Below are 72089 nucleotides of genomic sequence, written 5' to 3'. Positions count from 1 at the left end.
TTGGCTTTTTCTTGATAGGTTACATTTGCTTGGATTATCTTGGGTTGTTTTAAGTTGATTTCAACTATGCTTTGCGTAGTTGATCTTTTTTATTTAATGCCTCGATAGTTTACAATGGATTTGTTAAATAATGTGGATAATTTTTTACCAGGCTTCTGTTTTGGAAAATGTTTAATTGTATTTTGGCGAGAATCAATTTTGTGGGCTTTGATTGAATGGTTTCGTGAACCTTTGGTATAGACGATGTTTCTTAGATGAGTTTATCTATGTTGAGTTGGTTTTATTTGTATCTGGATCGGTTAGTTTGAAAATGAATCCTCAAAATTTGACTGTTCTACTTTCAAATTTGTTGTCTCTAATTTGGCTTTTTCTTGATAGGTTACATTTGCTTTAATTATATTGGGTTGTTTTAGGTTGATTTTAGCTACGCTTTGTGTAGTTGGTCTTTTTTAGTTAATGACTCGATAATTTACAATGGATTTGTTAAATAATGTGGATAACTTCTTACCAAGATTCTATTGTAAGTGTGTGCGGTTGGATTTATTTTATCTAGATATGATTGGTTTTTTTATGGTAAAATAGTGGCTTTAGAGTTGAAATCCGCACGATTCTTAACAGTTGATTTTACTTTGCTAGTTTTCTGCTTTGAGTTGTTTGAGGTTGTTCAAACGGTGCGATTGTTTGTATTGATCCATATTTGTTGGCTTTGTTTTGATTTGAGTAGGAACAGTTTCATTTTTTACAAGAGTTGAGTTGATTTCCTAGTTATTTAAATTTGATGGGTTTTTTAATTTAGAATATCATGATTAGAGTTGTATTAAGCCAGGTTCTCATACGTTTAATTGTTTGTGTCAAGTATTTCCTTTGAACTTTTTTAGATCGTTGACAAGGTATTGTTTGGATTGATCCAAGTTAATTGGTTTGATTGAGTCGGTCTGGGCTTCCTATTTAAACGATATGACAGTTTACCAACTTTATCTCATTATTTTGGATTCGTTGAATTACTACATGGAGTTTGGTGTTGTAATAAGGATTATTAGTGGGTCTAGATTTGGTCGATCATTGGATGGTTGGTGAGGGCCTGGTCAGTTTTGGAAAATGTTTAATTGGCTCTACCTGGTTTGGATAGAATCATTTCTGTGGGTTTCGATTCAATGGTTTGATTTGTTTTATGTTGTTTAAATGGTGGCATTGTTTGTATTGATGCTTGCTTATTGGCTATCTTTTGATTTCAATAAACTGGTTTCATTTTTTAAAACAATTGAGGTGATTTCCTAATTTTTTTCTAAATATGATGGGTTTTGTAATTCAGCATATCGTGATTAGAATTGTATTAAGCCGAGTTCCTGTACATTAAATTGTTTATATCATATATTTCCTTTGAATTCTTTTAGACCGTTGACAAGTTCTTGTATCGATTGTTCCTAGTTCATTTGGTCTGGGTTTGCTATTTATACGAGAGTATTGTTTTCCAGCTTTATCTATGTAAGTTGGATTCGTTGAATTTACCAGAAGGACTTTAGAGTTTTGAAAAGGATTATTAGTGGGTATAGATTATGACGATCATTGGATGGTTGGGGAGGGATTGGTCAATTTTGGAAAATGTTTAATTGGTTCTACCTGTTTTGGCTAGAATAAGTTTTGTGGGTTTTCATTGAATGGTTGTATTAACCATAGGTATAATCGATGTTTATCAGATGAGTTTATCTATGTTGAGTTGGTTTTATTTGTATCTGGATCGATTAGTTTGAATGTGAGTGCTCAAAAATTGACTATTTATACTTTCAACTTTATTGTTTTTAATTTGGCTTTTTCTTGATAGGTTACATTTGCTTGGATTATCTTGGGTTGTTTTAAGTTGATTTCAACTATGCTTTGCGTAGTTGATCTTTTTTATTTAATGCCTCGATAGTTTACAATGGATTTGTTAAATAATGTGGATAATTTTTTACCAGGCTTCTGTTTTGGAAAATGTTTAATTGTATTTTGGCGAGAATCAATTTTGTGGGCTTTGATTGAATGGTTTCGTGAACCTTTGGTATAGACGATGTTTCTTAGATGAGTTTATCTATGTTGAGTTGGTTTTATTTGTATCTGGATCGGTTAGTTTGAAAATGAATCCTCAAAATTTGACTGTTCTACTTTCAAATTTGTTGTCTCTAATTTGGCTTTTTCTTGATAGGTTACATTTGCTTTAATTATATTGGGTTGTTTTAGGTTGATTTTAGCTACGCTTTGTGTAGTTGGTCTTTTTTAGTTAATGACTCGATAATTTACAATGGATTTGTTAAATAATGTGGATAACTTTTTACCAAGATTCTATTGTAAGTGTGTGCGGTTGGATTTATTTTATCTAGATATGATGGGTTTTTTTATGGTAAAATAGTGGCTTTAGAGTTGAAATCCGCACGATTCTTAACAGTTGATTTTACTTTGCTAGTTTTCTGCTTTGAGTTGTTTGAGGTTGTTCAAACGGTGCGATTGTTTGTATTGATCCATATTTGTTGGCTTTGTTTTGATTTGAGTAGGAACAGTTTCACTTTTTACAAGAGTTGAGTTGATTTCCTAATTATTTAAATTTGATGGGTTTTTTAATTTAGAATATCATGATTAGAGTTGTATTAAGCCAGGTTCTCATACGTTTAATTGTTTGTGTCAAGTATTTCCTTTGAACTTTTTTAGATCGTTGACAAGGTATTGTTTGGATTGATCCAAGATAATTGGTTTGTTTGAGTCGGTCTGGGCTTCCTATTTAAACGATATGACAGTTTACCAACTTTATCTCATTATTTTGGATTCGTTGAATTACTACATGGAGTTTGGTGTTGTAATAAGGATTATTAGTGGGTCTAGATTTGGTCGATCATTGGATGGTTGGTGAGGGCCTGGTCAGTTTTGGAAAATGTTTAATTGGCTCTACTTGGTTTGGATAGAATCATTTCTGTGGGTTTCGATTCAGTGGTTTGATTTGTTTTATGTTGTTTAAATGGTGGCATTGTTTGTATTGATGCTTGCTTATTGGCTATCTTTTGATTTCAATAAACTGGTTTCATTTTTTAAAACAATTGAGGTGATTTCCTAATTTCTCAAAATATAATGGGTTTTTTAATTCAGCATATCGTGATTAGAATTGTATTAAGCCGAGTTCCTGTACATTGAATTGTTTATATCATATATTTCCTTTGAATTCTTTTAGACCGTTGACAAGTTCTTGTATCGATTGTTCCTAGTTCATTTGGTCTGGGTTTGCTATTTATACGAGAGTATTGTTTTCCAGCTTTATCTATGTAAGTTGGATTCGTTGAATTTACCACAAAGACTTTAGAGTTTTGAAAAGGATTATTAGTGGGTATAGATTATGACGATCATTGGATGGTTGGGGAGGGATTGGTCAATTTTGGAAAATGTTTAATTGGTTCTACCTGTTTTGGCTAGAATAAGTTTTGTGGGTTTTCATTGAATGGTTTTATTAACCTTAGGTATAATCGATGTTTATCAGATGAGATTATCTATGTTGAGTTGGTTTTATTTGTATCTGGATTGATTAGTTTGAAAGTGAGTGCTCAAAAATTGACTATTTCTACTTTCAACTTTGTTGTTTTTAATTTGGCTTTTTCTTGATAGGTTACATTTGCTTGGATTATCATGGGTTGTTTTAAGTTGATTTCAACTATGCTTTGCGTAGTTGATCTTTTTTATTTAATGCCTCGATAATTTACAATGGATTTGTTAAATAATGTGGATAATTTTTTACCAGGCTTCTGTTTTGGAAAATGTTTAATTGTATTTTGGCGAGAATCAATTTTGTGGGCTTTGATTGAATGGTTTCGTGAACCTTTGGTATAGACGATGTTTCTTAGATGAGTTTATCTATGTTGAGTTGGTTTTATTTGTATCTGGATCGGTTAGTTTGAAAATGAATCCTCAAAATTTGACTGTTCTACTTTCAAATTTGTTGTCTCTAATTTGGCTTTTTCTTGATAGGTTACATTTGCTTTAATTATATTGGGTTGTTTTAGGTTGATTTTAGCTACGCTTTGTGTAGTTGGTCTTTTTTAGTTAATGACTCGATAATTTACAATGGATTTGTTAAATAATGTGGATAACTTCTTACCAAGATTCTATTGTAAGTGTGTGCGGTTGGATTTATTTTATCTAGATATGATGGGTTTTTTTATGGTAAAATAGTGGCTTTAGAGTTGAAATCCGCACGATTCTTAACAGTTGATTTTACTTTGCTAGTTTTCTGCTTTGAGTTGTTTGAGGTTGTTCAAACGGTGCGATTGTTTGTATTGATCCATATTTGTTGGCTTTGTTTTGATTTGAGTAGGAACAGTTTCATTTTTTACAAGAGTTGAGTTGATTTCCTAATTATTTAAATTTGATGGGTTTTTTAATTTAGAATATCATGATTAGAGTTGTATTAAGCCAGGTTCTCATACGTTTAATTGTTTGTGTCAAGTATTTCCTTTGAACTTTTTTAGACCGTTGACAAGGTATTGTTTTGATTGATCCAAGTTAATTGGTTTGTTTGAGTCGGTCTGGGCTTCCTATTTAAACGATATGACAGTTTACCAACTTTATCTCATTATTTTGGATTCGTTGAATTACTACATGGAGTTTGGTGTTGTAATAAGGATTATTAGTGGGTCTAGATTTGGTCGATCATTGGATGGTTGGTGAGGGCCTGGTCAGTTTTGGAAAATGTTTAATTGGCTCTACCTGGTTTGGATAGAATCATTTCTGTGGGTTTCGATTCAATGGTTTGATTTGTTTTATGTTGTTTAAATGGTGGCATTGTTTGTATTGATGCTTGCTTATTGGCTATTTTTTGATTTCAATAAACTGGTTTCATTTTTTAAAACAATTGAGGTGATTTCCTAATTTTTCTCTAAATATGATGGGTTTTTTAATTCAGCATATCGTGATTAGAATTGTATTAAGCCGAGTTCCTGTACATTAAATTGTTTATATCATATATTTCCTTTGAATTCTTTTAGACCGTTGACAAGTTCTTGTATCGATTGTTCCTAGTTCATTTGGTCTGGGTTTGCTATTTATACGAGAGTATTGTTTTCCAGCTTTATCTATGTAAGTTGGATTCGTTGAATTTACCACAAGGACTTTAGAGTTTTGAAAAGGATTATTAGTGGGTATAGATTATGACGATCATTGGATGGTTGGGGAGGGATTGGTCAATTTTGGAAAATGTTTAATTGGTTCTACCTGTTTTGGCTAGAATAAGTTTTGTGGGTTTTCATTGAATGGTTTTATTAACCTTAGGTATAATCGATGTTTATCAGATGAGATTATATATGTTGAGTTGGTTTTATTTGTATCTGGATTGATTAGTTTGAAAGTGAGTGCTCAAAAATTGACTATTTCTACTTTCAACTTTATTGTTTTTAATTTGGCTTTTTCTTGATATGTTACATTTGCTTGGATTATCTTGGGTTGTTTTAAGTTGATTTCAACTATGCTTTGCGTAGTTGATCTTTTTTATTTAATGCCTCGATAATTTACAATGGATTTGTTAAATAATGTGGATAATTTTTTACCAGGCTTCTGTTTTGGAAAATGTTTAATTGTGATTTGGCGAGAATCAATTTTGTGGGCTTTGATTGAATGGTTTCGTGAATCTTTGGTATAGACGATGTTTCTTAGATGAGTTTATCTATGTTGAGTTGGTTTTATTTGTATCTGGATCGGTTAGTTTGAAAATGAATCCTCAAAATTTGACTGTTCTACTTTCAAATTTGTTGTCTCTAATTTGGCTTTTTCTTGATAGGTTACATTTGCTTTAATTATATTGGGTTGTTTTAGGTTGATTTTAGCTACGCTTTGTGTAGTTGGTCTTTTTTAGTTAATGACTCGATAATTTACAATGGATTTGTTAAATAATGTGGATAACTTCTTACCAAGATTCTATTGTAAGTGTGTGCGGTTGGATTTATTTTATCTAGATATTATTGGTTTTTTTATGGTAAAATAGTGGCTTTAGAGTTGAAATCCGCACGATTCTTAACAGTTGATTTTACTTTGCTAGTTTTCTGCTTTGAGTTGTTTGAGGTTGTTCAAACGGTGCGATTGTTTGTATTGATCCATATTTATTGGCTTTGTTTTGATTTGAGTAGGAACAGTTTCATTTTTTACAAGAGTTGAGTTGATTTCCTAATTATTTAAATTTGATGGGTTTTTTAATTTAGAATATCATGATTAGAGTTGTATTAAGACAGGTTCTCATACGTTTAATTGTTTGTGTCAAGTATTTCCTTTGAACTTTTTTAGATCGTTGACAAGGTATTGTTTGGATTGATCCAAGTTAATTGGTTTGTTTGAGTCGGTCTAGGCTTCCTATTTAAACGATATGACAGTTTACCAACTTTATCTCATTATTTTGGATTCGTTCAATTACTACATGGAGTTTGGTGTTGTAATAAGGATTATTAGTGGGTCTAGATTTGGTCGATCATTGGATGGTTGGTGAGGGCCTGGTCAGTTTTGGAAAATGTTTAATTGGCTCTACCTGGTTTGGATAGAATCATTTCTGTGGGTTTCGATTCAATGGTTTGATTTGTTTTATGTTGTTTAAATGGTGGCATTGTTTGTATTGATGCTTGCTTATTGGCTATCTTTTGATTTCAATAAACTGGTTTCATTTTTTAAAACAATTGAGGTGATTTCCTAATTTCTCTAAATATGATGGGTTTTTTAATTCAGCATATCGTGATTAGAATTGTATTAAGCCGAGTTCCTATACATTAAATTGTTTATATCATATATTTCCTTTGAATTCTTTTAGACCGTTGACAAGTTCTTGTATCGATTGTTCCTAGTTCATTAGGTCTGGGTTTGCTATTTATACGAGAGTATTGTTTTCCAACTTTATCTATGTAAGTTGGATTCGTTGAATTTACCACAAGGACTTTAGAGTTTTGAAAAGGATTATTAGTGGGTATAGATTATGACGATCATTGGATGGTTGGGGAGGGATTGGTCAATTTTGGAAAATGTTTAATTGGTTCTACCTGTTTTGGCTAGAATAAGTTTTGTGGGTTTTCATTGAATGGTTTTATTAACCATAGGTATAATCGATGTTTATCAGATGTGTTTATCTATGTTGAGTTGGTTTTATTTGTATCTGGATCGATTAGTTTGAAAGTGAGTGCTCAAAAATTGACTATTTCTACTTTCAACTTTATTGTTTTTATGTTGGCTTTTTCTTGATAGGTTACATTTGCTTGGATTATCTTGGGTTGTTTTAAGTTGATTTCAACTATGCTTTGCGTAGTTGATCTTTTTTATTTAATGCCTCGATAATTTACAATGGATTTGTTAAATAATGTGGATAATTTTTTACCAGGCTTCTGTTTTGGAAAATGTTTAATTGTATTTTGGCGAGAATCAATTTTGTGGGCTTTGATTGAATGGTTTCGTGAACCTTTGGTATAGACGATGTTTGTTAGATGAGTTTATCTATGTTGAGTTGGTTTTATTTGTATCTGGATCTGTTAGTTTGAAAATGAATCCTCAAAATTTGACTGTTCTACTTTCAAATTTGTTGTCTCTAATTTGGCTTTTTCTTGATAGGTTACATTTGCTTTAATTATATTGGGTTGTTTTAGGTTGATTTTAGCTACGCTTTGTGTAGTTGGTCTTTTTTAGTTAATGACTCGATAATTTACAATGGATTTGTGAAATAATGTGGATAACTTCTTACCAAGATTCTATTGTAAGTGTGTGCGGTTGGATTTATTTTATCTAGATATGATGGGTTTTTTTATGGTAAAATAGTGGTTTTAGAGTTGAAATCCGCACGATTCTTAACAGTTGATTTTACTTTGCTAGTTTTCTGCTTTGAGTTGTTTGAGGTTGTTCAAACGGTGCGATTGTTTGTATTGATCCATATTTGTTGGCTTTGTTTTGATTTGAGTAGGAACAGTTTCATTTTTTACAAGAGTTGAGTTGATTTCCTAATTATTTAAATTTGATGGGTTTTTTAATTTAGAATATCATGATTAGAGTTGTATTAAGCCAGGTTCTCATACGTTTAATTGTTTGTGTCAAGTATTTCCTTTGAACTTTTTTAGATCTTTGACAAGCTATTGTTTGGATTGATCCAAGTTAATTGGTTTGTTTGAGTCGGTCTGGGCTTCCTATTTAAACGATATGACAGTTTACCAACTTTATCTCATTATTTTGGATTCGTTGAATTACTACATGGAGTTTGGTGTTGTAATAAGGATTATTAGTGGGTCTAGATTTGGTCGATCATTGGATGGTTGGTGAGGGCCTGGTCAGTTTGGAAAATGTTTAATTGGCTCTACCTGGTTTGGATAGAATCATTTCTGTGGGTTTCGATTCAATGGTTTGATTTGTTTTATGTTGTTTAAATGGTGGCATTGTTTGTATTGATGCTTGCTTATTGGCTATTTTTTTGATTTCAATAAACTGGTTTCATTTTTTAAAACAATTGAGGTGATTTCCTAATTTTTCTCTAAATATGATGGGTTTTTTAATTCAGCATATCGTGATTAGAATTGTATTAAGCCGAGCTCCTGTACATTAAATTGTTTATATTATATATTTCCTTTGAATTCTTTTAGACCGTTGACAAGTTCTTGTATCGATTGTTCCTAGTTCATTTGGTCTGGGTTTGCTATTTATACGAGAGTATTGTTTTCCAGCTTTATCTATGTAAGTTGGATTCGTTGAATTTACCACAAGGACTTTAGAGTTTTGAAAAGGATTATTAGTGGGTATAGATTATGACGATCATTGGATGGTTGGGGAGGGATTGGTCAATTTTGGAAAATGTTTAATTGGTTCTACCTGTTTTGGCTAGAATAAGTTTTGTGGGTTTTCATTGAATGGTTTTATTAACCTTAGGTATAATCGATGTTTATCAGATGAGATTATCTATGTTGAGTTGGTTTTATTTGTATCTGGATTGATTAGTTTGAAAGTGAGTGCTCAAAAATTGACTATTTCTACTTTCAACTTTGTTGTTTTTAATTTGGCTTTTTCTTGATAGGTTACATTTGCTTGGATTATCATGGGTTGTTTTAAGTTGATTTCAACTATGCTTTGCGTAGTTGATCTTTTTTATTTAATGCCTCGATAATTTACAATGGATTTGTTAAATAATGTGGATAATTTTTTACCAGGCTTCTGTTTTGGAAAATGTTTAATTGTATTTTGGCGAGAATCAATTTTGTGGGCTTTGATTGAATGGTTTCGTGAACCTTTGGTATAGACGATGTTTATTAGATGAGTTTATCTATGTTGAGTTGGTTTTATTTGTATCTGGATCGGTTAGTTTGAAAATGAATCCTCAAAATTTGACTGTTCTACTTTCAAATTTGTTGTCTCTAATTTGGCTTTTTCTTGATAGGTTACATTTGCTTTAATTATATTGGGTTGTTTTAGGTTGATTTTAGCTACGCTTTGTGTAGTTGGTCTTTTTTAGTTAATGACTCGATAATTTACAATGGATTTGTTAAATAATGTGGATAACTTCTTACCAAGATTCTATTGTAAGTGTGTGCGGTTGGATTTATTTTATCTAGATATGATGGGTTTTTTTATGGTAAAATAGTGGCTTTAGAGTTGAAATCCGCACGATTTTTAACAGTTGATTTTACTTTGCTAGTTTTCTGCTTTGAGTTGTTTGAGGTTGTTCAAACGGTGCGATTGTTTGTATTGATCCATATTTGTTGGCTTTGTTTTGATTTGAGTAGGAACAGTTTCATTTTTTACAAGAGTTGAGTTGATTTCCTAATTATTTAAATTTGATGGGTTTTTTAATTTAGAATATCATGATTAGAGTTGTATTAAGCCAGGTTCTCATACGTTTAATTGTTTGTGTCAAGTATTTCCTTTGAACTTTTTTAGATCCTTGACAAGGTATTGTTTGGATTGATCCAAGTTAATTGGTTTGTTTGAGTCGGTCTGGGCTTCCTATTTAAACGATATAACAGTTTACCAACTTTATCTCATTATTTTGGATTCGTTGAATTACTACATGGAGTTTGGTGTTGTAATAAGGATTATTAGTGGGTCTAGATTTGGTCGATCATTGGATGGTTGGTGAGGGCCTGGTCAGTTTTGGAAAATGTTTAATTGGCTCTACCTGGTTTGGATAGAATCATTTCTGTGGGTTTCGATTCAATGGTTTGATTTGTTTTATGTTGTTTAAATGGTGGCATTGTTTGTATTGATGCTTGCTTATTGGCTATCTTTTGATTTCAATAAACTGGTTTCATTTTTTAAAACAATTGAGGTGATTTCCAAATTTCTCTAAATATGATGGGTTTTTTAATTCAGTATATCGTGATTAGAATTGTATTAAGCCGAGTTCCTGTACATTAAATTGTTTATATCATATATTTCCTTTGAATTCTTTTAGACCGTTGACAAGTTCTTGTATCGATTGTTCCTAGTTCATTAGGTCTGGGTTTGTTATTTATACGAGAGTATTGTTTTCCAGCTTTATCTATGTAAGTAGGATTCGTTGAATTTACCACAAGGACTATAGAGTTTTGAAAAGGATTATTAGTGGGTATAGATTATGACGATCATTGGATGGTTGGGGAGGGATTGGTCAATTTTGGAAAATGTTTAATTGGTTCTACCTGTTTTGGCTAGAATAAGTTTTGTGGGTTTTCATTGAATGGTTTTATTAACCTTAGGTATAATCGATGTTTATCAGATGAGATTATATATGTTGAGTTGGTTTTATTTGTATCTGGATTGATTAGTTTGAAAGTGAGTGCTCAAAAATTGACTATTTCTACTTTCAACTTTATTGTTTTTAATTTGGCTTTTTCTTGATATGTTACATTTGCTTGGATTATCTTGGGTTGTTTTAAGTTGATTTCAACTATGCTTTGCGTAGTTGATCTTTTTTATTTAATGCCTCGATAATTTACAATGGATTTGTTAAATAATGTGGATAATTTTTTACCAGGCTTCTGTTTTGGAAAATGTTTAATTGTGATTTGGCGAGAATCAATTTTGTGGGCTTTGATTGAATGGTTTCGTGAATCTTTGGTATAGACGATGTTTCTTAGATGAGTTTATCTATGTTGAGTTGGTTTTATTTGTATCTGGATCGGTTAGTTTGAAAATGAATCCTCAAAATTTGACTGTTCTACTTTCAAATTTGTTGTCTCTAATTTGGCTTTTTCTTGATAGGTTACATTTGCTTTAATTATATTGGGTTGTTTTAGGTTGATTTTAGCTACGCTTTGTGTAGTTGGTCTTTTTTAGTTAATGACTCGATAATTTACAATGGATTTGTTAAATAATGTGGATAACTTCTTACCAAGATTCTATTGTAAGTGTGTGCGGTTGGATTTATTTTATCTAGATATGATGGGTTTTTTTATGGTAAAATAGTGGCTTTAGAGTTGAAATCCGCACGATTCTTAACAGTTGATTTTACTTTGCTTGTTTTCTGCTTTGAGTTGTTTGAGGTTGTTCAAACGGTGCGATTGTTTGTATTGATCCATATTTATTGGCTTTGTTTTGATTTGAGTAGGAACAGTTTCATTTTTTACAAGAGTTGAGTTGATTTCCTAATTATTTAAATTTGATGGGTTTTTTAATTTAGAATATCATGATTAGAGTTGTATTAAGACAGGTTCTCATACGTTTAATTGTTTGTGTCAAGTATTTCCTTTGAACTTTTTTAGATCGTTGACAAGGTATTGTTTGGATTGATCCAAGTTAATTGGTTTGTTTGAGTCGGTCTAGGCTTCCTATTTAAACGATATGACAGTTTACCAACTTTATCTCATTATTTTGGATTCGTTCAATTACTACATGGAGTTTGGTGTTGTAATAAGGATTATTAGTGGGTCTAGATTTGGTCGATCATTGGATGGTTGGTGAGGGCCTGGTCAGTTTTGGAAAATGTTTAATTGGCTCTACCTGGTTTGGATAGAATCATTTCTGTGGGTTTCGATTCAATGGTTTGATTTGTTTTATGTTGTTTAAATGGTGGCATTGTTTGTATTGATGCTTGCTTATTGGCTATCTTTTGATTTCAATAAACTGGTTTCATTTTTTAAAACAATTGAGGTGATTTCCTAATTTCTCTAAATATGATGGGTTTTTTAATTCAGCATATCGTGATTAGAATTGTATTAAGCCGAGTTCCTATACATTAAATTGTTTATATCATATATTTCCTTTGAATTCTTTTAGACCGTTGACAAGTTCTTGTATCGATTGTTCCTAGTTCATTAGGTCTGGGTTTGCTATTTATACGAGAGTATTGTTTTCCAGCTTTATCTATGTAAGTTGGATTCGTTGAATTTACCACAAGGACTTTAGAGTTTTGAAAAGGATTATTAGTGGGTATAGATTATGACGATCATTGGATGGTTGGGGAGGGATTGGTCAATTTTGGAAAATATTTAATTGGTTCTACCTGTTTTGGCTAGAATAAGTTTTGTGGGTTTTCATTGAATGGTTTTATTAACCATAGGTATAATCGATGTTTATCAGATGAGTTTATCTATGTTGAGTTGGTTTTATTTGTATCTGGATCGATTAGTTTGAAAGTGAGTGCTCAAAAATTGACTATTTCTACTTTCAACTTTATTGTTTTTATGTTGGCTTTTTCTTGATAGGTTACATTTGCTTGGATTATCTTGGGTTGTTTTAAGTTGATTTCAACTATGCTTTGCGTAGTTGATCTTTTTTATTTAATGCCTCGATAATTTACAATGGATTTGTTAAATAATGTGGATAATTTTTTACCAGGCTTCTGTTTTGGAAAATGTTTAATTGTATTCTGGCGAGAATCAATTTTGTGGGCTTTGATTGAATGGTTTCGTGAACCTTTGGTATAGACGATGTTTCTTAGATGAGTTTATCTATGTTGAGTTGGTTTTATTTGTATCTGGATCGGTTAGTTTGAAAATGAATCCTCAAAATTTGACTGTTCTACTTTCAAATTTGTTGTCTCTAATTTGGCTTTTTCTTGATAGGTTACATTTGCTTTAATTATATTGGGTTGTTTTAGGTTGATTTTAGCTACGCTTTGTGTAGTTGGTCTTTTTTAGTTAATGACTCGATAATTTACAATGGATTTGTTAAATAATGTGGATAACTTCTTACCAAGATTCTATTGTAAGTGTGTGCGGTTGGATTTATTTTATCTAGATATGATGGGTTTTTTTATGGTAAAATAGTGGCTTTAGAGTTGAAATCCGCACGATTCTTAACAGTTGATTTTACTTTGCTAGTTTTCTGCTTTGAGTTGTTTGAGGTTGTTCAAACGGTGCGATTGTTTGTATTGATCCATATTTGTTGGCTTTGTTTTGATTTGAGTAGGAACAGTTTCATTTTTTACAAGAGTTGAGTTGATTTCCTAATTATTTAAATTTGATGGGTTTTTTAATTTAGAATATCATGATTAGAGTTGTATTAAGCCAGGTTCTCATACGTTTAATTGTTTGTGTCAAGTATTTGCTTTGAACTTTTTTAGATCGTTGACAAGGTATTGTTTGGATTGATCCAAGTTAATTGGTTTGTTTGAGTCGGTTTGGGCTTCCTATTTAAACGATATGACAGTTTACCAACTTTATCTCATTATTTTGGATTCGTTGAATTACTACATGGAGTTTGGTGTTGTAATAAGGATTATTAGTGGGTCTAGATTTGGTCGATCATTGGATGGTTGGTGAGGGCCTGGTCAGTTTTGGAAAATGTTTAATTGGCTCTACCTGGTTTGGATAGAATCATTTCTGTAGGTTTCGATTCAATGGTTTGATTTGTTTTATGTTGTTTAAATGGTGGCATTGTTTGTATTGATGCTTGCTTATTGGCTATCTTTTGATTTCAATAAACTGGTTTCATTTTTTAAAACAATTGAGGTGATTTCCTAATTTTTCTCTAAATATGATGGGTTTTTTAATTCAGCATATCGTGATTAGAATTGTATTAAGCCGAGTTCCTGTACATTAAATTGTTTATATCATATATTTCCTTTGAATTCTTTTAGACCGTTGACAAGTTCTTGTATCGATTGTTCCTAGTTCATTTGGTCTGGGTTTGCTATTTATACGAGAGTATTGTTTTCCAGCTTTATCTATGTAAGTTGGATTCGTTGAATTTACCACAAGGACTTTAGAGTTTTGAAAAGGATTATTAGTGGGTATAGATTATGACGATCATTGGATGGTTGGGGAGGGATTGGTCAATTTTGGAAAATGTTTAATTGGTTCTACCTGTTTTGGCTAGAATAAGTTTTGTGGGTTTTCATTGAATGGTTTTATTAACCTTAGGTATAATCGATGTTTATCAGATGAGATTATCTATGTTGAGTTGGTTTTATTTGTATCTGGATTGATTAGTTTGAAAGTGAGTGCTCAAAAATTGACTATTTCTACTTTCAACTTTGTTGTTTTTAATTTGGCTTTTTCTTGATAGGTTACATTTGCTTGGATTATCATGGGTTGTTTTAAGTTGATTTCAACTATGCTTTGCGTAGTTGATCTTTTTTATTTAATGCCTCGATAATTTACAATGGATTTGTTAAATAATGTGGATAATTTTTTACCAGGCTTCTGTTTTGGAAAATGTTTAATTGTATTTTGGCGAGAATCAATTTTGTGGGCTTTGATTGAATGGTTTCGTGAACCTTTGGTATAGACGATGTTTATTAGATGAGTTTATCTATGTTGAGTTGGTTTTATTTGTATCTGGATCGGTTAGTTTGAAAATGAATCCTCAAAATTTGACTGTTCTACTTTCAAATTTGTTGTCTCTAATTTGGCTTTTTCTTGATAGGTTACATTTGCTTTAATTATATTGGGTTGTTTTAGGTTGATTTTAGCTACGCTTTGTGTAGTTGGTCTTTTTTAGTTAATGACTCGATAATTTACAATGGATTTGTTAAATAATGTGGATAACTTCTTACCAAGATTCTATTGTAAGTGTGTGCGGTTGGATTTATTTTATCTAGATATGATGGGTTTTTTTATGGTAAAATAGTGGCTTTAGAGTTGAAATCCGCACGATTCTTAACAGTTGATTTTACTTTGCTAGTTTTCTGCTTTGAGTTGTTTGAGGTTGTTCAAACGGTGCGATTGTTTGTATTGATCCATATTTGTTGGCTTTGTTTTGATTTGAGTAGGAACAGTTTCATTTTTTACAAGAGTTGAGTTGATTTCCTAATTATTTAAATTTGATGGGTTTTTTAATTTAGAATATCATGATTAGAGTTGTATTAAGCCAGGTTCTCATACGTTTAATTGTTTGTGTCAAGTATTTCCTTTGAACTTTTTTAGATCGTTGACAAGGTATTGTTTGGATTGATCCAAGTTAATTGGTTTGTTTGAGTCGGTCTGGGCTTCCTATTTAAACGATATGACAGTTTACCAACTTTATCTCATTATTTTGGATTCGTTGAATTACTACATGGAGTTTGGTGTTGTAATAAGGATTATTAGTGGGTCTAGATTTGGTCGATCATTGGATGGTTGGTGAGGGCCTGGTCAGTTTTGGAAAATGTTTAATTGGCTCTACCTGGTTTGGATAGAATCATTTCTGTGGGTTTCGATTCAATGGTTTGATTTGTTTTATGTTGTTTAAATGGTGGCATTGTTTGTATTGATGCTTGCTTATTGGCTATTTTTTGATTTCAATAAACTGGTTTCATTTTTTAAAACAATTGAGGTGATTTCCTAATTTTTCTCTAAATATGATGGGTTTTTTAATTCAGCATATCGTGATTAGAATTGTATTAAGCCGAGTTCCTGTACATTAAATTGTTTATATCATATATTTCCTTTGAATTCTTTTAGACCGTTGACAAGTTCTTGTATCGATTGTTCCTAGTTCATTTGGTCTGGGTTTGCTATTTATACGAGAGTATTGTTTTCCAGCTTTATCTATGTAAGTTGGATTCGTTGAATTTACCACAAGGACTTTAGAGTTTTGAAAAGGATTATTAGTGGGTATAGATTATGACGATCATTGGATGGTTGGGGAGGGATTGGTCAATTTTGGAAAATGTTTAATTGGTTCTACCTGTTTTGGCTAGAATAAGTTTTGTGGGTTTTCATTGAATGGTTTTATTAACCTTAGGTATAATCGATGTTTATCAGATGAGATTATCTATGTTGAGTTGGTTTTATTTGTATCTGGATTGATTAGTTTGAAAGTGAGTGCTCAAAAATTGACTATTTCTACTTTCAACTTTGTTGTTTTTAATTTGGCTTTTTCTTGATAGGTTACATTTGCTTGGATTATCTTGGGTTGTTTTAAGTTGATTTCAACTATGCTTTGCGTAGTTGATCTTTTTTATTTAATGCCTCGATAATTTACAATGGATTTGTTAAATAATGTGGATAATTTTTTACCAGGCTTCTGTTTTGGAAAATGTTTAATTGTATTTTGGCGAGAATCAATTTTGTGGGCTTTGATTGAATGGTTTCGTGAACCTTTGGTATAGACGATGTTTCTTAGATGAGTTTATCTATGTTGAGTTGGTTTTATTTGTATCTGGATCGGTTAGTTTGAAAATGAATCCTCAAAATTTGACTGTTCTACTTTCAAATTTGTTGTCTCTAATTTGGCTTTTTCTTGATAGGTTACATTTGCTTTAATTATATTGGGTTGTTTTAGGTTGATTTTAGCTACGCTTTGTGTAGTTGGTCTTTTTTAGTTAATGACTCGATAATTTACAATGGATTTGTTAAATAATGTGGATAACTTCTTACCAAGATTCTATTGTAAGTGTGTGCGGTTGGATTTATTTTATCTAGATATGATGGGTTTTTTTATGGTAAAATAGTGGCTTTAGAGTTGAAATCCGCACGATTCTTAACAGTTGATTTTACTTTGCTAGTTTTCTGCTTTGAGTTGTTTGAGGTTGTTCAAACGGTGCGATTGTTTGTATTGATCCATATTTGTTGGCTTTGTTTTGATTTGAGTAGGAACAGTTTCATTTTTTACAAGAGTTGAGTTGATTTCCTAATTATTTAAATTTGATGGGTTTTTTAATTTAGAATATCATGATTAGAGTTGTATTAAGCCAGGTTCTCATACGTTTAATTGTTTGTGTCAAGTATTTCCTTTGAACTTTTTTAGATCGTTGACAAGGTATTGTTTGGATTGATCCAAGTTAATTGGTTTGTTTGAGTCGGTCTGGGCTTCCTATTTAAACGATATGACAGTTTACCAACTTTATCTCATTATTTTGGATTCGTTGAATTACTACATGGAGTTTGGTGTTGTAATAAGGATTATTAGTGGGTCTAGATTTGGTCGATCATTGGATGGTTGGTGAGGGCCTGGTCAGTTTTGGAAAATGTTTAATTGGCTCTACCTGGTTTGGATAGAATCATTTCTGTGGGTTTCGATTCAATGGTTTGATTTGTTTTATGTTGTTTAAATGGTGGCATTGTTTGTATTGATGCTTGCTTATTGGCTATTTTTTGATTTCAATAAACTGGTTTCATTTTTTAAAACAATTGAGGTGATTTCCTAATTTTTCTCTAAATATGATGGGTTTTTTAATTCAGCATATCGTGATTAGAATTGTATTAAGCCGAGTTCCTGTACATTAAATTGTTTATATCATATATTTCCTTTGAATTCTTTTAGACCGTTGACAAGTTCTTGTATCGATTGTTCCTAGTTCATTTGGTCTGGGTTTGCTATTTATACGAGAGTATTGTTTTCCAGCTTTATCTATGTAAGTTGGATTCGTTGAATTTACCACAAGGACTTTAGAGTTTTGAAAAGGATTATTAGTGGGTATAGATTATGACGATCATTGGATGGTTGGGGAGGGATTGGTCAATTTTGGAAAATGTTTAATTGGTTCTACCTGTTTTGGCTAGAATAAGTTTTGTGGGTTTTCATTGAATGGTTTTATTAACCTTAGGTATAATCGATGTTTATCAGATGAGATTATATATGTTGAGTTGGTTTTATTTGTATCTGGATTGATTAGTTTGAAAGTGAGTGCTCAAAAATTGACTATTTCTACTTTCAACTTTATTGTTTTTAATTTGGCTTTTTCTTGATAGGTTACATTTGCTTGGATTATCTTGGGTTGTTTTAAGTTGATTTCAACTATGCTTTGCGTAGTTGATCTTTTTTATTTAATGCCTCGATAATTTACAATGGATTTGTTAAATAATGTGGATAATTTTTTACCAGGCTTCTGTTTTGGAAAATGTTTAATTGTGATTTGGCGAGAATCAATTTTGTGGGCTTTGATTGAATGGTTTCGTGAATCTTTGGTATAGACGATGTTTCTTAGATGAGTTTATCTATGTTGAGTTGGTTTTATTTGTATCTGGATCGGTTAGTTTGAAAATGAATCCTCAAAATTTGACTGTTCTACTTTCAAATTTGTTGTCTCTAATTTGGCTTTTTCTTGATAGGTTACATTTGCTTTAATTATATTGGGTTGTTTTAGGTTGATTTTAGCTACGCTTTGTGTAGTTGGTCTTTTTTAGTTAATGACTCGATAATTTACAATGGATTTGTTAAATAATGTGGATAACTTCTTACCAAGATTCTATTGTAAGTGTGTGCGGTTGGATTTATTTTATCTAGATATGATGGGTTTTTTTATGGTAAAATAGTGGCTTTAGAGTTGAAATCCGCACGATTCTTAACAGTTGATTTTACTTTGCTAGTTTTCTGCTTTGAGTTGTTTGAGGTTGTTCAAACGGTGCGATTGTTTGTATTGATCCATATTTGTTGGCTTTGTTTTGATTTGAGTAGGAACAGTTTCATTTTTTACAAGAGTTGAGTTGATTTCCTAATTATTTAAATTTGATGGGTTTTTTAATTTAGAATATCATGATTAGAGTTGTATTAAGACAGGTTCTCATACGTTTAATTGTTTGTGTCAAGTATTTCCTTTGAACTTTTTTAGATCGTTGACAAGGTATTGTTTGGATTGATCCAAGTTAATTGGTTTGTTTGAGTCGGTCTAGGCTTCCTATTTAAACGATATGACAGTTTACCAACTTTATCTCATTATTTTGGATTCGTTCAATTACTACATGGAGTTTGGTGTTGTAATAAGGATTATTAGTGGGTCTAGATTTGGTCGATCATTGGATGGTTGGTGAGGGCCTGGTCAGTTTTGGAAAATGTTTAATTGGCTCTACCTGGTTTGGATAGAATCATTTCTGTGGGTTTCGATTCAATGGTTTGATTTGTTTTATGTTGTTTAAATGGTGGCATTGTTTGTATTGATGCTTGCTTATTGGCTATCTTTTGATTTCAATAAACTGGTTTCATTTTTTAAAACAATTGAGGTGATTTCCTAATTTCTCTAAATATGATGGGTTTTTTAATTCAGCATATCGTGATTAGAATTGTATTAAGCCGAGTTCCTGTACATTAAATTGTTTATATCATATATTTCCTTTGAATTCTTTTAGACCGTTGACAAGTTCTTGTATCGATTGTTCCTAGTTCATTAGGTCTGGGTTTGCTATTTATACGAGAGTATTGTTTTCCAACTTTATCTATGTAAGTTGGATTCGTTGAATTTACCACAAGGACTTTAGAGTTTTGAAAAGGATTATTAGTGGGTATAGATTATGACGATCATTGGATGGTTGGGGAGGGATTGGTCAATTTTGGAAAATGTTTAATTGGTTCTACCTGTTTTGGCTAGAATAAGTTTTGTGGGTTTTCATTGAATGGTTTTATTAACCATAGGTATAATCGATGTTTATCAGATGTGTTTATCTATGTTGAGTTGGTTTTATTTGTATCTGGATCGATTAGTTTGAAAGTGAGTGCTCAAAAATTGACTATTTCTACTTTCAACTTTATTGTTTTTATGTTGGCTTTTTCTTGATAGGTTACATTTGCTTGGATTATCTTGGGTTGTTTTAAGTTGATTTCAACTATGCTTTGCGTAGTTGATCTTTTTTATTTAATGCCTCGATAATTTACAATGGATTTGTTAAATAATGTGGATAATTTTTTACCAGGCTTCTGTTTTGGAAAATGTTTAATTGTATTTTGGCGAGAATCAATTTTGTGGGCTTTGATTGAATGGTTTCGTGAACCTTTGGTATAGACGATGTTTGTTAGATGAGTTTATCTATGTTGAGTTGGTTTTATTTGTATCTGGATCGGTTAGTTTGAAAATGAATCCTCAAAATTTGACTGTTCTATTTTCAAATTTGTTGTCTCTAATTTGGCTTTTTCTTGATAGGTTACATTTGCTTTAATTATATTGGGTTGTTTTAGGTTGATTTTAGCTACGCTTTGTGTAGTTGGTCTTTTTTAGTTAATGACTCGATAATTTACAATGGATTTGTGAAATAATGTGGATAACTTCTTACCAAGATTCTATTGTAAGTGTGTGCGGTTGGATTTATTTTATCTAGATATGATGGGTTTTTTTATGGTAAAATAGTGGTTTTAGAGTTGAAATCCGCACGATTCTTAACAGTTGATTTTACTTTGCTAGTTTTCTGCTTTGAGTTGTTTGAGGTTGTTCAAACGGTGCGATTGTTTGTATTGATCCATATTTGTTGGCTTTGTTTTGATTTGAGTAGGAACAGTTTCATTTTTTACAAGAGTTGAGTTGATTTCCTAATTATTTAAATTTGATGGGTTTTTTAATTTAGAATATCATGATTAGAGTTGTATTAAGCCAAGTTCTCATACGTTTAATTGTTTGTGTCAAGTATTTCCTTTGAACTTTTTTAGATCGTTGACAAGGTATTGTTTGGATTGATCCAAGTTAATTGGTTTGTTTGAGTCGGTCTGGGCTTCCTATTTAAACGATATGACAGTTTACCAACTTTATCTCATTATTTTGGATTCGTTGAATTACTACATGGAGTTTGGTGTTGTAATAAGGATTATTAGTGGGTCTAGATTTGGTCGATCATTGGATGGTTGGTGAGGGCCTGGTCAGTTTGGAAAATGTTTAATTGGCTCTACCTGGTTTGGATAGAATCATTTCTGTGGGTTTCGATTCAATGGTTTGATTTGTTTTATGTTGTTTAAATGGTGGCATTGTTTGTATTGATGCTTGCTTATGGGCTATTTTTTTGATTTCAATAAACTGGTTTCATTTTTTAAAACAATTGAGGTGATTTCCTAATTTTTCTCTAAATATGATGGGTTTTTTAATTCAGCATATCGTGATTAGAATTGTATTAAGCCGAGTTCCTGTACATTAAATTGTTTATATTATATATTTCCTTTGAATTCTTTTAGACCGTTGACAAGTTCTTGTATCGATTGTTCCTAGTTCATTTGGTCTGGGTTTGCTATTTATACGAGAGTATTGTTTTCCAGCTTTATCTATGTAAGTTGGATTCGTTGAATTTACCACAAGGACTTTAGAGTTTTGAAAAGGATTATTAGTGGGTATAGATTATGACGATCATTGGATGGTTGGGGAGGGATTGGTCAATTTTGGAAAATGTTTAATTGGTTCTACCTGTTTTGGCTAGAATAAGTTTTGTGGGTTTTCATTGAATGGTTTTATTAACCTTAGGTATAATCGATGTTTATCAGATGAGATTATCTATGTTGAGTTGGTTTTATTTGTATCTGGATTGATTAGTTTGAAAGTGAGTGCTCAAAAATTGACTATTTCTACTTTCAACTTTGTTGTTTTTAATTTGGCTTTTTCTTGATAGGTTACATTTGCTTGGATTATCATGGGTTGTTTTAAGTTGATTTCAACTATGCTTTGCGTAGTTGATCTTTTTTATTTAATGCCTCGATAATTTACAATGGATTTGTTAAATAATGTGGATAATTTTTTACCAGGCTTCTGTTTTGGAAAATGTTTAATTGTATTTTGGCGAGAATCAATTTTGTGGGCTTTGATTGAATGGTTTCGTGAACCTTTGGTATAGACGATGTTTATTAGATGAGTTTATCTATGTTGAGTTGGTTTTATTTGTATCTGGATCGGTTAGTTTGAAAATGAATCCTCAAAATTTGACTGTTCTACTTTCAAATTTGTTGTCTCTAATTTGGCTTTTTCTTGATAGGTTACATTTGCTTTAATTATATTGGGTTGTTTTAGGTTGATTTTAGCTACGCTTTGTGTAGTTGGTCTTTTTTAGTTAATGACTCGATAATTTACAATGGATTTGTTAAATAATGTGGATAACTTCTTACCAAGATTCTATTGTAAGTGTGTGCGGTTGGATTTATTTTATCTAGATATGATGGGTTTTTTTATGGTAAAATAGTGGCTTTAGAGTTGAAATCCGCACGATTTTTAACAGTTGATTTTACTTTGCTAGTTTTCTGCTTTGAGTTGTTTGAGGTTGTTCAAACGGTGCGATTGTTTGTATTGATCCATATTTGTTGGCTTTGTTTTGATTTGAGTAGGAACAGTTTCATTTTTTACAAGAGTTGAGTTGATTTCCTAATTATTTAAATTTGATGGGTTTTTTAATTTAGAATATCATGATTAGAGTTGTATTAAGCCAGGTTCTCATACGTTTAATTGTTTGTGTCAAGTATTTCCTTTGAACTTTTTTAGATCGTTGACAAGGTATTGTTTGGATTGATCCAAGTTAATTGGTTTGTTTGAGTCGGTCTGGGCTTCCTATTTAAACGATATGACAGTTTACCAACTTTATCTCATTATTTTGGATTCGTTGAATTACTACATGGAGTTTGGTGTTGTAATAAGGATTATTAGTGGGTCTAGATTTGGTCGATCATTGGATGGTTGGTGAGGGCCTGGTCAGTTTTGGAAAATGTTTAATTGGCTCTACCTGGTTTGGATAGAATCATTTCTGTGGGTTTCGATTCAATGGTTTGATTTGTTTTATGTTGTTTAAATGGTGGCATTGTTTGTATTGATGCTTGCTTATTGGCTATCTTTTGATTTCAATAAACTGGTTTCATTTTTTAAAACAATTGAGGTGATTTCCTAATTTCTCTAAATATGATGGGTTTTTTAATTCAGTATATCGTGATTAGAATTGTATTAAGCCGAGTTCCTGTACATTAAATTGTTTATATCATATATTTCCTTTGAATTCTTTTAGACCGTTGACAAGTTCTTGTATCGATTGTTCCTAGTTCATTAGGTCTGGGTTTGTTATTTATACGAGAGTATTGTTTTCCAGCTTTATCTATGTAAGTAGGATTCGTTGAATTTACCACAAGGACTTTAGAGTTTTGAAAAGGATTATTAGTGGGTATAGATTATGACGATCATTGGATGGTTGGGGAGGGATTGGTCAATTTTGGAAAATGTTTAATTGGTTCTACCTGTTTTGGCTAGAATAAGTTTTGAGGGTTTTCATTGAATGGTTTTATTAACCTTAGGTATAATCGATGTTTATCAGATGAGATTATATATGTTGAGTTGGTTTTATTTGTATCTGGATTGATTAGTTTGAAAGTGAGTGCTCAAAAATTGACTATTTCTACTTTCAACTTTATTGTTTTTAATTTGGCTTTTTCTTGATAGGTTACATTTGCTTGGATTATCTTGGGTTGTTTTAAGTTGATTTCAACTATGCTTTGCGTAGTTGATCTTTTTTATTTAATGCCTCGATAATTTACAATGGATTTGTTAAATAATGTGGATAATTTTTTACCAGGCTTCTGTTTTGGAAAATGTTTAATTGTGATTTGGCGAGAATCAATTTTGTGGGCTTTGATTGAATGGTTTCGTGAATCTTTGGTATAGACGATGTTTCTTAGATGAGTTTATCTATGTTGAGTTGGTTTTATTTGTATCTGGATCGGTTAGTTTGAAAATGAATCCTCAAAATTTGACTGTTCTACTTTCAAATTTGTTGTCTCTAATTTGGCTTTTTCTTGATAGGTTACATTTGCTTTAATTATATTGGGTTGTTTTAGGTTGATTTTAGCTACGCTTTGTGTAGTTGGTCTTTTTTAGTTAATGACTCGATAATTTACAATGGATTTGTTAAATAATGTGGATAACTTCTTACCAAGATTCTATTGTAAGTGTGTGCGGTTGGATTTATTTTATCTAGATATGATGGGTTTTTTTATGGTAAAATAGTGGCTTTAGAGTTGAAATCCGCACGATTCTTAACAGTTGATTTTACTTTGCTTGTTTTCTGCTTTGAGTTGTTTGAGGTTGTTCAAACGGTGCGATTGTTTGTATTGATCCATATTTGTTGGCTTTGTTTTGATTTGAGTAGGAACAGTTTCATTTTTTACAAGAGTTGAGTTGATTTCCTAATTATTTAAATTTGATGGGTTTTTTAATTTAGAATATCATGATTAGAGTTGTATTAAGACAGGTTCTCATACGTTTAATTGTTTGTGTCAAGTATTTCCTTTGAACTTTTTTAGATCGTTGACAAGGTATTGTTTGGATTGATCCAAGTTAATTGGTTTGTTTGAGTCGGTCTAGGCTTCCTATTTAAACGATATGACAGTTTACCAACTTTATCTCATTATTTTGGATTCGTTCAATTACTACATGGAGTTTGGTGTTGTAATAAGGATTATTAGTGGGTCTAGATTTGGTCGATCATTGGATGGTTGGTGAGGGCCTGGTCAGTTTTGGAAAATGTTTAATTGGCTCTACCTGGTTTGGATAGAATCATTTCTGTGGGTTTCGATTCAATGGTTTGATTTGTTTTATGTTGTTTAAATGGTGGCATTGTTTGTATTGATGCTTGCTTATTGGCTATCTTTTGATTTCAATAAACTGGTTTCATTTTTTAAAACAATTGAGGTGATTTCCTAATTTCTCTAAATATGATGGGTTTTTTAATTCAGCATATCGTGATTAGAATTGTATTAAACCGAGTTCCTATACATTAAATTGTTTATATCATATATTTCCTTTGAATTCTTTTAGACCGTTGACAAGTTCTTGTATCGATTGTTCCTAGTTCATTAGGTCTGGGTTTGCTATTTATACGAGAGTATTGTTTTCCAACTTTATCTATGTAAGTTGGATTCGTTGAATTTACCACAAGGACTTTAGAGTTTTGAAAAGGATTATTAGTGGGTATAGATTATGACGATCATTGGATGGTTGGGGAGGGATTGGTCAATTTTGGAAAATATTTAATTGGTTCTACCTGTTTTGGCTAGAATAAGTTTTGTGGGTTTTCATTGAATGGTTTTATTAACCATAGGTATAATCGATGTTTATCAGATGAGTTTATCTATGTTGAGTTGGTTTTATTTGTATCTGGATCGATTAGTTTGAAAGTGAGTGCTCAAAAATTGACTATTTCTACTTTCAACTTTATTGTTTTTATGTTGGCTTTTTCTTGATAGGTTACATTTGCTTGGATTATCTTGGGTTGTTTTAAGTTGATTTCAACTATGCTTTGCGTAGTTGATCTTTTTTATTTAATGCCTCGATAATTTACAATGGATTTGTTAAATAATGTGGATAATTTTTTACCAGGCTTCTGTTTTGGAAAATGTTTAATTGTATTCTGGCGAGAATCAATTTTGTGGGCTTTGATTGAATGGTTTCGTGAACCTTTGGTATAGACGATGTTTCTTAGATGAGTTTATCTATGTTGAGTTGGTTTTATTTGTATCTGGATCGGTTAGTTTGAAAATGAATCCTCAAAATTTGACTGTTCTACTTTCAAATTTGTTGTCTCTAATTTGGCTTTTTCTTGATAGGTTACATTTGCTTTAATTATATTGGGTTGTTTTAGGTTGATTTTAGCTACGCTTTGTGTAGTTGGTCTTTTTTAGTTAATGACTCGATAATTTACAATGGATTTGTTAAATAATGTGGATAACTTCTTACCAAGATTCTATTGTAAGTGTGTGCGGTTGGATTTATTTTATCTAGATATGATGGGTTTTTTTATGGTAAAATAGTGGCTTTAGAGTTGAAATCCGCACGATTCTTAACAGTTGATTTTACTTTGCTAGTTTTCTGCTTTGAGTTGTTTGAGGTTGTTCAAACGGTGCGATTGTTTGTATTGATCCATATTTGTTGGCTTTGTTTTGATTTGAGTAGGAACAGTTTCATTTTTTACAAGAGTTGAGTTGATTTCCTAATTATTTAAATTTGATGGGTTTTTTAATTTAGAATATCATGATTAGAGTTGTATTAAGCCAGGTTCTCATACGTTTAATTGTTTGTGTCAAGTATTTGCTTTGAACTTTTTTAGATCGTTGACAAGGTATTGTTTGGATTGATCCAAGTTAATTGGTTTGTTTGAGTCGGTTTGGGCTTCCTATTTAAACGATATGACAGTTTACCAACTTTATCTCATTATTTTGGATTCGTTGAATTACTACATGGAGTTTGGTGTTGTAATAAGGATTATTAGTGGGTCTAGATTTGGTCGATCATTGGATGGTTGGTGAGGGCCTGGTCAGTTTTGGAAAATGTTTAATTGGCTCTACCTGGTTTGGATAGAATCATTTCTGTAGGTTTCGATTCAATGGTTTGATTTGTTTTATGTTGTTTAAATGGTGGCATTGTTTGTATTGATGCTTGCTTATTGGCTATCTTTTGATTTCAATAAACTGGTTTCATTTTTTAAAACAATTGAGGTGATTTCCTAATTTTTCTCTAAATATGATGGGTTTTTTAATTCAGCATATCGTGATTAGAATTGTATTAAGCCGAGTTCCTGTACATTAAATTGTTTATATCATATATTTCCTTTGAATTCTTTTAGACCGTTGACAAGTTCTTGTATCGATTGTTCCTAGTTCATTTGGTCTGGGTTTGCTATTTATACGAGAGTATTGTTTTCCAGCTTTATCTATGTAAGTTGGATTCGTTGAATTTACCACAAGGACTTTAGAGTTTTGAAAAGGATTATTAGTGGGTATAGATTATGACGATCATTGGATGGTTGGGGAGGGATTGGTCAATTTTGGAAAATGTTTAATTGGTTCTACCTGTTTTGGCTAGAATAAGTTTTGTGGGTTTCCATTGAATGGTTTTATTAACCATAGGTATAATCGATGTTTATCAGATGAGTTTATCTATGTTGAGTTGGTTTTATTTGTATCTGGATCGATTAGTTTGAAAGTGAGTGCTCAAAAATTGACTATTTCTACTTTCAACTTTATTGTTTTTAATTTGGCTTTTTCTTGATAGGTTACATTTGCTTGGATTATCTTGGATTGTTTTAAGTTGATTTCAACTATGCTTTGCGTAGTTGATCTTTTTTATTTAATGCCTCGATAATTTACAATGGATTTGTTAAATAATGTGGATAATTTTTTACCAGGCTTCTGTTTTGGAAAATGTTTAATTGTGATTTGGCGAGAATCAATTTTGTGGGCTTTGATTGAATGGTTTCGTGAACCTTTGGTATAGACGATGTTTCTTAGATGAGTTTATCTATGTTGAGTTGGTTTTATTTGTATCTGGATCGGTTAGTTTGAAAATGAATCCTCAAAATTTGACTGTTCTACTTTCAAATTTGTTGTCTCTAATTTGGCTTTTTCTTGATAGGTTACATTTGCTTTAATTATATTGGGTTGTTTTATGTTGATTTTAGCTACGCTTTGTGTAGTTGGTCTTTTTTAGTTAATGACTCGATAATTTACAATGGATTTGTTAAATAATGAGGATAACTTTTTACCAAGATTCTATTGTAAGTGTGTGCGGTTGGATTTATTTTATCTAGATATGATGGGTTTTTTTATGGTAAAATAGTGGCTTTAGAGTTGAAATCCGCACGATTCTTAACAGTTGATTTTACTTTGCTAGTTTTCTGCTTTGAGTTGTTTGAGGTTGTTCAAACGGTGCGATTGTTTGTATTGATCCATATTTATTGGCTTTGTTTTGATTTGAGTAGGAACAGTTTCATTTTTTACAAGAGTTGAGTTGATTTCCTAATTATTTAAATTTGATGGGTTTTTTAATTTAGAATATCATGATTAGAGTTGTATTAAGCCAGGTTCTCATACGTTTAATTGTTTGTGTCAAGTATTTCCTTTGAACTTTTTTAGATCGTTGACAAGGTATTGTTTGGATTGATCCAAGTTAATTGGTTTGTTTGAGTCGGTCTGGGCTTCCTATTTAAACGATATGACAGTTTACCAACTTTATCTCATTATTTTGGATTCGTTGAATTACTACATGGAGTTTGGTGTTGTAATAAGGATTATTAGTGGGTCTAGATTTGGTCGATCATTGGATGGTTGGTGAGGGCCTGGTCAGTTTTGGAAAATGTTTAATTGGCTCTACTTGGTTTGGATAGAATCATTTCTGTGGGTTTCGATTCAGTGGTTTGATTTGTTTTATGTTGTTTAAATGGTGGCATTGTTTGTATTGATGCTTGCTTATTGGCTATCTTTTGATTTCAATAAACTGGTTTCATTTTTTAAAACAATTGAGGTGATTTCCTAATTTCTCAAAATATGATGGGTTTTTTAATTCAGCATATCGTGATTAGAATTGTATTAAGCCGAGTTCCTGTACATTGAATTGTTTATATCATATATTTCCTTTGAATTCTTTTAGACCGTTGACAAGTTCTTGTATCGATTGTTCCTAGTTCATTTGGTCTGGGTTTGCTATTTATACGAGAGTATTGTTTTCCAGCTTTATCTATGTAAGTTGGATTCGTTGAATTTACCACAAGGACTTTAGAGTTTTGAAAAGGATTATTAGTGGGTATAGATTATGACGATCATTGGATGGTTGGGGAGGGATTGGTCAATTTTGGAAAATGTTTAATTGGTTCTACCTGTTTTGGCTAGAATAAGTTTTGTGGGTTTTCATTGAATGGTTTTATTAACCTTAGGTATAATCGATGTTTATCAGATGAGATTATCTATGTTGATTTGGTTTTATTTGTATCTGGATTGATTAGTTTGAAAGTGAGTGCTCAAAAATTGACTATTTCTACTTTCAACTTTGTTGTTTTTAATTTGGCTTTTTCTTGATAGGTTACATTTGCTTGGATTATCATGGGTTGTTTTAAGTTGATTTCAACTATGCTTTGCGTAGTTGATCTTTTTTATTTAATGCCTCGATAATTTACAATGGATTTGTTAAATAATGTGGATAATTTTTTACCAGGCTTCTGTTTTGGAAAATGTTTAATTGTATTTTGGCGAGAATCAATTTTGTGGGCTTTGATTGAATGGTTTCGTGAACCTTTGGTATAGACGATGTTTCTTAGATGAGTTTATCTATGTTGAGTTGGTTTTATTTGTATCTGGATCGGTTAGTTTGAAAATGAATCCTCAAAATTTGACTGTTCTACTTTCAAATTTGTTGTCTCTAATTTGGCTTTTTCTTGATAGGTTACATTTGCTTTAATTATATTGGGTTGTTTTAGGTTGATTTTAGCTACGCTTTGTGTAGTTGGTCTTTTTTAGTTAATGACTCGATAATTTACAATGGATTTGTTAAATAATGTGGATAACTTCTTACCAAGATTCTATTGTAAGTGTGTGCGGTTGGATTTATTTTATCTAGATATGATGGGTTTTTTTATGGTAAAATAGTGGCTTTAGAGTTGAAATCCGCACGATTCTTAACAGTTGATTTTACTTTGCTAGTTTTCTGCTTTGAGTTGTTTGAGGTTGTTCAAACGGTGCGATTGTTTGTATTGATCCATATTTGTTGGCTTTGTTTTGATTTGAGTAGGAACAGTTTCATTTTTTACAAGAGTTGAGTTGATTTCCTAATTATTTAAATTTGATGGGTTTTTTAATTTAGAATATCATGATTAGAGTTGTATTAAGCCAGGTTCTCATACGTTTAATTGTTTGTGTCAAGTATTTCCTTTGAACTTTTTTAGATCGTTGACAAGGTATTGTTTGGATTGATCCAAGTTAATTGGTTTGTTTGAGTCGGTCTGGGCTTCCTATTTAAACGATATGACAGTTTACCAACTTTATCTCATTATTTTGGATTCGTTGAATTACTACATGGAGTTTGGTGTTGTAATAAGGATTATTAGTGGGTCTAGATTTGGTCGATCATTGGATGGTTGGTGAGGGCCTGGTCAGTTTTGGAAAATGTTTAATTGGCTCTACCTGGTTTGGATAGAATCATTTCTGTGGGTTTCGATTCAATGGTTTGATTTGTTTTATGTTGTTTAAATGGTGGCATTGTTTGTATTGATGCTTGCTTATTGGCTATTTTTTGATTTCAATAAACTGGTTTCATTTTTTAAAACAATTGAGGTGATTTCCTAATTTTTCTCTAAATATGATGGGTTTTTTAATTCAGCATATCGTGATTAGAATTGTATTAAGCCGAGCTCCTGTACATTAAATTGTTTATATTATATATTTCCTTTGAATTCTTTTAGACCGTTGACAAGTTCTTGTATCGATTGTTCCTAGTTCATTTGGTCTGGGTTTGCTATTTATACGAGAGTATTGTTTTCCAGCTTTATCTATGTAAGTTGGATTCGTTGAATTTACCACAAGGACTTTAGAGTTTTGAAAAGGATTATTAGTGGGTATAGATTATGACGATCATTGGATGGTTGGGGAGGGATTGGTCAATTTTGGAAAATGTTTAATTGGTTCTACCTGTTTTGGCTAGAATAAGTTTTGTGGGTTTTCATTGAATGGTTTTATTAACCTTAGGTATAATCGATGTTTATCAGATGAGATTATCTATGTTGAGTTGGTTTTATTTGTATCTGGATTGATTAGTTTGAAAGTGAGTGCTCAAAAATTGACTATTTCTACTTTCAACTTTGTTGTTTTTAATTTGGCTTTTTCTTGATAGGTTACATTTGCTTGGATTATCATGGGTTGTTTTAAGTTGATTTCAACTATGCTTTGCGTAGTTGATCTTTTTTATTTAATGCCTCGATAATTTACAATGGATTTGTTAAATAATGTGGATAATTTTTTACCAGGCTTCTGTTTTGGAAAATGTTTAATTGTATTTTGGCGAGAATCAATTTTGTGGGCTTTGATTGAATGGTTTCGTGAACCTTTGGTATAGACGATGTTTATTAGATGAGTTTATCTATGTTGAGTTGGTTTTATTTGTATCTGGATCGGTTAGTTTGAAAATGAATCCTCAAAATTTGACTGTTCTACTTTCAAATTTATTGTCTCTAATTTGGCTTTTTCTTGATAGGTTACATTTGCTTTAATTATATTGGGTTGTTTTAGGTTGATTTTAGCTACGCTTTGTGTAGTTGGTCTTTTTTAGTTAATGACTCGATAATTTACAATGGATTTGTTAAATAATGTGGATAACTTCTTACCAAGATTCTATTGTAAGTGTGTGCGGTTGGATTTATTTTATCTAGATATGATGGGATTTTTTATGGTAAAATAGTGGCTTTAGAGTTGAAATCCGCACGATTCTTAACAGTTGATTTTACTTTGCTAGTTTTCTGCTTTGAGTTGTTTGAGGTTGTTCAAACGGTGCGATTGTTTGTATTGATCCATATTTGTTGGCTTTGTTTTGATTTGAGTAGGAACAGTTTCATTTTTTACAAGAGTTGAGTTGATTTCCTAATTATTTAAATTTGATGGGTTTTTTAATTTAGAATATCATGATTAGAGTTGTATTAAGCCAGGTTCTCATACGTTTAATTGTTTGTGTCAAGTATTTCCTTTGAACTTTTTTAGACCGTTGACAAGGTATTGTTTTGATTGATCCAAGTTAATTGGTTTGTTTGAGTCGGTCTGGGCTTCCTATTTAAACGATATGACAGTTTACCAACTTTATCTCATTATTTTGGATTCGTTGAATTACTACATGGAGTTTGGTGTTGTAATAAGGATTATTAGTGGGTCTAGATTTGGTCGATCATTGGATGGTTGGTGAGGGCCTGGTCAGTTTTGGAAAATGTTTAATTGGCTCTACCTGGTTTGGATAGAATCATTTCTGTGGGTTTCGATTCAATGGTTTGATTTGTTTTATGTTGTTTAAATGGTGGCATTGTTTGTATTGATGCTTGCTTATTGGCTATTTTTTGATTTCAATAAACTGGTTTCATTTTTTAAAACAATTGAGGTGATTTCCTAATTTTTCTCTAAATATGATGGGTTTTTTAATTCAGCATATCGTGATTAGAATTGTATTAAGCCGAGTTCCTGTACATTAAATTGTTTATATCATATATTTCCTTTGAATTCTTTTAGACCGTTGACAAGTTCTTGTATCGATTGTTCCTAGTTCATTTGGTCTGGGTTTGCTATTTATACGAGAGTATTGTTTTCCAGCTTTATCTATGTAAGTTGGATTCGTTGAATTTACCACAAGGACTTTAGAGTTTTGAAAAGGATTATTAGTGGGTATAGATTATGACGATCATTGGATGGTTGGGGAGGGATTGGTCAATTTTGGAAAATGTTTAATTGGTTCTACCTGTTTTGGCTAGAATAAGTTTTGTGGGTTTTCATTGAATGGTTTTATTAACCTTAGGTATAATCGATGTTTATCAGATGAGATTATCTATGTTGAGTTGGTTTTATTTGTATCTGGATTGATTAGTTTGAAAGTGAGTGCTCAAAAATTGACTATTTCTACTTTCAACTTTGTTGTTTTTAATTTGGCTTTTTCTTGATAGGTTACATTTGCTTGGATTATCATGGGTTGTTTTAAGTTGATTTCAACTATGCTTTGCGTAGTTGATCTTTTTTATTTAATGCCTCGATAATTTACAATGGATTTGTTAAATAATGTGGATAATTTTTTACCAGGCTTCTGTTTTGGAAAATGTTTAATTGTGATTTGGCGAGAATCAATTTTGTGGGCTTTGATTGAATGGTTTCGTGAATCTTTGGTATAGACGATGTTTCTTAGATGAGTTTATCTATGTTGAGTTGGTTTTATTTGTATCTGGATCGGTTAGTTTGAAAATGAATCCTCAAAATTTGACTGTTCTACTTTCAAATTTGTTGTCTCTAATTTGGCTTTTTCTTGATAGGTTACATTTGCTTTAATTATATTGGGTTGTTTTAGGTTGATTTTAGCTACGCTTTGTGTAGTTGGTCTTTTTTAATTAATGACTCGATAATTTACAATGGATTTGTTAAATAATGTGGATAACTTCTTACCAAGATTCTATTGTAAGTGTGTGCGGTTGGATTTATTTTATCTAGATATTATTGGTTTTTTTATGGTAAAATAGTGGCTTTAGAGTTGAAATCCGCACGATTCTTAACAGTTGATTTTACTTTGCTAGTTTTCTGCTTTGAGTTGTTTGAGGTTGTTCAAACGGTGCGATTGTTTGTATTGATCCATATTTATTGGCTTTGTTTTGATTTGAGTAGGAACAGTTTCATTTTTTACAAGAGTTGAGTTGATTTCCTAATTATTTAAATTTGATGGGTTTTTTAATTTAGAATATCATGATTAGAGTTGTATTAAGCCAGGTTCTCATACGTTTAATTGTTTGTGTCAAGTATTTCCTTTGAACTTTTTTAGATCGTTGACAAGGTATTGTTTGGATTGATCCAAGTTAATTGGTTTGTTTGAGTCGGTCTAGGCTTCCTATTTAAACGATATGACAGTTTACCAACTTTATCTCATTATTTTGGATTCGTTGAATTACTACATGGAGTTTGGTGTTGTAATAAGGATTATTAGTGGGTCTAGATTTGGTCGATCATTGGATGGTTGGTGAGGGCCTGGTCAGTTTTGGAAAATGTTTAATTGGCTCTACCTGGTTTGGATAGAATCATTTCTGTGGGTTTCGATTCAATGGTTTGATTTGTTTTATGTTGTTTAAATGGTGGCATTGTTTGTATTGATGCTTGCTTATTGGCTATCTTTTGATTTCAATAAACTGGTTTCATTTTTTAAAACAATTGAGGTGATTTCCTAATTTCTCTAAATATGATGGGTTTTTTAATTCAGCATATCGTGATTAGAATTGTATTAAGCCGAGTTCCTATACATTAAATTGTTTATATCATATATTTCCTTTGAATTCTTTTAGACCGTTGACAAGTTCTTGTATCGATTGTTCCTAGTTCATTAGGTCTGGGTTTGCTATTTATACGAGAGTATTGTTTTCCAACTTTATCTATGTAAGTTGGATTCGTTGAATTTACCACAAGGACTTTAGAGTTTTGAAAAGGATTATTAGTGGGTATAGATTATGACGATCATTGGATGGTTGGGGAGGGATTGGTCAATTTTGGAAAATGTTTAATTGGTTCTACCTGTTTTGGCTAGAATAAGTTTTGTGGGTTTTCATTGAATGGTTTTATTAACCATAGGTATAATCGATGTTTATCAGATGTGTTTATCTATGTTGAGTTGGTTTTATTTGTATCTGGATCGATTAGTTTGAAAGTGAGTGCTCAAAAATTGACTATTTCTACTTTCAACTTTATTGTTTTTATGTTGGCTTTTTCTTGATAGGTTACATTTGCTTGGATTATCTTGGGTTGTTTTAAGTTGATTTCAACTATGCTTTGCGTAGTTGATCTTTTTTATTTAATGCCTCGATAATTTACAATGGATTTGTTAAATAATGTGGATAATTTTTTACCAGGCTTCTGTTTTGGAAAATGTTTAATTGTATTTTGGCGAGAATCAATTTTGTGGGCTTTGATTGAATGGTTTCGTGAACCTTTGGTATAGACGATGTTTATTAGATGAGTTTATCTATGTTGAGTTGGTTTTATTTGTATCTGGATCGGTTAGTTTGAAAATGAATCCTCAAAATTTGACTGTTCTACTTTCAAATTTGTTGTCTCTAATTTGGCTTTTTCTTGATAGGTTACATTTGCTTTAATTATATTGGGTTGTTTTAGGTTGATTTTAGCTACGCTTTGTGTAGTTGGTCTTTTTTAGTTAATGAGTCGATAATTTACAATGGATTTGTTAAATAATGTGGATAACTTCTTACCAAGATTCTATTGTAAGTGTGTGCGGTTGGATTTATTTTATCTAGATATGATGGGTTTTTTTATGGTAAAATAGTGGCTTTAGAGTTGAAATCCGCACGATTCTTAACAGTTGATTTTACTTTGCTAGTTTTCTGCTTTGAGTTGTTTGAGGTTGTTCAAACGGTGCGATTGTTTGTATTGATCCATATTTGTTGGCTTTGTTTTGATTTGAGTAGGAACAGTTTCATTTTTTACAAGAGTTGAGTTGATTTCCTAATTATTTAAATTTGATGGGTTTTTTAATTTAGAATATCATGATTAGAGTTGTATTAAGCCAGGTTCTCATACGTTTAATTGTTTGTGTCAAGTATTTCCTTTGAACTTTTTTAGATCTTTGACAAGGTATTGTTTGGATTGATCCAAGTTAATTGGTTTGTTTGAGTCGGTCTGGGCTTCCTATTTAAACGATATGACAGTTTACCAACTTTATCTCATTATTTTGGATTCGTTCAATTACTACATGGAGTTTGGTGTTGTAATAAGGATTATTAGTGGGTCTAGATTTGGTCGATCATTGGATGGTTGGTGAGGGCCTGGTCAGTTTGGAAAATGTTTAATTGGCTCTACCTGGTTTGGATAGAATCATTTCTGTGGGTTTCGATTCAATGGTTTGATTTGTTTTATGTTGTTTAAATGGTGGCATTGTTTGTATTGATGCTTGCTTATTGGCTATCTTTTGATTTCAATAAACTGGTTTCATTTTTTAAAACAATTGAGGTGATTTCCTAATTTTTCTCTAAATATGATGGGTTTTTTAATTCAGCATATCGTGATTAGAATTGTATTAAGCCGAGTTCCTGTACATTAAATTGTTTATATCATATATTTCCTTTGAATTCTTTTAGACCGTTGACAAGTTCTTGTATCGATTGTTCCTAGTTCATTTGGTCTGGGTTTGCTATTTATACGAGAGTATTGTTTTCCTGCTTTATCTATGTAAGTTGGATTCGTTGAATTTACCACAAGGACTTTAGAGTTTTGAAAAGGATTATTAGTGGGTATAGATTATGACAATCATTGGATGGTTGGGGAGGGATTGGTCAATTTTGGAAAATGTTTAATTGGTTCTACCTGTTTTGGCTAGAATAAGTTTTGTGGGTTTTCATTGAATGGTTTTATTAACCTTAGGTATAATCGATGTTTATCAGATGAGTTTATCTATGTTGAGTTGGTTTTATTTGTATCTGGATTGATTAGTTTGAAAGTGAGTGCTCAAAAATTGACTATTTCTACTTTCAACTTTGTTGTTTTTAATTTGGCTTTTTCTTGATAGGTTACATTTGCTTGGATTATCATGGGTTGTTTTAAGTTGATTTCAACTATGCTTTGCGTAGTTGATCTTTTTTATTTAATGCCTCGATAATTTACAATGGATTTGTTAAATAATGTGGATAATTTTTTACCAGGCTTCTGTTTTGGAAAATGTTTAATTGTGATTTGGCGAGAATCAATTTTGTGGGCTTTGATTGAATGGTTTCGTGAACCTTTGGTATAGACGATGTTTCTTAGATGAGTTTATCTATGTTGAGTTGGTTTTATTTGTATCTGGATCGGTTAGTTTGAAAATGAATCCTCAAAATTTGACTGTTCTACTTTCAAATTTGTTGTCTCTAATTTGGCTTTTTCTTGATAGGTTACATTTGCTTTAATTATATTGGGTTGTTTTAGGTTGATTTTAGCTACGCTTTGTGTAGTTGGTCTTTTTTAGTTAATGACTCGATAATTTACAATGGATTTGTTAAATAATGTGGATAACTTCTTACCAAGATTCTATTGTAAGTGTGTGCGGTTGGATTTATTTTATCTAGATATGATGGGTTTTTTTATGGTAAAATAGTGGCTTTAGAGTTGAAATCCGCACGATTCTTAACAGTTGATTTTACTTTGCTAGTTTTCTGCTTTGAGTTGTTTGAGGTTGTTCAAACGGTGCGATTGTTTGTATTGATCCATATTTGTTGGCTTTGTTTTGATTTGAGTAGGAACAGTTTCATTTTTTACAAGAGTTGAGTTGATTTCCTAATTATTTAAATTTGATGGGTTTTTTAATTTAGAATATCATGATTAGAGTTGTATTAAGCCAGGTTCTCATACGTTTAATTGTTTGTGTCAAGTATTTCCTTTGAACTTTTTTAGATCGTTGACAAGGTATTGTTTGGATTGATCCAAGTTAATTGGTTTGTTTGAGTCGGTCTGGGCTTCCTATTTAAACGATATGACAGTTTACCAACTTTATCTCATTATTTTGGATTCGTTGAATTACTACATGGAGTTTGGTGTTGTAATAAGGATTATTAGTGGGTCTAGATTTGGTCGATCATTGGATGGTTGGTGAGGGCCTGGTCAGTTTTGGAAAATGTTTAATTGGCTCTACCTGGTTTGGATAGAATCATTTCTGTGGGTTTCGATTCAATGGTTTGATTTGTTTTATGTTGTTTAAATGGTGGCATTGTTTGTATTGATGCTTGCTTATTGGCTATCTTTTGATTTCAATAAACTGGTTTCATTTTTTAAAACAATTGAGGTGATTTCCTAATTTTTCTCTAAATATGATGGGTTTTTTAATTCAGCATATCGTGATTAGAATTGTGTTAAGCCGAGTTCCTGTACATTAAATTGTTTATATCATATATTTCCTTTGAATTCTTTTAGACCGTTGACAAGTTCTTGTATCGATTGTTCCTAGTTCATTAGGTCTGGGTTTGCTATTTATACGAGAGTTTTGTTTTCCAATTTTATCTATGTAAGTAGGATTCGTTGAATTTACCACAAGGACTTTAGAGTTTTGAAAAGGATTATTAGTGGGTATAGATTATGACGATCATTGGATGGTTGGGGAGGGATTGGTCAATTTTGGAAAATGTTTAATTGGTTCTACCTGTTTTGGCTAGAATAAGTTTTGTGGGTTTTCATTGAATGGTTTTATTAACCATAGTTATAATCGATGTTTATCAGATGAGTTTATCTATGTTGAGTTGGTTTTATTTGTATCTGGATCGATTAGTTTGAAAGTGAGTGCTCAAAAATTGACTATTTCTACTTTCAACTTTATTGTTTTTAAGTTGGCTTTTTCTTGATAGGTTACATTTGCTTGGATTATCTTGGGTTGTTTTAAGTTGATTTCAACTATGCTTTGCGTAGTTGATCTTTTTTATTTAATGCCTCGATAATTTACAATGGATTTGTTAAATAATGTGGATAATTTTTTACCAGGCTTCTGTTTTGGAAAATGTTTAATTGTATTTTGGCGAGAATCAATTTTGTGGGATTTGATTGAATGGTTTCGTGAACCTTTGGTATAGACGATGTTTCTTAGATGAGTTTATCTATGTTGAGTTGGTTTTATTTGTATCTGGATCGGTTAGTTTGAAAATGAATCCTCAAAATTTGACTGTTCTACTTTCAAATTTGTTGTCTCTAATTTGGCTTTTTCTTGATAGGTTACATTTGCTTTAATTATATTGGGTTGTTTTAGGTTGATTTTAGCTACGCTTTGTGTAGTTGGTCTTTTTTAGTTAATGACTCGATAATTTACAATGGATTTGTTAAATAATGTGGATAACTTCTTACCAAGATTCTATTGTAAGTGTGTGCGGTTGGATTTATTTTATCTAGATATGATGGGTTTTTTTATGGTAAAATAGTGGCTTTAGAGTTGAAATCCGCACGATTCTTAACAGTTGATTTTACTTTGCTAGTTTTCTGCTTTGAGTTGTTTGAGGTTGTTCAAACGGTGCGATTGTTTGTATTGATCCATATTTGTTGGCTTTGTTTTGATTTGAGTAGGAACAGTTTCATTTTTTACAAGAGTTGAGTTGATTTCCTAATTATTTAAATTTGATGGGTTTTTTAATTTAGAATATCATGATTAGAGTTGTATTAAGCCAGGTTCTCATACGTTTAATTGTTTGTGTCAAGTATTTCCTTTGAACTTTTTTAGATCGTTGACAAGGTATTGTTTGGATTGATCCAAGTTAATTGGTTTGTTTGAGTCGGTCTGGGCTTCCTATTTAAACGATATGACAGTTTACCAACTTTATCTCATTATTTTGGATTCGTTGAATTACTACATGGAGTTTGGTGTTGTAATAAGGATTATTAGTGGGTCTAGATTTGGTCGATCATTGGATGGTTGGTGAGGGCCTGGTCAGTTTTGGAAAATGTTTAATTGGCTCTACCTGGTTTGGATAGAATCATTTCTGTGGGTTTCGATTCAATGGTTTGATTTGTTTTATGTTGTTTAAATGGTGGCATTGTTTGTATTGATGCTTGCTTATTGGCTATCTTTTGATTTCAATAAACTGGTTTCATTTTTTAAAACAATTGAGGTGATTTCCTAATTTTTCTCTAAATATGATGGGTTTTTTAATTCAGCATATCGTGATTAGAATTGTATTAAGCCGAGTTCCTGTACATTAAATTGTTTATATCATATATTTCCTTTGAATTCTTTTAGACCGTTGACAAGTTCTTGTATCGATTGTTCCTAGTTCATTAGGTCTGGGTTTGCTATTTATACGAGAGTTTTGTTTTCCAATTTTATCTATGTAAGTAGGATTCGTTGAATTTACCACAAGGACTTTAGAGTTTTGAAAAGGATTATTAGTGGGTATAGATTATGACGATCATTGGATGGTTGGGGAGGGATTGGTCAATTTTGGAAAATGTTTAATTGGTTCTACCTGTTTTGGCTAGAATAAGTTTTGTGGGTTTTCATTGAATGGTTTTATTAACCATAGTTATAATCGATGTTTATCAGATGAGTTTATCTATGTTGAGTTGGTTTTATTTGTATCTGGATCGATTAGTTTGAAAGTGAGTGCTCAAAAATTGACTATTTCTACTTTCAACTTTATTGTTTTTAAGTTGGCTTTTTCTTGATAGGTTACATTTGCTTGGATTATCTTGGGTTGTTTTAAGTTGATTTCAACTATGCTTTGCGTAGTTGATCTTTTTTATTTAATGCCTCGATAATTTACAATGGATTTGTTAAATAATGTGGATAATTTTTTACCAGGCTTCTGTTTTGGAAAATGTTTAATTGTATTTTGGCGAGAATCAATTTTGTGGGATTTGATTGAATGGTTTCGTGAACCTTTGGTATAGACGATGTTTCTTAGATGAGTTTATCTATGTTGAGTTGGTTTTATTTGTATCTGGATCGGTTAGTTTGAAAATGAATCCTCAAAATTTGACTGTTCTACTTTCAAATTTGTTGTCTCTAATTTGGCTTTTTCTTGATAGGTTACATTTGCTTTAATTATATTGGGTTGTTTTTGGTTGATTTTAGCTACGCTTTGTGTAGTTGGTCTTTTTTAGTTAATGACTCGATAATTTACAATGGATTTGTTAAATAATGTGGATAACTTCTTACCAAGATTCTATTGTAAGTGTGTGCGGTTGGATTTATTTTATCTAGATATGATGGGTTTTTTTATGGTAAAATAGTGGCTTTAGAGTTGAAATCCGCACGATTCTTAACAGTTGATTTTACTTTGCTAGTTTTCTGCTTTGAGTTGTTTGAGGTTGTTCAAACGGTGCGATTGTTTGTATTGATCCATATTTGTTGGCTTTGTTTTGATTTGAGTAGGAACAGTTTCATTTTTTACAAGAGTTGAGTTGATTTCCTAATTATTTAAATTTGATGGGTTTTTTAATTTAGAATATCATGATTAGAGTTGTATTAAGCCAGGTTCTCATACGTTTAATTGTTTGTGTCAAGTATTTCCTTTGAACTTTTTTAGATCGTTGACAAGGTATTGTTTGGATTGATCCAAGTTAATTGGTTTGTTTGAGTCGGTCTGGGCTTCCTATTTAAACGATATGACAGTTTACCAACTTTATCTCATTATTTTGGATTCGCTGAATTACTACATGGAGTTTGGTGTTGTAATAAGGATTATTAGTGGGTCTAGATTTGGTCGATCATTGGATGGTTGGTGAGGGCCTGGTCAGTTTTGGAAAATGTTTAATTGGCTCTACCTGGTTTGGATAGAATCATTTCTGTGGGTTTCGATTCAATGGTTTGATTTGTTTTATGTTGTTTAAATGGTGGCATTGTTTGTATTGATGCTTGCTTATTGGCTATCTTTTGATTTCAATAAACTGGTTTCATTTTTTAAAACAATTGAGGTGATTTCCTAATATTTCTAAATACGATGGGTTTTTTAATTCAGCATATCGTGATTAGAATTGTATTAAGCCGAGTTCCTGTACATTAAATTGTTTATATCATATATTTCCTTTGAATTCTTTTAGACCGTTGACAAGTTCTTGTATCGATTGTTCCTATTCATTTGGTTTGGGTTTGCTATTTATACGAGAGTATTGTTTTCCTGCTTTATCTATGTAAGTTGGATTCGTTGAATTTACCACAAGGACTTTAGAGTTTTGAAAAGGATTATTAGTGGGTATAGATTATGACGATCATTGGATGGTTGGGGAGGGATTGGTCAATTTTGGAAAATGTTTAATTGGTTCTACCTGTTTTGGCTAGAATAAGTTTTGTGGGTTTTCATTGAATGGTTTTATTAACCTTAGGTATAATCGATGTTTATCAGATGAGTTTATCTATGTTGAGTTGGTTTTATTTGTATCTGGATCGATTAGTTTGAAAGTGACTGCTCAAAAATTGACTATTTCTACTTTCAACTTTATTGTTTTTAAGTTGGCTTTTTCTTGATAGGTTACATTTGCTTGGATTATCTTGGGTTGTTTTAAGTTGATTTCAACTATGCTTTGCGTAGTTGATCTTTTTTATTTAATGCCTCGATAATTTACAATGGATTTGTTAAATAATGTGGATAATTTTTTACCAGGCTTCTGTTTTGGAAAATGTTTAATTGTATTTTGGCGAGAATCAATTTTGTGGGCTTTGATTGAATGGTTTCGTGAACCTTTGGTATAGACGATGTTTCTTAGATGAGTTTATCTATGTTGAGTTGGTTTTATTTGTATCTGGATCGGTTAGTTTGAAAATGAATCCTCAAAATTTGACTGTTCTACTTTCAAATTTGTTGTCTCTAATTTGGCTTTTTCTTGATAGGTTACATTTGCTTTAATTATATTGGGTTGTTTTAGGTTGATTTTAGCTACGCTTTGTGTAGTTGGTCTTTTTTAGTTAATGACTCGATAATTTACAATGGATTTGTTAAATAATGTGGATAACTTCTTACCAAGATTCTATTGTAAGTGTGTGCGGTTGGATTTATTTTATCTAGATATGATGGGTTTTTTTATGGTAAAATAGTGGCTTTAGAGTTGAAATCCGCACGAATCTTAACAGTTGATTTTACTTTGCTAGTTTTCTGCTTTGAGTTGTTTGAGGTTGTTCAAACGGTGCGATTGTTTGTATTGATCCATATTTGTTGGCTTTGTTTTGATTTGAGTAGGAACAGTTTCATTTTTTACAAGAGTTGAGTTGATTTCCTAATTATTTAAATTTGATGGGTTTTTTAATTTAGAATATCATGATTAGAGTTGTATTAAGCCAGGTTCTCATACGTTTAATTGTTTGTGTAAAGTATTTCCTTTGAACTTTTTTAGATCGTTGACAAGGTATTGTTTGGATTGATCCAAGTTAATTGGTTTGTTTCAGTCGGTCTGGGCTTCCTATTTAAACGATATGACAGTTTACCAACTTTATCTCATTATTTTGGATTCGTTGAATTACTACATGGAGTTTGGTGTTGTAATAAGGATTATTAGTGGGTCTAGATTTGGTCGATCATTGGATGGTTGGTGAGGGCCTGGTCAGTTTTGGAAAATGTTTAATTGGCTCTACCTGGTTTGGATAGAATCATTTCTGTGGGTTTCGATTCAATGGTTTGATTTGTTTTATGTTGTTTAAATGGTGGCATTGTTTGTATTGATGCTTGCTTATTGGCTATCTTTTGATTTCAATAAACTGGTTTCATTTTTTAAAACAATTGAGGTGATTTCCTAATTTCTCTAAATATGATGGGTTTTTTAATTCAGCATATCGTGATTAGAATTGTATTAAGCCGAGTTCCTGTACATTAAATTGTTTATATCATATATTTCCTTTGAATTCTTTTAGACCGTTGACAAGTTCTTGTATCGATTGTTCCTAGTTCATTTGGTCTGGGTTTGCTATTTATACGAGAGTATTGTTTTCCTGCTTTATCTATGTAAGTTGGATTCGTTGAATTTACCACAAGGACTTTAGAGTTTTGAAAAGGATTATTAGTGGGTATAGATTATGACGATCATTGGATGGTTGGGGAGGGATTGGTCAATTTTGGAAAATGTTTAATTGGTTCTACCTGTTTTGGCTAGAATAAGTTTTGTGGGTTTTCATTGAATGGTTTTATTAACCTTAGGTATAATCGATGTTTATCAGATTAGTTTATCTATGTTGAGTTGGTTTTATTTGTATCTGGATTGATTAGTTTGAAAGTGAGTGCTCAAAAATTGACTGTTTCTACTTTCAACTTTGTTGTTTTTAATTTGGCTTTTTCTTGATAGGTTACATTTGCTTGGATTATCTTGGGTTGTTTTAAGTTGATTTCAACTATGCTTTGCGTAGTTGATCTTTTTTATTTAATGCCTCGATAATTTACAATGGATTTGTTAAATAATGTGGATAATTTTTTACCAGGCTTCTGTTTTGGAAAATGTTTAATTGTATTTTGGCGAGAATCAATTTTGTGGGCTTTGATTGAATGGTTTCGTGAACCTTTGGTATAGACGATGTTTCTTAGATGAGTTTATCTATGTTGAGTTGGTTTTATTTGTATCTGGATCGGTTAGTTTGAAAATGAATCCTCAAAATTTGACTGTTCTACTTTCAAATTTGTTGTCTCTAATTTGGCTTTTTCTTGATAGGTTACATTTGCTTTAATTATATTGGGTTGTTTTAGGTTGATTTTAGCTACGCTTTGTGTAGTTGGTCTTTTTTAGTTAATGACTCGATAATTTACAATGGATTTGTTAAATAATGTGGATAACTTCTTACCAAGATTCTATTGTAAGTGTGTGCGGTTGGATTTATTTTATCTAGATATGATGGGTTTTTTTATGGTAAAATAGTGGCTTTAGAGTTGAAATCCGCACGATTCTTAACAGTTGATTTTACTTTGCTAGTTTTCTGCTTTGAGTTGTTTGAGGTTGTTCAAACGGTGCGATTGTTTGTATTGATCCATATTTATTGGCTTTGTTTTGATTTGAGTAGGAACAGTTTCATTTTTTACAAGAGTTGAGTTGATTTCCTAATTATTTAAATTTGATGGGTTTTTTAATTTAGAATATCATGATTAGAGTTGTATTAAGCCAGGTTCTCATACGTTTAATTGTTTGTGTCAAGTATTTCCTTTGAACTTTTTTAGATCGTTGACAAGGTATTGTTTGGATTGATCCAAGTTAATTGGTTTGTTTGAGTCGGTCTGGGCTTCCTATTTAAACGATATGACAGTTTACCAACTTTATCTCATTATTTTGGATTCGTTGAATTACTACATGGAGTTTGGTGTTGTAATAAGGATTATTAGTGGGTCTAGATTTGGTCGATCATTGGATGGTTGGTGAGGGCCTGGTCAGTTTTGGAAAATGTTTAATTGGCTCTACCTGGTTTGGATAGAATCATTTCTGTGGGTTTCGATTCAATGGTTTGATTTGTTTTATGTTGTTTAAATGGTGGCATTGTTTGTATTGATGCTTGCTTATTGGCTATCTTTTGATTTCAATAAACTGGTTTCATTTTTTAAAACAATTGAGGTGATTTCCTAATTTCTCTAAATATGATGGGTTTTTTAATTCAGCATATCGTGATTAGAATTGTATTAAGCCGAGTTCCTATACATTAAATTGTTTATATCATATATTGTCTTTGAATTCTTTTAGACCGTTGACAAGTTCTTGTATCGATTGTTCCTAGTTCATTAGGTCTGGGTTTGCTATTTATACGAGAGTATTGTTTTCCAACTTTATCTATGTAAGTAGGATTCGTTGAATTTACCACAAGGACTTTAGAGTTTTGAAAAGGATTATTAGTGGGTATAGATTATGACGATCATTGGATGGTTGGGGTGGGATTGGTCAATTTTGGAAAATGTTTAATTGGTTCTACCTGTTTTGGCTAGAATAAGTTTTGTGGGTTTTCATTGAATGGTTTTATTAACCATAGGTATAATCGATGTTTATCAGATGAGTTTATCTATGTTGAGTTGGTTTTATTTGTATCTGGATCGATTAGTTTGAAAGTGACTGCTCAAAAATTGACTGTTTCTACTTTCAACTTTATTGTTTTTAAGTTGGCTTTTTCTTGATAGGTTACATTTGCTTGGATTATCTTGGGTTGTTTTAAGTTGATTTCAACTATGCTTTGCGTAGTTGATCTTTTTTATTTAATGCCTCGATAATTTACAATGGATTTGTTAAATAATGTGGATAATTTTTTACCAGGCTTCTGTTTTGGAAAATGTTTAATTGTGATTTGGCGAGAATCAATTTTGTGGGCTTTGATTGAATGGTTTCGTGAACTTTTGGTATAGACGATGTTTCTTAGATGAGTTTATCTATGTTGAGTTGGTTTTATTTGTATCTGGATCGGTTATTTTGAAACTGAATCCTCAAAATTTGACTGTTCTACTTTCAAATTTGTTGTCTCTAATTTGGCTTTTTCTTGATAGGTTACATTTGCTTTAATTATATTGGGTTGTTTTAGGTTGATTTTAGCTACGCTTTGTGTAGTTGGTCTTTTTTAGTTAATGACTCGATAATTTACAATGGATTTGTTAAATAATGTGGATAACTTCTTACCTAGATTCTATTGTAAGTGTGTGCAGTTGGATTTATTTTATCTAGATATGATGGGTTTTTTTATGGTAAAATAGTGGCTTTAGAGTTGAAATCCGCACGATTCTTAACAGTTGATTTTACTTTGCTAGTTTTCTGCTTTGAGTTGTTTGAGGTTGTTCAAACGGTGCGATTGTTTGTATTGATCCATATTTATTGGCTTTGGACGATGTTTCTTAGATGAGTTTATCTATGTTGAGTTGGTTTTATTTGTATCTGGATCGGTTAGTTTGAAAATGAATCCTCAAAATTTGACTGTTCTACTTTCAAATTTGTTGTCTCTAATTTGGCTTTTTCTTGATAGGTTACATTTGCTTTAATTATATTGGGTTGTTTTAGGTTGATTTTAGCTACGCTTTGTGTAGTTGGTCTTTTTTAGTTAATGACTCGATAATTTACAATGGATTTGTTAAATAATGTGGATAACTTCTTACCAAGATTCTATTGTAAGTGTGTGCGGTTGGATTTATTTTATCTAGATATGATGGGTTTTTTTATGGTAAAATAGTGGCTTTAGAGTTGAAATCCGCACGATTCTTAACAGTTGATTTTACTTTGCTAGTTTCTGCTTTGAGTTGTTTGAGGTTGTTCAAACGGTGCGATTGTTTGTATTGATCCATATTTGTTGGCTTTGTTTTGATTTGAGTAGGAACAGTTTCATTTTTTACAAGAGTTGAGTTGATTTCCTAATTATTTAAATTTGATGGGTTTTTTAATTTAGAATATCATGATTAGAGTTGTATTAAGCCAAGTTCTCATACGTTTAATTGTTTGTGTCAAGTATTTCCTTTGAACTTTTTTAGATCGTTGACAAGGTATTGTTTGGATTGATCCAAGTTAATTGGTTTGTTTGAGTCGGTCTGGGCTTCCTATTTAAACGATATGACAGTTTACCAACTTTATCTCATTATTTTGGATTCGTTGAATTACTACATGGAGTTTGGTGTTGTAATAAGGATTATTAGTGGGTGTAGATTTGGTCGATCATTGGATGGTTGGTGAGGGCCTGGTCAGTTTTGGAAAATGTTTAATTGGCTCTACCTGGTTTGGATAGAATCATTTCTGTGGGTTTCGATTCAATGGTTTGATTTGTTTTATGTTGTTTAAATGGTGGCATTGTTTGTATTGATGCTTGCTTATTGGCTATCTTTTGATTTCAATAAACTGGTTTCATTTTTTAAAACAATTGAGGTGATTTCCTAATTTCTCTAAATATGATGGGTTTTTTAATTCAGCATATCGTGATTAGAATTGTATTAAGCCGAGTTCCTGTACATTAAATTGTTTATATCATATATTTCCTTTGAATTCTTTTAGACCGTTGACAAGTTCTTGTATCGATTGTTCCTAGTTCATTTGGTCTGGGTTTGCTATTTATACGAGAGTATTGTTTTCCTGCTTTATCTATGTAAGTTGGATTCGTTGAATTTACCACAAGGACTTTAGAGTTTTGAAAAGGATTATTAGTGGGTATAGATTATGACGATCATTGGATGGTTGGGGAGGGATTGGTCAATTTTGGAAAATGTTTAATTGGTTCTACCTGTTTTGGCTAGAATAAGTTTTGTGGGTTTTCATTGAATGGTTTTATTAACCTTAGGTATAATCGATGTTTATCAGATGAGTTTATCTATGTTGAGTTGGTTTTATTTGTATCTGGATTGATTAGTTTGAAAGTGAGTGCTCAAAAATTGACTGTTTCTACTTTCAACTTTGTTGTTTTTAATTTGGCTTTTTCTTGATAGGTTACATTTGCTTGGATTATCATGGGTTGTTTTAAGTTTATTTCAACTATGCTTTGCGTAGTTGATCTTTTTTATTTAATGCCTCGATAATTTACAATGGATTTGTTAAATAATGTGGATAATTTTTTACCAGGCTTCTGTTTTGGAAAATGTTTAATTGTGATTTGGCGAGAATCAATTTTGTGGGCTTTGATTGAATGGTTTCGTGAACCTTTGGTATAGACGATGTTTCTTAGATGAGTTTATATATGTTGAGTTGGTTTTATTTGTATCTGGATCGGTTAGTTTGAAAATGAATCCTCAAAATTTGACTGTTCTACTTTCAAATTTGTTGTCTTTAATTTGGCTTTTTCTTGATAGGTTACATTTGCTTTAATTATATTGGGTTGTTTTAGGTTGATTTTAGCTACGCTTTGTGTAGTTGGTCTTTTTTAGTTAATGACTCGATAATTTACAATGGATTTGTTAAATAATGTGGATAACTTCTTACCAAGATTCTATTGTAAGTGTGTGCGGTTGGATTTATTTTATCTAGATATGATGGGTTTTTTTATGGTAAAATAGTGGCTTTAGAGTTGAAATCCGCACGATTCTTAACAGTTGATTTTACTTGGCTAGTTTTCTGCTTTGAGTTGTTTGAGGTTGTTCAAACGGTGCGATTGTTTGTATTGATCCATATTTGTTGGCTTTGTTTTGATTTGAGTAGGAACAGTTTCATTTTTTACAAGAGTTGTGTTGATTTCCTAATTATTTAAATTTGATGGGTTTTTTAATTTAGAATATCATGATTAGAGTTGTATTAAGCCAGGTTCTCATACGTTTAATTGTTTGTGTCAAGTATTTCCTTTGAACTTTTTTAGATCGTTGACAAGGTATTGTTTGGATTGATCCAAGTTAATTGGTTTGTTTGAGTCGGTCTGGGCTTCCTATTTAAACGATATGACAGTTTACCAACTTTATCTCATTATTTTGGATTCGTTGAATTACTACATGGAGTTTGGTGTTGTAATAAGGATTATTAGTGGGTCTAGATTTGGTCGATCATTGGATGGTTGGTGAGGGCCTGGTCAGTTTTGGAAAATGTTTAATTGGCTCTACCTGGTTTGGATAGAATCATTTCTGTGGGTTTCGATTCAATGGTTTGATTTGTTTTATGTTGTTTAAATGGTGGCATTGTTTGTATTGATGCTTGCTTATTGGCTATCTTTTGATTTCAATAAACTGGTTTCATTTTTTAAAACAATTGAGGTGATTTCCTAATTTCTCTAAATATGATGGGTTTTTTAATTCAGCATATCGTGATTAGAATTGTATTAAGCCGAGTTCCTATACATTAAATTGTTTATATCATATATTTCCTTTGAATTCTTTTAGACCGTTGACAAGTTCTTGTATCGTTTGTTCCTAGTTCATTAGGTCTGGGTTTGCTATTTATACGAGAGTATTGTTTTCCAACTTTATCTATGTAAGTAGGATTCGTTGAATTTACCACAAGGACTTTAGACTTTTGAAAAGGATTATTAGTGGGTATAAATTATGACGATCATTGGATGGTTGGGGAGGGATTGGTCAATTTTGGAAAATGTTTAATTGGTTCTACCTGTTTTGGCTAGAATAAGTTTTGTGGGTTTTCATTGAATGGTTTTATTAACCATAGGTATAATCGATGTTTATCAGATGAGTTTATCTATGTTGAGTTGGTTTTATTTGTATCTGGATCGATTAGTTTGAAAGTGACTGCTCAAAAATTGATTATTTCTACTTTCAACTTTATTGTTTTTAAGTTGGCTTTTTCTTGATAGGTTACATTTGCTTGGATTATCTTGGGTTGTTTTAAGTTGATTTCAACTATGCTTTGCGTAGTTGATCTTTTTTATTTAATGCCTCGATAATTTACAATGGATTTGTTAAATAATGTGGATAATTTTTTACCAGGCTTCTGTTTTGGAAAATGTTTAATTGTATTTTGGCGAGAATCAATTTTGTGGGCTTTGATTGAATGGTTTCGTGAACCTTTGGTATAGACGATGTTTCTTAGATGAGTTTATCTATGTTGAGTTGGTTTTATTTGTATCTGGATCGGTTAGTTTGAAAATGAATCCTCAAAATTTGACTGTTCTAATTTCAAATTTGTTGTCTCTAATTTGGCTTTTTCTTGATAGGTTACATTTGCTTTAATTATATTGGGTTGTTTTATGTTGATTTTAGCTACGCTTTGTGTAGTTGGTCTTTTTTAGTTAATGACTCGATAATTTACAATGGATTTGTTAAATAATGTGGATAACTTCTTACCAAGATTCTATTGTAAGTTTGTGCGGTTGGATTTATTTTATCTAGATATGATGGGTTTTTTTATGGTAAAATAGTGGTTTTAGAGTTGAAATCCGCACGATTCTTAACAGTTGATTTTACTTTGCTAGTTTTCTGCTTTGAGTTGTTTGAGGTTGTTCAAACGGTGCGATTGTTTGTATTGATTCATATTTGTTGGCTTTGTTTTGATTTGAGTAGGAACAGTTTCATTTTTTACAAGAGTTGAGTTGATTTCCTAATTATTTAAATTTGATGGGTTTTTTAATTTAGAATATCATGATTAGAGTTGTATTAAGCCAGGTTCTCATACGTTTAATTGTTTGTGTCAAGTATTTCCTTTGAACTTTTTTAGATCGTTGACAAGGTATTGTTTGGATTGATCCAAGTTAATTGGTTTGTTTGAGTCGGTCTGGGCTTCCTATTTAAACGATATGACAGTTTACCAACTTTATCTCATTATTTTGGATTCGTTGAATTACTACATGGAGTTTGGTGTTGTAATAAGGATTATTAGTGGGTCTAGATTTGGTCGATCATTGGATGGTTGGTGAGGGCCTGGTCAGTTTTGGAAAATGTTTAATTGGCTCTACCTGGTTTGGATAGTATCATTTCTGTGGGTTTCGATTCAATGGTTTGATTTGTTTTATGTTGTTTAAATGGTGGCATTGTTTGTATTGATGCTTGCTTATTGGCTATCTTTTGATTTCAATAAACTGGTTTCATTTTTTAAAACAATTGAGGTGATTTCCTAATTTCTCTAAATATGATGGGTTTTTTAATTCAGCATATCGTGATTAGAATTGTATTAAGCCGAGTTCCTGTACATTAAATTGTTTATATCATATATTTCCTTTGAATTCTTTTAGACCGTTGACAAGTTCTTGTATCGATTGTTCCTAGTTCATTTGGTCTGGGTTTGCTATTTATACGAGAGTATTGTTTTCCTGCTTTATCTATGTAAGTTGGATTCGTTGAATTTACCACAAGGACTTTAGAGTTTTGAAAAGGATTATTAGTGGGTATAGATTATGACGATCATTGGATGGTTGGGGAGGGATTGGTCAATTTTGGAAAATGTTTAATTGGTTCTACCTGTTTTGGCTAGAATAAGTTTTGTGGGTTTTCATTGAATGGTTTTATTAACCATAGGTATAGTCGATGTTTATCAGATGAGTTTATCTATGTTGAGTTGGTTTTATTTGTATCTGGATCGATTAGTTTGAAAGTGAGTGCTCAAAAATTGACTATTTCTACTTTCAACTTTATTGTTTTTAATTTGGCTTTTTCTTGATAGGTTACATTTGCTTGGATTATCTTGGGTTGTTTTAAGTTGATTTCAACTATGCTTTGCGTAGTTGATCTTTTTGATTTAATGCCGCGATAATTTACAATGGATTTGTTAAATAATGTGGATAATTTTTTACCAGGCTTCTGTTTTGGAAAATGTTTAATTGTGATTTGGCGAGAATCAATTTTGTGGGCTTTGATTGAATGGTTTCGTGAACCTTTGGTATAGACGATGTTTCTTAGATGAGTTTATCTATGTTGAGTTGGTTTTATTTGTATCTGGATCGGTTAGTTTGAAAATGAATCCTCAAAATTTGACTGTTCTACTTTCAAATTTGTTGTCTCTAATTTGGCTTTTTCTTGATAGGTTACATTTACTTTAATTATATTGGGTTGTTTTAGGTTGATTTTAGCTACGCTTTGTGTAGTTGGTCTTTTTTAGTTAATGACTCGATAATTTACAATGGATTTGTTAAATAATGTGGATAACTTCTTACCAAGATTCTATTGTAAGTGTGTGCGGTTGGATTTATTTTATCTAGATATGATGGGTTTTTTTATGGTAAAATAGTGGCTTTAGAGTTGAAATCCGCACGATTCTTAACAGTTGATTTTACTTTGCTAGTTTTCTGCTTTGAGTTGTTTGAGGTTGTTCAAACGGTGCGATTGTTTGTATTGATCCATATTTGTTGGCTTTGTTTTGATTTGAGTAGGAACAGTTTCATTTTTTACAAGAGTTGAGTTGATTTCCTAATTATTTAAATTTGATGGGTTTTTTAATTTAGAATATCATGATTAGAGTTGTATTAAGCCAGGTTCTCATACGTTTAATTGTTTGTGTCAAGTATTTCCTTTGAACTTTTTTAGATCGTTGACAAGGTATTGTTTGGATTGATCCAAGTTAATTGGTTTGTTTGAGTCGGTCTGGGCTTCCTATTTAAACGATATGACAGTTTACCAACTTTATCTCATTATTTTGGATTCGTTGAATTACTACATGGAGTTTGGTGTTGTAATAAGGATTATTAGTGGGTCTAGATTTGGTCGATCATTGGATGGTTGGTGAGGGCCTGGTCAGTTTTGGAAAATGTTTAATTGGCTCTACCTGGTTTGGATAGAATCATTTCTGTGGGTTTCGATTCAATGGTTTGATTTGTTTTATGTTGTTTAAATGGTGGCATTGTTTGTATTGATGCTTGCTTATTGGCTATCTTTTGATTTCAATAAACTGGTTTCATTTTTTAAAACAATTGAGGTGATTTCCTAATTTCTCTAAATATGATGGGTTTTTTAATTCAGCATATCGTGATTAGAATTGTATTAAGCCGAGTTCCTGTACATTAAATTGTTTATATCATATATTTCCTTTGAATTCTTTTAGACCGTTGACAAGTTCTTGTATCGATTGTTCCTAGTTCATTTGGTCTGGGTTTGCTATTTATACGAGAGTATTGTTTTCCTGCTTTATCTATGTAAGTTGGATTCGTTGAATTTACCACAAGGACTTTAGAGTTTTGAAAAGGATTATTAGTGGGTATAGATTATGACGATCATTGGATGGTTGGGGAGGGATTGGTCAATTTTGGAAAATGTTTAATTGGTTCTACCTGTTTTGGCTAGAATAAGTTTTGTGGGTTTTCATTGAATGGTTTTATTAACCTTAGGTATAATCGATGTTTATCAGATGAGTTTATCTATGTTGAGTTGGTTTTATTTGTATCTGGATTGATTAGTTTGAAAGTGAGTGCTCAAAAATTGACTGTTTCTACTTTCAACTTTGTTGTTTTTAATTTGGCTTTTTCTTGATAGGTTACATTTGCTTGGATTATCATGGGTTGTTTTAAGTTTCTTTCAACTATGCTTTGCGTAGTTGATCTTTTTTATTTAATGCCTCGATAATTTACAATGGATTTGTTAAATAATGTGGATAATTTTTTACCAGGCTTCTGTTTTGGAAAATGTTTAATTGTGATTTGGCGAGAATCAATTTTGTGGGCTTTGATTGAATGGTTTCGTGAACCTTTGGTATAGACGATGTTTCTTAGATGAGTTTATCTATGTTGAGTTGGTTTTATTTGTATCTGGATCGGTTAGTTTGAAAATGAATCCTCAAAATTTGACTGTTCTACTTTCAAATTTGTTGTCTCTAATTTGGCTTTTTCTTGATAGGTTACATTTGCTTTAATTATATTGGGTTGTTTTAGGTTGATTTTAGCTACGCTTTGTGTAGTTGGTCTTTTTTAGTTAATGACTCGATAATTTACAATGGATTTGTTAAATAATGTGGATAACTTCTTACCAAGATTCTATTGTAAGTGTGTGCGGTTGGATTTATTTTATCTAGATATGATGGGTTTTTTTATGGTAAAATAGTGGCTTTAGAGTTGAAATCCGCACGATTCTTAACAGTTGATTTTACTTTGCTAGTTTTCTGCTTTGAGTTGTTTGAGGTTGTTCAAACGGTGCGATTGTTTGTATTGATTCATATTTGTTGGCTTTGTTTTGATTTGAGTAGGAACAGTTTCATTTTTTACAAGAGTTGAGTTGATTTCCTAATTATTTAAATTTGATGGGTTTTTTAATTTAGAATATCATGATTAGAGTTGTATTAAGCCAGGTTCTCATACGTTTAATTGTTTGTGTCAAGTATTTCCTTTGAACTTTTTTAGATCGTTGACAAGGTATTGTTTGGATTGATCCAAGTTAATTGGTTTGTTTGAGTCGGTCTGGGCTTCCTATTTAAACGATATGACAGTTTACCAACTTTATCTCATTATTTTGGATTCGTTGAATTACTACATGGAGTTTGGTGTTGTAATAAGGATTATTAGTGGGTCTAGATTTGGTCGATCATTGGATGGTTGGTGAGGGCCTGGTCAGTTTTGGAAAATGTTTAATTGGCTCTACCTGGTTTGGATAGAATCATTTCTGTGGGTTTCGATTCAATGGTTTGATTTGTTTTATGTTGTTTAAATGGTGGCATTGTTTGTATTGATGCTTGCTTATTGGCTATCTTTTGATTTCAATAAACTGGTTTCATTTTTTAAAACAATTGAGGTGATTTCCTAATTTCTCTAAATATGATGGGTTTTTTAATTCAGCATATCGTGATTAGAATTGTATTAAGCCGAGTTCCTATACATTAAATTGTTTATATCATATATTTCCTTTGAATTCTTTTAGACCGTTGACAAGTTCTTGTATCGATTGTTCCTAGTTCATTAGGTCTGGGTTTGCTATTTATACGAGAGTATTGTTTTCCAACTTTATCTATGTAAGTAGGATTCGTTGAATTTACCACAAGGACTTTAGAGTTTTGAAAAGGATTATTAGTGGGTATAAATTATGACGATCATTGGATGGTTGGGGAGGGATTGGTCAATTTTGGAAAATGTTTAATTGGTTCTACCTGTTTTGGCTAGAATAAGTTTTGTGGGTTTTCATTGAATGGTTTTATTAACCATAGGTATAATCGATGTTTATCAGATGAGTTTATCTATGTTGAGTTGGTTTTATTTGTATCTGGATCGATTAGTTTGAAAGTGACTGCTCAAAAATTGATTATTTCTACTTTCAACTTTATTGTTTTTAAGTTGGCTTTTTCTTGATAGGTTACATTTGCTTGGATTATCTTGGGTTGTTTTAAGTTGATTTCAACTATGCTTTGCGTAGTTGATCTTTTTTATTTAATGCCTCGATAATTTACAATGGATTTGTTAAATAATGTGGATAATTTTTTACCAGGCTTCTGTTTTGGAAAATGTTTAATTGTATTTTGGCGAGAATCAATTTTGTGGGCTTTGATTGAATGGTTTCGTGAACCTTTGGTATAGACGATGTTTCTTAGATGAGTTTATCTATGTTGAGTTGGTTTTATTTGTATCTGGATCGGTTAGTTTGAAAATGAATCCTCAAAATTTGACTGTTCTACTTTCAAATTTGTTGTCTCTAATTTGGCTTTTTCTTGATAGGTTACATTTGCTTTAATTATATTGGGTTGTTTTAGGTTGATTTTAGCTACGCTTTGTGTAGTTGGTCTTTTTTAGTTAATGACTCGATAATTTACAATGGATTTGTTAAATAATGTGGATAACTTCTTACCAAGATTCTATTGTAAGTGTGTGCGGTTGGATTTATTTTATCTAGATATGATGGGTTTTTTTATGGTAAAATAGTGGCTTTAGAGTTGAAATCCGCACGATTCTTAACAGTTGATTTTACTTTGCTAGTTTTCTGCTTTGAGTTGTTTGAGGTTGTTCAAACGGTGCGATTGTTTGTATTGATTCATATTTGTTGGCTTTGTTTTGATTTGAGTAGGAACAGTTTCATTTTTTACAAGAGTTGAGTTGATTTCCTAATTATTTAAATTTGATGGGTTTTTTAATTTAAAATATCATGATTAGAGTTGTATTAAGCCAGGTTCTCATACGTTTAATTGTTTGTGTCAAGTATTTCCTTTGAACTTTTTTAGATCGTTGACAAGGTATTGTTTGGATTGATCCAAGTTAATTGGTTTGTTTGAGTCGGTCTGGGCTTCCTATTTAAACGATATGACAGTTTACCAACTTTATCTCATTATTTTGGATTCGTTGAATTACTACATGGAGTTTGGTGTTGTAATAAGGATTATTAGTGGGTCTAGATTTGGTCGATCATTGGATGGTTGGTGAGGGCCTGGTCAGTTTTGGAAAATGTTTAATTGGCTCTACCTGGTTTGGATAGAATCATTTCTGTGGGTTTCGATTCAATGGTTTGATTTGTTTTATGTTGTTTAAATGGTGGCATTGTTTGTATTGATGCTTGCTTATTGGCTATCTTTTGATTTCAATAAACTGGTTTCATTTTTTAAAACAATTGAGGTGATTTCCTAATTTCTCTAAATATGATGGGTTTTTTAATTCAGCATATCGTGATTAGAATTGTATTAAGCCGAGTTCCTGTACATTAAATTGTTTATATCATATATTTCCTTTGAATTCTTTTAGACCGTTGACAAGTTCTTGTATCGATTGTTCCTAGTTCATTTGGTCTGGGTTTGCTATTTATACGAGAGTATTGTTTTCCTGCTTTATCTATGTAAGTTGGATTCGTTGAATTTACCACAAGGACTTTAGAGTTTTGAAAAGGATTATTAGTGGGTATAGATTATGACGATCATTGGATGGTTGGGGAGGGATTGGTCAATTTTGGAAAATGTTTAATTGGTTCTACCTGTTTTGGCTAGAATAAGTTTTGTGGGTTTTCATTGAATGGTTTTATTAACCATAGGTATAGTCGATGTTTATCAGATGAGTTTATCTATGTTGAGTTGGTTTTATTTGTATCTGGATCGATTAGTTTGAAAGTGAGTGCTCAAAAATTGACTATTTCTACTTTCAACTTTATTGTTTTTAATTTGGCTTTTTCTTGATAGGTTACATTTGCTTGGATTATCTTGGGTTGTTTTAAGTTGATTTCAACTATGCTTTGCGTAGTTGATCTTTTTGATTTAATGCCGCGATAATTTACAATGGATTTGTTAAATAATGTGGATAATTTTTTACCAGGCTTCTGTTTTGGAAAATGTTTAATTGTGATTTGGCGAGAATCAATTTTGTGGGCTTTGATTGAATGGTTTCGTGAACCTTTGGTATAGACGATGTTTCTTAGATGAGTTTATCTATGTTGAGTTGGTTTTATTTGTATCTGGATCGGTTAGTTTGAAAATGAATCCTCAAAATTTGACTGTTCTACTTTCAAATTTGTTGTCTCTAATTTGGCTTTTTCTTGATAGGTTACATTTGCTTTAATTATATTGGGTTGTTTTAGGTTGATTTTAGCTACGCTTTGTGTAGTTGGTCTTTTTTAGTTAATGACTCGATAATTTACAATGGATTTGTTAAATAATGTGGATAACTTCTTACCAAGATTCTATTGTAAGTGTGTGCGGTTGGATTTATTTTATCTAGATATGATGGGTTTTTTTATGGTAAAATAGTGGCTTTAGAGTTGAAATCCGCACGATTCTTAACAGTTGATTTTACTTTGCTAGTTTTCTGCTTTGAGTTGTTTGAGGTTGTTCAAACGGTGCGATTGTTTGTATTGATCCATATTTGTTGGCTTTGTTTTGATTTGAGTAGGAACAGTTTCATTTTTTACAAGAGTTGAGTTGATTTCCTAATTATTTAAATTTGATGGGTTTTTTAATTTAGAATATCATGATTAGAGTTGTATTAAGCCAGGTTCTCATACGTTTAATTGTTTGTGTCAAGTATTTCCTTTGAACTTTTTTAGATCGTTGACAAGGTATTGTTTGGATTGATCCAAGTTAATTGGTTTGTTTGAGTCGGTCTGGGCTTCCTATTTAAACGATATGACAGTTTACCAACTTTATCTCATTATTTTGGATTCGTTGAATTACTACATGGAGTTTGGTGTTGTAATAAGGATTATTAGTGGGTCTAGATTTGGTCGATCATTGGATGGTTGGTGAGGGCCTGGTCAGTTTTGGAAAATGTTTAATTGGCTCTACCTGGTTTGGATAGAATCATTTCTGTGGGTTTCGATTCAATGGTTTGATTTGTTTTATGTTATTTAAATGGTGGCATTGTTTGTATTGATGCTTGCTTATCGGCTATCTTTTGATTTCAATAAACTGGTTTCATTTTTTAAAACAATTGAGGTGATTTCCTAATTTCTCTAAATATGATGGGTTTTTTAATTCAGCATATCGTGATTAGAATTGTATTAAGCCGAGTTCCTGTACATTAAATTGTTTATATCATATATTTCCTTTGAATTCTTTTAGACCGTTGACAAGTTCTTGTATCGATTGTTCCTAGTTCATTTGGTCTGGGTTTGCTATTTATACGAGAGTATTGTTTTCCTGCTTTATCTATGTAAGTTGGATTCGTTGAATTTACCACAAGGACTTTAGAGTTTTGAAAAGGATTATTAGTGGGTATAGATTATGACGATCAATGGATGGTTGGGGAGGGATTGGTCAATTTTGGAAAATGTTTAATTGGTTCTACTTGTTTTGGCTAGAATAAGTTTTGTGGGTTTTCATTGAATGGTTTTATTAACCATAGGTATAGTCGATGTTTATCAGATGAGTTTATCTATGTTGAGTTGGTTTTATTTGTATCTGGATCGATTAGTTTGAAAGTGAGTGCTCAAAAATTGACTATTTCTACTTTCAACTTTATTGTTTTTAATTTGGCTTTTTCTTGATAGGTTACATTTGCTTGGATTATCTTGGGTTGTTTTAAGTTGATTTCAACTATGCTTTGCGTAGTTGATCTTTTTTATTTAATGCCTCGATAATTTACAATGGATTTGTTAAATAATGTGGATAATTTTTTACCAGGCTTCTGTTTTGGAAAATGTTTAATTGTGATTTGGCGAGAATCAATTTTGTGGGCTTTGATTGAATGGTTTCGTGAACCTTTGGTATAGACGATGTTTCTTAGATGAGTTTATCTATGTTGAGTTGGTTTTATTTGTATCTGGATCGGTTAGTTTGAAAATGAATCCCCAAAATTTGACTGTTCTACTTTCAAATTTGTTGTCTCTAATTTGGCTTTTTCTTGATAGGTTACATTTGCTTTAATTATATTGGGTTGTTTTAGGTTGATTTTAGCTACGCTTTGTGTAGTTGGTCTTTTTTAGTTAATGACTCGATAATTTACAATGGATTTGTTAAATAATGTGGATAACTTCTTACCAAGATTCTATTGTAAGTGTGTGCGGTTGGATTTATTTTATCTAGATATGATGGGTTTTTTTATGGTAAAATAGTGGCTTTAGAGTTGAAATCCGCACGATTCTTAACAGTTGATTTTACTTTGCGAGTTTTCTGCTTTGAGTTGTTTGAGGTTGTTCAAACGGTGCGATTGTTTGTATTGATCCATATTTATTGGCTTTGTTTTGATTTGAGTAGGAACAGTTTCATTTTTTACAAGAGTTGAGTTGATTTCCTAATTATTTAAATTTGATGGGTTTTTTAATTTAGAATATCATGATTAGAGTTGTATTAAGCCAGGTTCTCATACGTTTAATTGTTTGTGTCAAGTATTTCCTTTGAACTTTTTTAGATCGTTGACAAGGTATTGTTTGGATTGATCCAAGTTAATTGGTTTGTTTGAGTCGGTCTGGGCTTCCTATTTAAACGATATGACAGTTTACCAACTTTATCTCATTATTTTGGATTCGTTGAATTACTACATGGAGTTTGGTGTTGTAATAAGGATTATTAGTGGGTCTAGATTTGGTCGATCATTGGATGGTTGGTGAGGGCCTGGTCAGTTTTGGAAAATGTTTAATTGGCTCTACCTGGTTTGGATAGAATCATTTCTGTGGGTTTCGATTCAATGGTTTGATTTGTTTTATGTTATTTAAATGGTGGCATTGTTTGTATTGATGCTTGCTTATCGGCTATCTTTTGATTTCAATAAACTGGTTTCATTTTTTAAAACAATTGAGGTGATTTCCTAATTTCTCTAAATATGATGGGTTTTTTAATTCAGCATATCGTGATTAGAATTGTATTAAGCCGAGTTCCTGTACATTAAATTGTTTATATCATATATTTCCTTTGAATTCTTTTAGACCGTTGACAAGTTCTTGTATCGATTGTTCCTAGTTCATTTGGTCTGGGTTTGCTATTTATACGAGAGTATTGTTTTCCTGCTTTATCTATGTAAGTTGGATTCGTTGAATTTACCACAAGGACTTTAGAGTTTTGAAAAGGATTATTAGTGGGTATAGATTATGACGATCAATGGATGGTTGGGGAGGGATTGGTCAATTTTGGAAAATGTTTAATTGGTTCTACTTGTTTTGGCTAGAATAAGTTTTGTGGGTTTTCATTGAATGGTTTTATTAACCATAGGTATAGTCGATGTTTATCAGATGAGTTTATCTATGTTGAGTTGGTTTTATTTGTATCTGGATCGATTAGTTTGAAAGTGAGTGCTCAAAAATTGACTATTTCTACTTTCAACTTTATTGTTTTTAATTTGGCTTTTTCTTGATAGGTTACATTTGCTTGGATTATCTTGGGTTGTTTTAAGTTGATTTCAACTATGCTTTGCGTAGTTGATCTTTTTTATTTAATGCCTCGATAATTTACAATGGATTTGTTAAATAATGTGGATAATTTTTTACCAGGCTTCTGTTTTGGAAAATGTTTAATTGTGATTTGGCGAGAATCAATTTTGTGGGCTTTGATTGAATGGTTTCGTGAACCTTTGGTATAGACGATGTTTCTTAGATGAGTTTATCTATGTTGAGTTGGTTTTATTTGTATCTGGATCGGTTAGTTTGAAAATGAATCCTCAAAATTTGACTGTTCTACTTTCAAATTTGTTGTCTCTAATTTGGCTTTTTCTTGATAGGTTACATTTGCTTTAATTATATTGGGTTGTTTTAGGTTGATTTTAGCTACGCTTTGTGTAGTTGGTCTTTTTTAGTTAATGACTCGATAATTTACAATGGATTTGTTAAATAATGTGGATAACTTCTTACCAAGATTCTATTGTAAGTGTGTGCGGTTGGATTTATTTTATCTAGATATGATGGGTTTTTTTATGGTAAAATAGTGGCTTTAGAGTTGAAATCCGCACGATTCTTAACAGTTGATTTTACTTTGCGAGTTTTCTGCTTTGAGTTGTTTGAGGTTGTTCAAACGGTGCGATTGTTTGTATTGATCCATATTTATTGGCTTTGTTTTGATTTGAGTAGGAACAGTTTCATTTTTTACAAGAGTTGAGTTGATTTCCTAATTATTTAAATTTGATGGGTTTTTTAATTTAGAATATCATGATTAGAGTTGTATTAAGCCAGGTTCTCATACGTTTAATTGTTTGTGTCAAGTATTTCCTTTGAACTTTTTTAGATCGTTGACAAGGTATTGTTTTGATTGATCCAAGTTAATTGGTTTGTTTGAGTCGGTCTGGGCTTCCTATTTAAACGATATGACAGTTTACCAACTTTATCTCATTATTTTGGATTCGTTGAATTACTACATGGAGTTTGGTGTTGTAATAAGGATTATTAGTGGGTCTAGATTTGGTCGATCATTGGATGGTTGGTGAGGGCCTGGTCAGTTTTGGAAAATGTTTAATTGGCTCTACCTGGTTTGGATAGAATCATGTCTGTGGGTTTCGATTCAATGGTTTGATTTGTTTTATGTTGTTTAAATGGTGGCATTGTTTGTATTGATGCTTGCTTATTGGCTATCTTTTGATTTCAATAAACTGGTTTCATTTTTTAAAACAATTGAGGTGATTTCCTAATTTCTCTAAATATGATGGGTTTTTTAATTCAGCATATCGTGATTAGAATTGTATTAAGCCGAGTTCCTGTACATTAAATTGTTTATATCATATATTTCCTTTGAATTCTTTTAGACCGTTGACAAGTTCTTGTATCGATTGTTCCTAGTTCATTTGGTCTGGGTTTGCTATTTATACGAGAGTATTGTTTTCCTGCTTTATCTATGTAAGTTGGATTCGTTGAATTTACCACAAGGACTTTAGAGTTTTGAAAAGGATTATTAGTGGGTATAGATTATGACGATCATTGGATGGTTGGGGAGGGATTGGTCAATTTTGGAAAATGTTTAATTGGTTCTACCTGTTTTGGCTAGAATAAGTTTTGTGGGTTTTCATTGAATGGTTTTATTAACCATAGGTATAGTCGATGTTTATCAGATGAGTTTATCTATGTTGAGTTGGTTTTATTTGTATCTGGATCGATTAGTTTGAAAGTGAGTGCTCAAAAATTGACTATTTCTACTTTCAACTTTATTGTTTTTAATTTGGCTTTTTCTTGATAGGTTACATTTGCTTGGATTATCTTGGGTTGTTTTAAGTTGATTTCAACTATGCTTTGCGTAGTTGATCTTTTTGATTTAATGCCGCGATAATTTACAATGGATTTGTTAAATAATGTGGATAATTTTTTACCAGGCTTCTGTTTTGGAAAATGTTTAATTGTGATTTGGCGAGAATCAATTTTGTGGGCTTTGATTGAATGGTTTCGTGAACCTTTGGTATAGACGATGTTTCTTAGATGAGTTTATCTATGTTGAGTTGGTTTTATTTGTATCTGGATCGGTTAGTTTGAAAATGAATCCTCAAAATTTGACTGTTCTACTTTCAAATTTGTTGTCTCTAATTTGGCTTTTTCTTGATAGGTTACATTTGCTTTAATTATATTGGGTTGTTTTAGGTTGATTTTAGCTACGCTTTGTGTAGTTGGTCTTTTTTAGTTAATGACTCGATAATTTACAATGGATTTGTTAAATAATGTGGATAACTTCTTACCAAGATTCTATTGTAAGTGTGTGCGGTTGGATTTATTTTATCTAGATATGATGGGTTTTTTTATGGTAAAATAGTGGCTTTAGAGTTGAAATCCGCACGATTCTTAACAGTTGATTTTACTTTGCTAGTTTTCTGCTTTGAGTTGTTTGAGGTTGTTCAAACGGTGCGATTGTTTGTATTGATCCATATTTGTTGGCTTTGTTTTGATTTGAGTAGGAACAGTTTCATTTTTTACAAGAGTTGAGTTGATTTCCTAATTATTTAGATTTGATGGGTTTTTTAATTTAGAATATCATGATTAGAGTTGTATTAAGCCAGGTTCTCATACGTTTAATTGTTTGTGTCAAGTATTTCCTTTGAACTTTTTTAGATCGTTGACAAGGTATTGTTTGGATTGATCCAAGTTAAATGGTTTGTTTGAGTCGGTCTGGGCTTCCTATTTAAACGATATGATAGTTTACCAACTTTATCTCATTATTTTGGATTCGTTGAATTACTACATGGAGTTTGGTGTTGTAATAAGGATTATTAGTGGGTCTAGATTTGGTCGATCATTGGATGGTTGGTGAGGGCCTGGTCAGTTTTGGAAAATGTTTAATTGGCTCTACCTGGTTTGGATAGAATCATTTCTGTGGGTTTCGATTCAATGGTTTGATTTGTTTTATGTTGTTTAAATGGTGGCATTGTTTGTATTGATGCTTGCTTATTGGCTATCTTTTGATTTCAATAAACTGGTTTCATTTTTTAAAACAATTGAGGTGATTTCCTAATTTCTCTAAATATGATGGGTTTTTTAATTCAGCATATCGTGATTAGAATTGTATTAAGCCGAGTTCCTGTACATTAAATTGTTTATATCATATATTTCCTTTGAATTCTTTTAGACCGTTGACAAGTTCTTGTATCGATTGTTCCTAGTTCATTTGGTCTGGGTTTGCTATTTATACGAGAGTATTGTTTTCCTGCTTTATCTATGTAAGTTGGATTCGTTGAATTTACCACAAGGACTTTAGAGTTTTGAAAAGGATTATTAGTGGGTATAGATTATGACGATCATTGGATGGTTGGGGAGGGATTGGTCAATTTTGGAAAATGTTTAATTGGTTCTACCTGTTTTGGCTAGAATAAGTTTTGTGGGTTTTCATTTAATGGTTTTATTAACCTTAGGTATAATCGATGTTTATCAGATGAGTTTATCTATGTTGAGTTGGTTTTATTTGTATCTGGATTGATTAGTTTGAAAGTGAGTGCTCAAAAATTGACTGTTTCTACTTTCAACTTTGTTGTTTTTAATTTGGCTTTTTCTTGATAGGTTACATTTGCTTGGATTATCATGGGTTGTTTTAAGTTTATTTCAACAATGCTTTGCGTAGTTGATCTTTTTTATTTAATGCCTCGATAATTTACAATGGATTTGTTAAATAATGTGGATAATTTTTTACCAGGCTTCTGTTTTGGAAAATGTTTAATTGTGATTTGGCGAGAATCAGTTTTGTGGGCTTTGATTGAATGGTTTCGTGAACCTTTGGTATAGACGATGTTTCTTAGATGAGTTTATCTATGTTGAGTTGGTTTTATTTGTATCTGGATCGGTTAGTTTGAAAATGAATCCTCAAAATTTGACTGTTCTACTTTCAAATTTGTTGTCTCTAATTTGGCTTTTTCTTGATAGGTTACATTTGCTTTAATTATATTGGGTTGTTTTAGGTTGATTTTAGCTACGCTTTGTGTAGTTGGTCTTTTTTAGTTAATGACTCGATAATTTACAATGGATTTGTTAAATAATGTGGATAACTTCTTACCAAGATTCTATTGTAAGTGTGTGCGGTTGGATTTATTTTATCTAGATATGATGGGTTTTTTTATGGTAAAATAGTGGCTTTAGAGTTGAAATCCGCACGATTCTTAACAGTTGATTTTACTTTGCTAGTTTTCTGCTTTGAGTTGTTTGAGGTTGTTCAAACGGTGCGATTGTTTGTATTGATCCATATTTGTTGGCTTTGTTTTGATTTGAGTAGGAACAGTTTCATTTTTTACAAGAGTTGAGTTGATTTCCTAATTATTTAGATTTGATGGGTTTTTTAATTTAGAATATCATGATTAGAGTTGTATTAAGCCAGGTTCTCATACGTTTAATTGTTTGTGTCAAGTATTTCCTTTGAACTTTTTTAGATCGTTGACAAGGTATTGTTTGGATTGATCCAAGTTAAATGGTTTGTTTGAGTCGGTCTGGGCTTCCTATTTAAACGATATGACAGTTTACCAACTTTATCTCATTATTTTGGATTCGTTGAATTACTACATGGAGTTTGGTGTTGTAATAAGGATTATTAGTGGGTCTAGATTTGGTCGATCATTGGATGGTTGGTGAGGGCCTGGTCAGTTTTGGAAAATGTTTAATTGGCTCTACCTGGTTTGGATAGAATCATTTCTGTGGGTTTCGATTCAATGGTTTGATTTGTTTTATGTTGTTTAAATGGTGGCATTGTTTGTATTGATGCTTGCTTATTGGCTATCTTTTGATTTCAATAAACTGGTTTCATTTTTTAAAACAATTGAGGTGATTTCCTAATTTCTCTAAATATGATGGGTTTTTTAATTCAGCATATCGTGATTAGAATTGTATTAAGCCGAGTTCCTGTACATTAAATTGTTAATATCATATATTTCCTTTGAATTCTTTTAGACCGTTGACAAGTTCTTGTATCGATTGTTCCTAGTTCATTTGGTCTGGGTTTGCTATTTATACGAGAGTATTGTTTTCCTGCTTTATCTATGTAAGTTGGATTCGTTGAATTTACCACAAGGACTTTAGAGTTTTGAAAAGGACTATTAGTGGGTATAGATTATGACGATCATTGGATGGTTGGGGAGGGATTGGTCAATTTTGGAAATTGTTTAATTGGTTCTACCTGTTTTGGCTAGAATAAGTTTTGTGGGTTTTCATTGAATGGTTTTATTAACCATAGGTATAGTCGATGTTTATCAGATGAGTTTATCTATGTTGAGTTGGTTTTATTTGTATCTGGATCGATTAGTTTGAAAGTGAGTGCTCAAAAATTGACTATTTCTACTTTCAACTTTATTGTTTTTAATTTGGCTTTTTCTTGATAGGTTACATTTGCTTGGATTATCTTGGGTTGTTTTAAGTTGATTTCAACTATGCTTTGCGTAGTTGATCTTTTTTATTTAATACCTCGATAATTTACAATGGATTTGTTAAATAATGTGGATAATTTTTTACCAGGCTTCTGTTTTGGAAAATGTTTAATTGTGATTTGGCGAGAATCAATTTTGTGGGCTTTGATTGAATGGTTTCGTGAACCTTTGGTATAGACGATGTTTCTTAGATGAGTTTATCTATGTTGAGTTGGTTTTATTTGTATCTGGATCGGTTAGTTTGAAAATGAATCCTCAAAATTTGACTGTTCTACTTTCAAATTTGTTGTCTCTAATTTGGCTTTTTCTTGATAGGTTACATTTGCTTTAATTATATTGGGTTGTTTTAGGTTGATTTTAGCTACGCTTTGTGTAGTTGGTCTTTTTTAGTTAATGACTCGATAATTTACAATGGATTTGTTAAATAATGTGGATAACTTCTTACCAAGATTCTATTGTAAGTGTGTGCGGTTGGATTTATTTTATCTAGATATGATGGGTTTTTTTATGGTAAAATAGTGGCTTTAGAGTTGAAATCCGCACGATTCTTAACAGTTGATTTTACTTTGCTAGTTTTCTGCTTTGAGTTGTTTGAGGTTGTTCAAACGGTGCGATTGTTTGTATTGATCCATATTTGTTGGCTTTGTTTTGATTTGAGTAGGAACAGTTTCATTTTTTACAAGAGTTGAGTTGATTTCCTAATTATTTAGATTTGATGGGTTTTTTAATTTAGAATATCATGATTAGAGTTGTATTAAGCCAGGTTCTCATACGTTTAATTGTTTGTGTCAAGTATTTCCTTTGAACTTTTTTAGATCGTTGACAAGGTATTGTTTGGATTGATCCAAGTTAATTGGTTTGTTTGAGTCGGTCTGGGCTTCCTATTTAAACGATATGACAGTTTACCAACTTTATCTCATTATTTTGGATTCGTTGAATTACTACATGGAGTTTGGTGTTGTAATAAGGATTATTAGTGGGTCTAGATTTGGTCGATCATTGGATGGTTGGTGAGGGCCTGGTCAGTTTTGGAAAATGTTTAATTGGCTCTACCTGGTTTGGATAGAATCATTTCTGTGGGTTTCGATTCAATGGTTTGATTTGTTTTATGTTGTTTAAATGGTGGCATTGTTTGTATTGATGCTTGCTTATTGGCTATCTTTTGATTTCAATAAACTGGTTTCATTTTTTAAAACAATTGAGGTTATTTCCTAATTTCTCTAAATATGATGGGTTTTTTAATTCAGCATATCGTGATTAGAATTGTATTAAGCCGAGTTCCTGTACATTAAATTGTTAATATCATATATTTCCTTTGAATTCTTTTAGACCGTTGACAAGTTCTTGTATCGATTGTTCCTAGTTCATTTGGTCTGGGTTTGCTATTTATACGAGAGTATTGTTTTCCTGCTTTATCTATGTAAGTTGGATTCGTTGAATTTACCACAAGGACTTTAGAGTTTTGAAAAGGACTATTAGTGGGTATAGATTATGACGATCATTGGATGGTTGGGGAGGGATTGGTCAATTTTGGAAATTGTTTAATTGGTTCTACCTATTTTGGCTAGAATAAGTTTTGTGGGTTTTCATTGAATGGTTTTATTAACCATAGGTATAGTCGATGTTTATCAGATGAGTTTATCTATGTTGAGTTGGTTTTATTTGTATCTGGATCGATTAGTTTGAAAGTGAGTGCTCAAAAATTGACTATTTCTACTTTCAACTTTATTGTTTTTAATTTGGCTTTTTCTTGATAGGTTACATTTGCTTGGATTATCTTGGGTTGTTTTAAGTTGATTTCAACTATGCTTTGCGTAGTTGATCTTTTTTATTTAATGCCTCGATAATTTACAATGGATTTGTTAAATAATGTGGATAATTTTTTACCAGGCTTCTGTTTTGGAAAATGTTTAATTGTGATTTGGCGAGAATCAATTTTGTGGGCTTTGATTGAATGGTTTCGTGAACCTTTGGTATAGACGATGTTTCTTAGATGAGTTTATCTATGTTGAGTTGGTTTTATTTGTATCTGGATCGGTTAGTTTGAAAATGAATCCTCAAAATTTGACTGTTCTACTTTCAAATTTGTTGTCTCTAATTTGGCTTTTTCTTGATAGGTTACATTTGCTTTAATTATATTGGGTTGTTTTAGGTTGATTTTAGCTACGCTTTGTGTAGTTGGTCTTTTTTAGTTAATGACTCGATAATTTACAATGGATTTGTTAAATAATGTGGATAACTTCTTACCAAGATTCTATTGTAAGTGTGTGCGGTTGGATTTATTTTATCTAGATATGATGGGTTTTTTTATGGTAAAATAGTGGCTTTAGAGTTGAAATCCGCACGATTCTTAACAGTTGATTTTACTTTGCTAGTTTTCTGCTTTGAGTTGTTTGAGGTTGTTCAAACGGTGCGATTGTTTGTATTGATCCATATTTGTTGGCTTTGTTTTGATTTGAGTAGGAACAGTTTCATTTTTTACAAGAGTTGAGTTGATTTCCTAATTATTTAGATTTGATGGGTTTTTTAATTTAGAATATCATGATTAGAGTTGTATTAAGCCAGGTTCTCATACGTTTAATTGTTTGTGTCAAGTATTTCCTTTGAACTTTTTTAGATCGTTGACAAGGTATTGTTTGGATTGATCCAAGTTAATTGGTTTGTTTGAGTCGGTCTGGGCTTCCTATTTAAACGATATGACAGTTTACCAACTTTATCTCATTATTTTGGATTCGTTGAATTACTACATGGAGTTTGGTGTTGTAATAAGGATTATTAGTGGGTCTAGATTTGGTCGATCATTGGATGGTTGGTGAGGGCCTGGTCAGTTTTGGAAAATGTTTAATTGGCTCTACCTGGTTTGGATAGAATCATTTCTGTGGGTTTCGATTCAATGGTTTGATTTGTTTTATGTTGTTTAAATGGTGGCATTGTTTGTATTGATGCTTGCTTATTGGCTATCTTTTGATTTCAATAAACTGGTTTCATTTTTTAAAACAATTGAGGTTATTTCCTAATTTCTCTAAATATGATGGGTTTTTTAATTCAGCATATCGTGATTAGAATTGTATTAAGCCGAGTTCCTATACATTAAATTGTTTATATCATATATTTCCTTTGAATTCTTTTAGACCGTTGACAAGTTCTTGTATCGATTGTTCCTAGTTCATTAGGTCTGGGTTTGCTATTTATACGAGAGTATTGTTTTCCAACTTTATCTATGTAAGTAGGATTCGCTGAATTTACCACAAGGACTTTAGAGTTTTGAAAAGGATTATTAGTGGGTATAGATTATGACGATCATTGGATGGTTGGGGAGGGATTGGTCAATTTTGGAAAATGTTTAATTGGTTCTACCTGTTTTGGCTAGAATAAGTTTTGTGGGTTTTCATTGAATGGTTTTATTAACCATAGGTATAATCGATGTTTATCAGATGAGTTTATCTATGTTGAGTTGGTTTTATTTGTATCTGGATCGATTAGTTTGAAAGTGACTGCTCAAAAATTGACTATTTCTACTTTCAACTTTATTGTTTTTAAGTTGGCTTTTTCTTGATAGGTTACATTTGCTTGGATTATCTTGGGTTGTTTTAAGTTGATTTCAACTATGCTTTGCGTAGTTGATCTTTTTTATTTAATGCCTCGATAATTTACAATGGATTTGTTAAATAATGTGGATAATTTTTTACCAGGCTTCTGTTTTGGAAAATGTTTAATTGTATTTTGGCGAGAATCAATTTTGTGGGCTTTGATTGAATGGTTTCGTGAACCTTTGGTATAGACGATGTTTCTTAGATGAGTTTATCTATGTTGAGTTGGTTTTATTTGTATCTGGATCGGTTAGTTTGAAAATGAATCCTCAAAATTTGACTGTTCTACTTTCAAATTTGTTGTCTCTAATTTGGCTTTTTCTTGATAGGTTACATTTGCTTTAATTATATTTCGTTGTTTTAGGTTGATTTTAGCTACGCTTTGTGTAGTTGGTCTTTTTTAGTTAATGACTCGATAATTTACAATGGATTTGTTAAATAATGTGGATAACTTCTTACCAAGATTCTATTGTAAGTGTGTGCGGTTGGATTTATTTTATCTAGATATGATGGGTTTTTTTATGGTAAAATAGTGGCTTTAGAGTTGAAATCCGCACGATTCTTAACAGTTGATTTTACTTTGCTAGTTTTCTGCTTTGAGTTGTTTGAGGTTGTTCAAACGGTGCGATTGTTTGTATTGATCCATATTTGTTGGCTTTGTTTTGATTTGAGTAGGAACAGTTTCATTTTTTACAAGAGTTGAGTTGATTTCCTAATTATTTAGATTTGATGGGTTTTTTAATTTAGAATATCATGATTAGAGTTGTATTAAGCCAGGTTCTCATACGTTTAATTGTTTGTGTCAAGTATTTCCTTTGAACTTTTTTAGATCGTTGACAAGGTATTGTTTGGATTGATCCAAGTTAAATGGTTTGTTTGAGTCGGTCTGGGCTTCCTATTTAAACGATATGACAGTTTACCAACTTTATCTCATTATTTTGGATTCGTTGAATTACTACATGGAGTTTGGTGTTGTAATAAGGATTATTAGTGGGTCTAGATTTGGTCGATCATTGGATGGTTGGTGAGGGCCTGGTCAGTTTTGGAAAATGTTTAATTGGCTCTACCTGGTTTGGATAGAATCATTTCTGTGGGTTTCGATTCAATGGTTTGATTTGTTTTATGTTGTTTAAATGGTGGCATTGTTTGTATTGATGCTTGCTTATTGGCTATCTTTTGATTTCAATAAACTGGTTTCATTTTTTAAAACAATTGAGGTGATTTCCTAATTTCTCTAAATATGATGGGTTTTTTAATTCAGCATATCGTGATTAGAATTGTATTAAGCCGAGTTCCTGTACATTAAATTGTTAATATCATATATTTCCTTTGAATTCTTTTAGACCGTTGACAAGTTCTTGTATCGATTGTTCCTAGTTCATTTGGTCTGGGTTTGCTATTTATACGAGAGTATTGTTTTCCTGCTTTATCTATGTAAGTTGGATTCGTTGAATTTACCACAAGGACTTTAGAGTTTTGAAAAGGACTATTAGTGGGTATAGATTATGACGATCATTGGATGGTTGGGGAGGGATTGGTCAATTTTGGAAATTGTTTAATTGGTTCTACCTGTTTTGGCTAGAATAAGTTTTGTGGGTTTTCATTGAATGGTTTTATTAACCATAGGTATAGTCGATGTTTATCAGATGAGTTTATCTATGTTGAGTTGGTTTTATTTGTATCTGGATCGATTAGTTTGAAAGTGAGTGCTCAAAAATTGACTATTTCTACTTTCAACTTTATTGTTTTTAATTTGGCTTTTTCTTGATAGGTTACATTTGCTTGGATTATCTTGGGTTGTTTTAAGTTGATTTCAACTATGCTTTGCGTAGTTGATCTTTTTTATTTAATACCTCGATAATTTACAATGGATTTGTTAAATAATGTGGATAATTTTTTACCAGGCTTCTGTTTTGGAAAATGTTTAATTGTGATTTGGCGAGAATCAATTTTGTGGGCTTTGATTGAATGGTTTCGTGAACCTTTGGTATAGACGATGTTTCTTAGATGAGTTTATCTATGTTGAGTTGGTTTTATTTGTATCTGGATCGGTTAGTTTGAAAATGAATCCTCAAAATTTGACTGTTCTACTTTCAAATTTGTTGTCTCTAATTTGGCTTTTTCTTGATAGGTTACATTTGCTTTAATTATATTGGGTTGTTTTAGGTTGATTTTAGCTACGCTTTGTGTAGTTGGTCTTTTTTAGTTAATGACTCGATAATTTACAATGGATTTGTTAAATAATGTGGATAACTTCTTACCAAGATTCTATTGTAAGTGTGTGCGGTTGGATTTATTTTATCTAGATATGATGGGTTTTTTTATGGTAAAATAGTGGCTTTAGAGTTGAAATCCGCACGATTCTTAACAGTTGATTTTACTTTGCTAGTTTTCTGCTTTGAGTTGTTTGAGGTTGTTCAAACGGTGCGATTGTTTGTATTGATCCATATTTGTTGGCTTTGTTTTGATTTGAGTAGGAACAGTTTCATTTTTTACAAGAGTTGAGTTGATTTCCTAATTATTTAGATTTGATGGGTTTTTTAATTTAGAATATCATGATTAGAGTTGTATTAAGCCAGGTTCTCATACGTTTAATTGTTTGTGTCAAGTATTTCCTTTGAACTTTTTTAGATCGTTGACAAGGTATTGTTTGGATTGATCCAAGTTAATTGGTTTGTTTGAGTCGGTCTGGGCTTCCTATTTAAACGATATGACAGTTTACCAACTTTATCTCATTATTTTGGATTCGTTGAATTACTACATGGAGTTTGGTGTTGTAATAAGGATTATTAGTGGGTCTAGATTTGGTCGATCATTGGATGGTTGGTGAGGGCCTGGTCAGTTTTGGAAAATGTTTAATTGGCTCTACCTGGTTTGGATAGAATCATTTCTGTGGGTTTCGATTCAATGGTTTGATTTGTTTTATGTTGTTTAAATGGTGGCATTGTTTGTATTGATGCTTGCTTATTGGCTATCTTTTGATTTCAATAAACTGGTTTCATTTTTTAAAACAATTGAGGTTATTTCCTAATTTCTCTAAATATGATGGGTTTTTTAATTCAGCATATCGT

Source organism: Nelumbo lutea, chromosome 1 (genome assembly GCF_056320005.1).
Source record: "Nelumbo lutea isolate HS-2025 chromosome 1, American lotus-T2T, whole genome shotgun sequence".
Lineage (NCBI taxonomy): Eukaryota > Viridiplantae > Streptophyta > Magnoliopsida > Proteales > Nelumbonaceae > Nelumbo > Nelumbo lutea.
Note: the sequence above shows the minus strand (reverse complement) of the source record.